General features: G+C 40.4%; 1 protein-coding gene and 1 long non-coding RNA gene across 2 annotated transcripts; both read left to right on the top strand.

The window, feature by feature from the left end:
• The first annotated feature begins 16,596 nt into the window (after positions 1–16,596).
• Positions 16,597–32,882, top strand: LOC120717652. The gene is made up of 3 exons (XR_005692243.1): positions 16,597–30,365; positions 30,720–30,764; positions 31,534–32,882. It is a non-coding gene; the product is annotated as an uncharacterized LOC120717652 (long non-coding RNA).
• Positions 32,883–33,173: 291 nt separating this feature from the next.
• On the top strand, positions 33,174–48,984 carry shox (short stature homeobox). Its single transcript, XM_040005722.1, is given in 7 exon segments — positions 33,174–35,766; positions 37,432–37,640; positions 40,911–40,968; positions 41,155–41,243; positions 43,183–43,260; positions 43,263–43,404; positions 43,771–48,984. Coding segments are annotated over 7 exon segments (951 nt in total). The 5' UTR covers positions 33,174–35,519; the 3' UTR covers positions 43,899–48,984.
• Positions 48,985–72,089: the final 23,105 nt, after the last annotated feature.

The raw sequence follows: 72,089 nt of genomic DNA, 5'->3' as shown, positions 1-72,089 counted from the left end.
ATTTTTATTAAAATGTCTTTTGTCCTGTTTCCCTCCCCTCACATCCAGCCAGTCGTGGCAGATGGCTGCCCTTCATTGAGCCTGGCTTTGCTGGAGGTTTCTCCCTGTTAAAAGGGAGTTTTTTCTTCCCACTGTTGCCAAGTGCTTGCTCACAGGGGAGGCTGTCTAATTGTTAGAGTTTTCTCTGTACTATTGTGGGGTCTTTACCTTACAATACAAGCTGTATATTTGGCACTATATAAATTATAAATATTTTACAGGCTGTTGAGGGGTTGGTCAAAATTGTACTTTTTAATTTGCGATGATCTCAGAATCGGTGGATTATCTGAATATGATGAGGAGATGTGGAACTGCATTGAGCACAAGTGTCACAGTGCAGATGTTCCCATTTAAAGTTTTATTAAAGTGAGTACAAGACACATGCCATCTTGTTCAAAACAAAATTGCTGGCTGAACAAGCAATAAAGCGGCACATTATGAAGAGTGAGTCCAGTGTTCCTGGGACCATCTGTGATCCAGGCCCGTCTGCGTCCTCAGGCTGGGAGGATTTTGGAAAAGTCTGCAGAACCTAAAGTTATTTGATCCGTGTGATTTGTCTAAATAATTTACAGCTTTGTGAATTCAAATGAAAAATCAAAAATATTTACATCATCTCAAGGTACACTTTTCAGTGCCTAATAATTATAATGAAGTTATTGTGCAAAAAGAAGCTAAAACATTTGCTTTTATTCACAGCATGAATTGGTCATGACGTTTCAATATATGGTAAATAAATGTGATCATATATTTTAAATGCATTTAGAGTTTACAGCTCACTACATCTCCATTTGGAAAATGAACTTTAAAGTAGTAGACTAGAGTTTTCAGGCCAATTTAAAGAAACTCTGTTTGCTGTGTAGACAGAGCATTTTATGTTGTATAGAAATACAGCAATGTGTTTATATTTTCTGCCATCAAGACGAAACTGCAATATGTCATTGTGTGGTGTGTGTGAATGTGGGGGAGTCCATATGTCTCATTTTTACAGGGAAAAACAATAATATGATTTATTCAAATATAATTAATTACTAGCATTTTTAGGCATCAATAAATATTTTTTTAAATCACTCTTGTTAAAGATAAACCAGTGCAACAAGACGGTGCTTGAAATGGCTCAACTCCGATTGCTATTTGCTATAAACTTTGAATTGTTCTGTATATGTTAACATGTTACTGACAAAGACTGCCTAAAAATAGCAAAAGAAGACAAAAACACTCAGCCAATCACCAATATAGCTGTATTACTATATTTTATTTGTTTATTTATTGTTGCGGCTGGATCAGACTGACCCTGAACCCCCCAGAGTTATGCTGCTGGAGGCTTCCCATGATGCACTGAGGCTTTCTTCTTCGCTCACCTCTTTCCAGTCTGACTGACTTTCGTTCGAGTCAGTTTATACAGCACTCTGCATTTAATCATCAATTATTATTAATCTCTAGCTCTCTTCCACAGTGTGTCTTTTGTCCTGTCTCCTTCCTGTCACCCCCAATTGAAATGAATTGAATTAAATATGTGTCCATTTGCCCTATTGCAGCCCCTGAACTATGACACACAGTAGCAGGTGTTGCTTTTAGATGGCTCTGTTGAAGTCCCAGTAGGTCTGCAATGCTTGCTGGATCTTCTCCAGTGTGATAAAACACTGTTTTTCTTTTTTGGGAAATTGATAAATTAACTAATCTGGAGTTTAAGAGTTGTGTCGATGTGGTCAAACACTTCTCTGTTCCATTGTGTGCATTAGTTTCTGCTGAATGTACCACAGAACAATAGTCTCACACAGGGAGACAGATTCATGGTGCATGACCCCATGAATTTGGAATAAAATAATGAGCATGCTCCTAATTGCATTCCCGACCTGATACACAACCTTCAGGAAAACTGCTGAAAACTGCACTGTCATAAACTCATCTCTCCAGTAATGGTTCTCCACACGAAACTCAGAGCTGTTTGACACAGAAGTCGAGCTTTGCGATGAGACCGCAGACATTCAAGAGCAAAATGTCATAACGGGACTTCCAGGGAATCATTTGAAAAAAACAACAGCAGTGCTGAAGGCAGCCTGTAAATGCAAGAATGGTTTTTAATTTAATGACTTTTGGATGGCACGCCATAAATTACTAAGTTTTTATGTCTCTTTTTTTCATGTTTCATGTCTTGAATAACAATAGTAGTAACAATAAACCATTATTATGAGAGGTATGAGGTTGCAATCTTAAAAGAAGCCCACTAATGAAAGAAATTCCCTGTGTCTACTGAGTTCACAGTGCAAGTTTGACCCTGTTGTCCTTCTCCGCAGTACCAGCCAAAACTAAAAATGCCATTCGGAGCACCAGATTGCATTTTCCATCTGGTGGACTTTCAATGCGACACAGGAAGACATGCGAACAGCTTTTCGTAATTGTGGTTTTATAAAGAACGCCGGTGTCATTTGTTACACTGCTCTCGCCGCAGACACATTGTTTCACACTGTGGGTTGTTTTCCTTTGTCAGGTCCTAAGTCCTAACTCTAGATCCTTTGATCAGGGCTGCGTTCACCTCCCTCATGTTTCTATAGCCTTTGAGAAAGACAAACACAGGCAAGATACCTATGTAATGAGCATAGCACGCATGCTTGTGTGTATGTGCACTTTATGAATCAGAGTTCATTTCAAACACTTATTTCTTACTGGGAGTGCAGCTGAGAGCGAAAACACTGCTTGTTGCTGTGAGTGTGTGTATGTGCGTGTATTGATGTGTGTTTGCATGTGCACTGACAGCCTTTGAGCCAGTTCTCGCCTTCACTAAAAACGCTTAGGGCACAAAGCAGCCTTCCCCCCTCTGCTCCTGAGCACAGGCCCTGCTCTCGCTCTCTGACAGGAGCTGAAGGTAAGCACCAAAGACATCCTGACACACACGCGTAAAAGCACTTTTGATGCAGGGAAAATGGACCGCTTTGCAGTGTACAAATAACAGCAAAATGTCAACAGAATGAGGCGAGTCCGACGGGAGGCAACAACACAAGCCAGGTTCAAATGATATTAGAGCGAGCAAAACATGAGCGTCAACCACCAAAGGCCCTTTGCTTGTCTGCCTCGATCTTCACATTGTTTTGACTTTGTCTGTTTATCAAACCATCCTTTTCTCTTGCGTTAAATCAAAAACGTGATAACTTACAAGAAGACGACAAAGAAGAGACGCGAGGGAAACAAACAAATGGAAGAAAGCAAACGCTTTAGAATCCACAATAGTAAAAAATGCTAATTAATTTATAAAAATGATTATTTATAAGTTTGACCCTCACAAAGTCCAACTCCCCCATGCTGCTCTTCTGTCACTGCTAAGTAACTTTAGGCTTACTTTCACATAACTTATATTGTCAATTATGCTGTCAGGCAATAATTGGAAGAGATGAGGATGAATTTCCAGGCCATGCTTTGTAAATAATCATACTTGAATTCTTAATAAAATAGTAATATGGCAAAGACAGTGTTTAGGTTGCCAGATTGCTTAAACTGCCTTAGACAGGCTGGATATTACGACTTCTTCTTACAGGAAAAGCAGTGGAGTGGCTTATTATTACAGTTCTTTAACTTATGATGTTTAGATGACTAAAACCCCTAATGATTGATCAACATTTATTACTGCCTTTATGATTTATTAGAAACATAAAAAGAATTGTAAAGGAGTTTATTACAAAACAGAAACACCTGCCAAATGTCATTTTTCATAACCTGACAGCCAGAAACTTTTTTTTTCTGCTTTATGTGCTGTAACTGAGACATAAAGCATTAATACATTAATTAATCAGCTCTTATTTATTGCTTTTTTTTACAGTAGATACTACATTAACAAGAACAAACGCAGAATTTAATGGAAACAGTAACAGTAACATCAGAGCTGGAAGACAGAAAAGGCACACTTGGCCGAAGCGTTTCATCCGTCGTAACAATGTTAGGAAAAAAACAAAAAAGAGCGCCGGGCTGTATTTGTGGATCGGGTTAAAAAAAGAGAGAGAATGTGGAAAAAATAGAATTACAGACTAGAAGAAAAAAGAAGTAAGCAGGTGGAGGACAACTACCACCTGATCTGTCAGCTCGAGATTAGACACTTGCTGCAACAAACATCATCAAGTAGGACTGTGTATCGCAAAGAAATGAGGGTGAAAGTGATGAAATCCTGCAAGGATAAAAGGCCGTCGATTTAAATGTTTTTTTTAAACACATCTGACCAATGTTTTAGTGCTTAAATTATTTCAAATATTGTTTTCTTTTTAAAGTTTTGTAATGGATTTGGTTTGAACACACTAAGGATTTGAGAGCCTTCAGCACACTTCTTCATCTCTCCATATCAGGGTCTCGGTTTGGTAGTAGTAGTTTTAAATTACTGACAATTTCAGGTTAGAAAATATAGATGAATACTGTATTTATGAGTAAAACCATTCATACATGTCTGCACAGTTGTCCCTCTGATTTGAACGTGTGCACGGTTCTCTCACAAGCCCTATAACTCTCCCATACACTGCGACGCCTCCCCCATCTGTCTGCCTGCGCTGTTTCTTCTGTGAGGTGTTTTTGGCGAAGGCCCAGGGGTCAGGGCCCAGCGATGCTCTGGAAGATAAGTGTCTGCTCTAACCCAGGGCTACACCTGTAGGTCACTGCAGGGGGATGCTAATCCCTCAACCACCCGCTAATACTGATGATCTGCATCTGAGACCCTCTCCCCAGGGAGTGTGTGTGAGTGCATCATGTTGGTGTGTGTGTGTGTTTGGTTGTAGGGGCTGACAGATGAGGCAACAGGGGGCCCAGCAACCCGTGTCTATATGTGTATCTGTGTGTGTGTGTGTGTGTGTGTGGTATGGGGGATGGGAGATGGGAGAAAGTATTTCTTTCTGCACGTTTATGTATATATATGTGTGTGTGCGTGTGTGTGTGTGTGTGTGCGTGCGTGTGCGTGTGTGTGCAGGCAAAGGTGGAGCCATCTTTAAGGGATGCTGGGAGGATAACCGGTCCATTTTTCTTGGCCTCCACCTTCAGAAGGGGCTTGGATGCTCAGATCCTAGACTGAATAATTTGTCACCTATTTACATGGAGCCAAGAACTGGGGAAATGGAACGAGCAGGTGGTATCTCACTCTCCCTCCTCCCTGTGCCACAGACAGATGTGTCTAACTGCAAACATCCCCCCATCTTCTCTCCTTCTCCTGGGGCTCTCTTTCAATGTGTTGCACTCTTGATGTCTAAAATAAGAAAGGCAAATCAGTGCTGCTCAGAACTGGCCTAATAATGTTTTTGTTATCTGACAAAGAGTTATTTTCTTAATTGCGCAACAAATTGATGGATAACAGACAAAATTAGACACCACAGTATCACACAGAGCACACAGTTCTATGCACAACCAAGAAAGCTTCAGATTATCTCATTTGATAACCTGGAGCCATCACATTTTTGGAGTTTGATTCAGGTCTGTAAACACGCAGTACCGTGAGTTTGACTCTTTGTTAATGTGTTTCTGCTCTGATCTCACACTGCACTATGACTGTTAAAAGTGACATAGAAAATCAACATTAAAAAAGAGAAAAGAAAATAGGATAGTAATGTGTAATCCTGGTAATAGTTTTACCTTATGTCCTGGCATATTGCACATTGTGACAGGGTGAAAAAAACTGTCTAAAAGGCAGATACAAAACTGAAAACAGAGACTTTAAGATTGTTTTTTTTGCATCTTTGTTATTATTTATCATAGATGCCTCACACCAACCTTTTCATTCAGTTGAACTTCCTCTCATTATACTCAAAGTTTTTAAAGAAGCATATGACCAAAAGCAATTCTGACTTTTCCACTATTCAAGTATGGATTTATATTTTACTCAGACTATTAGTACTTTTGCAGCTACAGCTATTTTTTCCTTTGAAGATAAAGTTTACATGCAAATCATGCCTTTATTATTCAATTTTATTAAGCTCCTTAGTAAAAAAAAATTAGATTGAATATTTTGTGTAGACTTTCTCCTATTAGAGCTATAAATGCTAATGGAAAACTCCTCACGACATAAACAGATACAGATGGTGTTACCATAACGCAGCATTAAAGAAGATAAAAAAATGCACAATACAAGTAATGTGATATTACCTCGAGCTTTATTCTCTCTCAAGGCTTTGCATACGAACTAATTCCTGCAGTTTTTAAGAGGCCAAATAATAAGATGCATGGCTGCAAACAGTCGCAAAAGTCACAGGTAACGAGCTAACGTCACTCAACATAATAGCCAATCATAAGAGCCGCTCTTCATGCCTGTTACAACATATTAGAGGGAAATGTTTAAATTGTAGCACTTTTTTTAACTGCTGGAAGACGGGAAAGAAAGTTAACATGTGGTGGTGACGACACTGACGCTTGATTAGGTGCAGGGTTGAAAAAAACAGTGATTGGGTCTCTCCTCAGGCTACCTTACTCCACACAAACGCACACGCACGCCCACACATACATACGTAAATGCTGCTCGCTAATCACATTTCACCCCAATCACTAAACACACATTCATATTTGAAGGTTTATCCCAGGCGGCCATTTCAAATGATTATGTATGTGATTCCAACCACACAGAGCACAGAAAGTGTTTACTCTTTTCATTGAGGCGCTGGATAAGTTGAGAGCAGAAGCTAAGTGTACTACAGTCTATGGCAGAAGAATAAACATTTTCCTTTATAGCCCGAGGACCCACTTTTCATCTGTCAAGCATCTTTTAATAATTAATCTGTTTAATACACACACAGCATCTGCTGGGTACAACTCCCATCCTCCCATTCAAACTGACTAGCACAGCTGCCACTGTTTGGGTGTACTGTACAGGTCTGGAATATGATAAGATGTGTTTTTTCCCCCCTCCTTTCAATACACAGACAAAATACTGCTATGCATGCTGACATACAGAATACAGACACTTGCAAATACGCAGGAACTTCTATATGCACACACTACTGCAAACTAGTTTATGCAGAAGGGGTGAAGCCCCGACTATGAGCCTACTTTTCCCTATGTGTTTTTCCTTGGTGAGCGGGCCAAATGGGGATTGTGTAAATTAAATACATTTCTTTTTCCGGCAGCAGAGAGAAATGATGCCAGATTAAGCCCATGAATATATACATGGGCCAGGGCTGACCTGTCTCCAGACGCCTGATTTCCCTGGAGGGGTGCTGACATGGTGAGGGGCTTCAGGGGTGTGTAGGTGTGTGTATGTGTGCTTTGGTGCGCGTGTGTGCTGCACGGTGCACCTCAGACAGAGGTGAGGAGATCTCTTGAACAGGTCCAAATTGAGCTTAATCTCATTCCTCATTGTGCTGGAACAGGAATGAAATTGCACAATTGCACTTTAATCGACGATCGAACGCCCCTCCTCTCCCTCCTCCTCCTCCTCCTCCTGTCGTCTTTCTTTCAGTCTTCTCCTTTTCATTTCTGTAGCTCTCTCTCTCTTTTTTTATGTCATTGGTCTTAAATTCTTTACGTGGTCCGGTGGTCGTGATTGCCTGTTAGCCTCTATTTGTTCCTCCTCCTGTTTTCCTTTTGTTCCAATGGAAGCATCTAATAATGTCGGTTCAAGCAATCAGGAGGTTAATGTAGTTAGGATAAGGGCAATCATAAACCAATAAAAGCCGTCCGGATGCTCCATTTCTCTTTCGGTGCACATCTAATCCAGGAAAATTGCGATTTCGGGAATCCTGCTTTGCATCCGTTGCACTGGAGCGCGTCTCCGTCATGGGCAGGAAGGATTCAGTCAGTCCCCTAGGGTTGATTGCACACACACACACACACACACACACACACACACACACACACACACACACACACACACACACACACACACACACACACACACACACACACACACATAGCCATTTGTGCCACACAGGTGCGTCTGATTATCTAAGGTAGGAAACCTTGGGTCAGCTTTATATTAGTCATATGAAGACTATTTGCTTTTCCAAGATTACAGAGTTGCAAAAAAAAAAATTTTCATTACCTGATTTAAAAACAGTTGGGCGATTATATTCAGCAGTCTGCCTTACTAGCTCTCTCCTCAAGACGCTGGCGACAAAATCAAATAAACAAACCACCGTTTCCTGGAGAATTTAGTTTTGTTTTGAGTGAAACAACTTGAGGAAAACATTCACCACGCTAACAATGACTGTGCAGATTAGAGAAACCCATGGAAGTAACCACAAAGAAAGCAGCCACTATGGTTGGATGCATCCCATACCTCAAGTATTCCATTTACACACTCAAGATGATAACTGAAGATGGAAATAAAACACCTGTGTTTAAGTGACGCTGCTACAAGATGTTTAAAAGTTATAAATTGGCGCCTAATTAGCTGTCGAGCTTTGGGTAAATGCACATCTAAAATAATGTAACTGTAACCACAGTTATTTGGAATCTATGTGTAATTGTACAATTATTAAAAACACATTTCCTCCAGTAATTTGGTGTTTTTACAGCGCTACGCTCTGCTGATAATGATTCTTCACGACAAAATGTCTATGCAAACATAATGAAAGGAATGCATGTAGGGAAAAAAAAACAAAACATACACCAAGGCGAGATCTGCCCCTGCTACATATTTAGATAAAAAAATGAATGCAGGTACTTGAGCCATGTAAAATGTGTTGATTTGTTGCTCAATGTGTTGGAACAAAACAATGCAACAAAGGTTCCCAGGATGTTGTATCTGGGGTGGATGTACTCATTATGGCCCATAATGAAGGGCCCTGCTTACCGCTGTGCATCTACTCAGCAACACTGATGGACTACACACACACACACACACACACACATTTAGACACATACATACACAGGCCAGGCCGCTGCCAGGCTGTCAAGTCCAAAAATAATTAGGCATCAAAATGAGTTTCCCTGTTTTTTTTTCCTCCTCTTGTTCGTTTTATTCATGTGCTGGAACTTGGGAGACTGGCTAATGCAGTTAACATGCTCTCATCATGAATTTTCATTACACCATTACATGGGTACATTACAAGAGCAGGGGAGCTGCGACTACAGGGATGCCATCAACATGCATACACTGACAGACGCACACACAGAAACAGACAGAAATCACAGACACACGTGCAGTAAACCCATACATTTATTCAGATGCACAACTGCATACTAAGTGATGCTGTATTGTTCTGGCAAATTTCAGTAATATACTGCATATAGCTTCTTGAAACATACCTACATCTTGCATCTGTGGCACTCTTATAGACTGAAGGAGGAGGTATGGTCAGAAGTTTTGGAAAATTCACAATGCTCTCTTGCTAAGAATGACCGCTGATCAAAAATATGAAACTGTAGAGGAATAACACTGGCAAACAGGTAGCCCTGCTCATTTCAACAGCAAATAAATCTCACAAAACAGAAAAACAGAAAACACTTCACTGGTTTATACATTTCTGCAAAACCATATTTGATAACACTTTAAAAAAAATAACTTAGTTACTAAACATCAAGTGAGAAACAAATCTGGACAAGCTGATGGTGATTTCCCTAATATTCTTCTCACTCAGGACTACGTAATATAGCAGTAATACAGTTGGATGGTGCCGTATAAGTAAAATGCTGGATTATAATTAGTTTTCTTGGTGAACTCTAATCAATGTAATAACAGTAAGTACACATTTATTACAGGAAATGTCAACTTTATAGACTCAAGTGTATTTATTTATTTATTGCCTCAGGTAGTGAAGCATCATAGTAAGTAGTTACTCAGTAGATTGATCTGAAGGTCAAAGTGATAATAATGCTATATATAGCTATTTGAAACTGTGTTTCTTACTGCCATTGCTTGTATTGACAGCATATAGGAAATGAAATGATCTATGGGGATTCTAAATATCACATTATTTCATTATGACTTTACTATGTACATTACATTAGAGTATTATTTGCCTTTGGAAAACAAAATAAACTCGTGATGAAAAACGTTTTTTCACTTTAAGCAAAATTAAACAAATGATCCATATATCCTATGTCAACATGAATAAAAAATAATTATACTCAAAATTACGTCACGTATAATGATATAACAACAGCCCGCATTTTGCACTTGTTTTTACTGCGCTACAAGCTTCTTAAAGTACCTTTAAGACAACAAAACAAAACCAATATATACAAAATGCAATACTATACCCTTAAAAGTAAATACTACCCAGAGAGGGTAGTGCATGTTGTTGTTTTTGTTTTTTTAAATAAATCTATTAATGATTTTATGAGCTTTAGGCGTCCTTTAAACTGTCTTTGATAACCTGAAATGTTTTTTTTTAATTGTGTTTTTAGACACGCTAAGGGACTGCTCATGCTATAATACATTCAATCTTTGTCTGCCCACTCATTCCTCCTACACAGGAAGGAGTACACAGTATACTTCTACACAGAAGTTGTGCAGCCAAATTTGCTGCACAGGTATGCAGGCCTCTAAAGGTTCTCATCTATAGCACATATATCATGTTGCCTAGCAACCATCTACCAAATGACCCATGGCACCTTATTGAAACATTGCATTATTTTAACTTCACAACAGTAAAATCAAATTCTGCAAAATTAAATTATGCACGATAATTTTGTGACGTCATCGTGTTACATAGCAAACGCTTAACATTGAGGTAAAGTCACAGACCAAACAATACTGTAACATGTACTAGTCAAATTTAATAGACAGCCAGGTATCAAATGTGGTTTTAACTTTGGAAGTAAGCAAACACACAGTGCATATCTTTAAATTGTCAGTGTTGATGTAATTTTTAGCTTTTCCTGCCTTTTTAAATAACATCACATAGATTGCATTAAGTGGACATACATTCACTTATTTGCCAAACCATGTGTGCTGAAATTGTACCAACAGCGTTAACCTAGGCTGCTATGCATTTTAATGCACTTCTAGCTCCAAAGGGCTCTGCATGTGTCAATGAGCAACAAGAGCATGAGCATATGTAGGTGTGTGTACGTGGCTCTGCTTCTTAGCACAAAATGGGTTTTCTATTGCTGATCTGCTCATGCTCAATTACCCAAAGTCTCCTGGGGCTTAGAGAAGGTAAACACACATCAGCTGGATCTGATTTATTTTTCTGTCCCACAGCAGCTTAGAATTAAGACGTGCATGCTCTGTTTTTCTCAGCGCACTGGGCCTACACAGAAATATGCTTAATATTGTAACAATCACTTACTCACACGTGTGATTATGATTGTAATAGTTGCTTTGTCAGTTGCAGAATTTCACAGAGATAAAACATCTTAAGTAGCCATCCAAACCAGGCACTGAATTCCCAAGATCAAATATTCATAATCATCAGACAGTAATGCTACCGGTGCTTATGCTGCTAAGTTTAGAAAAGTCCTAGTTCTATGACAGATTAGACAGTGCTTGTGCCTTTGTAACCATGCCAAGGCCCTACATTCCCTGAAGCCTAAATTCTTCTGCCATCCCTGCCAACCTTCCTTCCTTCCTCTCAGTGCCTTCCTTCGCACTTTCCTTTGTTACCCGGCAGGTATCAGGGCAATGTGTGCACTTCACCTCCTCTGGTTCTTATGCATGGGTTATTGGTGTACTTGATTCTTATGAGCAGACTGCAGATTTAGAGCTTGGACCCCTGTTAGATCCTCTCTGAAATCAGACATGGGGATAGTGTAATATCCTTAGTGACACATGTGACAACTGTGTGGCCTTGACTGAAATAAAAGGCCAATGAGGAGAGAACAGAGGAGGATTAGGTTATTAAAATGACAAATTCCCCCATAATCTTTATTTTTTATGACTTTCTAATATTTATCTGCTTTATTTATTCATTCATGTTTTAAAATCTACTTACATGTACTTTTATAACAGCTCACTGCCTTAGCAAACATCAGTGCTAATAAAAGTTTCAATAAAAAAACATTTGGATTTATACGCTCTAAGTTTGCTGAATTCTCATTATGAGTTCCTGGCATATTTCCTCTTTCTGTCATCTCCTCATGTGGGAATTATATTTGTTTTAAACTTTATAGCATATAACCACATCTGGTGCTGAGCTTTACCATATACTTAACTAAAAGGAGTTTCTTGTGCATATCAATGCACATTTTCCAGAGTAAAACAGTAGCAATGCACCAAGTTTTCTGAGTGGCTACTTGAGGCTGACTACAAATCCCCATAGACGTTCATGCTAAAATGCAGAAATAAACATGTTTATATTGCAAAAAATGGTTTGGGCCTGCAAAACTAATTTGCCTGTTTGTGACAACCATACAAGAGTTAATAACACTCACTTAAATTGCACTAATGTTTTAAACTGTGCATTATTTGAGGGTTTACAGGTTAAGTGTTTTTCAAGCCTCCTGTTTTCGTGTTTAACAAATCACTGTGTATAGCAGATGCTGCATGCATGCCAAGCTAGCTGTGGAGCTGAAATAGCTAGCTCCCAGCATATAGCTATTTCATATATGAAATAGCCTCCTGGAAACACCAAAAATGGAATTTTTGCCATTTAAAGTCTCTCTCATCATCAAAGGATGCAATTTTGTCACGTGACAAATGTGAAATTTTGAGAACCGCAGTCCACGATGTTCTTGAGGAAAAATCTCTGCACCATTGTGTGGAATTTATCAGCCCTTTCTACAACTTCTTCAAGTTGTGCCTCCTCCCAGGGGATCTGTCTTTGAACACATCATGGGTGATGTTTGCTAGTTTTGGGGAGGAAAACTAAAGGTGTGCCTGCTGTTCAGTAGCTCCAGTTGTAGTCTTTGATGATAAAACTTGCTGCAATACAAAAATCCTGAGTAAATCAATGCAGTAAAGGTTCAAAGCGTTCGATGGAGGCCCGTCTTTTACAAAACGTTGCTTGTGGTGAAGAGCTGGATTCACAGATGGGCTCTTTCCCATTTCTCTTTGTGAAGTGTGTAAAACGAGTATTTATCAAAACCATCTTATGCAGTATACCACTCCTGCAGACACTCTGTTGATATAGTTTAAAAAAAAAGGCTCATATATTCACAGTCAGTGAGGAGCTGCTGCATATACTGGTCATGTGGCCTTCTGACTAAGCGGTGGGAATCGTCCAATCTTCCATAAGCCACAACCATTTGCTTTGAGTTAAGGCATGTGGGTTCAAGGGTTAGTCCCCTGGCATAATGACTCATGCACATTTAATAGGTGGGTTACAGCAAAGGGGATCGCCCCAAAATGCTTCACAGAAACAGCAATGGCAAAAAAAGTGAAACCTCAGTAGAATAGGAGGAGCTTCAAGTATCCAACCTCCTCTCTTCTCCTCTCTCTTGCCCATCTGTCCTCTTCCTCTTCTTTCCAAGCTGTCCTGTGTGATTGTTTGCCTTCTGAGCGTCGCTGTCTGCCAGACAGGACCGTAACATCAATGTTAGGAAACGTTCTTTCTCTGGTGTAAGGCTGCAATGACAACGTCTGCCATGTTTCACTCTGATCTCTCCATCAGTGTGAATAAGCGTATTGCGGCGCTTCTTCAGATTGTCACTCACTCCTCTGGGGAGACGCTCACACACTGCTCCTTATTATCTTGGCAGGGATGGACGCCTTCAAATGGAAATGTCGCAGATGTAGATGCACAGGCCTTCACGCGCCAGCACTTATACATACTGTATGTCTTGCGTTGGCGCATGTCATATACACACAAACAGCAGCCTGCAGAGATATAGACATCAGTGTGTGGAGATATATAAATGTGTAGGTATGCATGCATTTACTCTCTCTCTCCTCACATATATCCCATCACTTCAGAGCGCAGTACACTGGCTTAGATCTTTTTCCAGGGGAATGACATAACTCTGTCTGTAACCACCGTGTGGCCAACCCTAAACCCTACCCTAAACCTAAGGCCAGCCTTATTACAATGTTTGTCAAAAAAGATAATTATTTAAATTATGGGGACGTAAAGCAATCGTGCAAAATCATTGCGTTACATTTGCTGACATGCCTTGTGGCCAAACATATAATATGTTTTGCTTTTGTTTATACATGTCTCTATGTGTGTATGTCTTAAGGAAGAGATGACAGCTGAGGGCAGAGTCTGATACTTTGTGTCTGTTCAGTTGAATTTCATTGAGCGTGTGCAACTAGTTTGTAGAGGCTGTGTTTGTGCATTCCTGTGCGCGCGAGCTGACCTGTAGTGCAGCCGTGTGGCTCTAGCTGACTACCTCTGTTAGATCCCTCTGTCTTTAGTGTCACATCAAAACATCTCATTATCTCCTCCTCTGTCATTGCTATTCAAACTGTTCTTTTTTCTTTCTTTCTTTCTTTCTTTCTTTTTTTGCTATTAACCACCTCTGTCTTCACCACTATTTATGCGCTCAATCTCAGTGTCACGCTACGGTTCTCACTCTGCTGGCTCTGTCGTCAGCTGCTGAGACAGTGTTGGGTAACAATTTCTCCAGTTCTCATTTTGAAATCTTTATTTAAATAACAGATGTCTCATCAGGCTTTGGATGGGGGATCTAAGCGGCACGCTTGGCCAATGAATCCTTTCATAAGTTGACAAACCTCAGAATTATGTGGCTTTAATACTCTTCATTGCCCCTTCAGCTGCCTCTCAGGCATGGCGAGGTGCATGGTGTTGTGCAGCGTCCTGATCAAGATAGGTCTGCACACTGCTCCAAGGATGGAGGCACAGATTTAATTGTTGAATTAAGGTTAAATCGCAAATGGCAGTTTGGGAGGTGACGTAACTTTAAAAACATCAAAGCACAAAAACCAGAATGTAAAACTCTGTGTTGGAATATTTGGCTGTTCATATCAACGTACTTTTGATGGGTAAGAATTATTTGGTTATTAATAGAAAATAGAAGCATTTCTAATGAGTCAGCTGTGCTGTACAAGTACCCGGATGTGCCGCATTCGTCTGTTGCTGGAGGCAGTCTCTCTAATCATTTGTTTTTGATTTACAGATGGTGATATGTAAAGTCTGGACAGTGCGTTTTTGAAACCGAGTTCGCACACAAGTAATGCAGGGTGCGCTAACTGTAGTCCAGGCCATGGCCTCTTAATTACAGTACAAGTCAAACAGGAAATAAGAATTACTTGAAACAGGAAATTCATATTACTGTGTGTGCCTGGTTGTGTCAGCAGTGATCAGTCTCTCCTCATTAGTGTGCTATTTCACCTCATTGAAACACATACACACACACACCGCACCTGTGGGCTGTGGTCCCCAGGTGTCCGGAGAATGGATCACTTTCTTTATGCCTCATTTAAGCTAACAGCTGTATTTAAGAGGAAGTCCATATAGCAGGGACTTCCTGTTGAAGGATGTGTGGGGGTTGGAGTACAAATTCACATACCTGAATGTCGTACTTTACAACATACATGAAAATATCTATCTGTATCTATCTTTCTGACTGTAAGCATGCATTATTTATGCAGTCAACATCCAGGTTTTATAATTGCCTGCTTTTTTCTTTCCACTTACACCTTTTTTGATGACGGTTGAAGGGTGACACGCTCTCCTCCTCCACTTCTCTCTGCGCGTAGGACGGATGCCTTCTCCTCCCTTCTCCCCACATATGAAAGAGTAGTGTGGTTGAGCACGGGGAAGGTGATAACCCTTTTGTTTAGTCTGAGCTCCATCACAGACTCTGTCAAGCCCAACAGACAAGCAGACAGAGCCGTGACAGGCCCACTAATCTGACAGCTCCTCCACATCACAAAGCCATCACATCAAAGTGGCGGGAGAGAGGTACTGGCGGTGAGAGATTGACGCCACTTCTTTGCTCTGCCATTTTCCCTGGTATCTTCATAGCGCCTCTGACATGCCGCGCACCAGGAACCTTCAGAGGAAGTATCCACTTGGCAAAGGGGGGAACCTGAGTTGAGGGACTCCCCTCTGGCTGAGTGGTGAGTGTGGGTAACCTTTCTGAGAGATGTGTGTGGGATACACTGAGAGTACATGACAGGCTGTTTAAAGGGATTTGTGTTTGTGTGTTTGTGTTGTCGATGGGGTAGGGCGGTTTTAAAGAAGTGTGGGCGCGGGGCGTGTGGCAGCATGGCGTTTCTCTGTATGCAGCTTCCAGGATGAAAGGAAGCATATTATAATTTTTTTTATGACTGGTTTAATAATGGTCATCATATCCAGTATTGCTGTGCAACAATTTATGCTTAACCAATACTCGGAAAACTTTTCTTAAACCAGTTTCAGTGTGCAGTATGTAGAATTTCTCACTCTAGAACTCAGTTTGATCTTAAGTGGGCTGGACTAGTGACACTCCCCTTTCTGTCACTGTAAGGAAGTTTTAATGACACATTTAATCCCTGAGATAGTTTTATGTAAGGTAAAACAGCACAAATTCAACAGGACGTCTCAGATTTTGTACCTGCATTGTGTAGGGTGTTGTGATTTGGCACTATATAAATAAAACTGAATCAAACTGAACTGATCAGACCAACTGTTTGGGCTTAAATTGTACGAAATAAATATATACGATTACAGAATCCTGTCACTCAAATTCCCAGAATTTCCTGTAATAATAGAACTGAACATTTTTGTTAATTCACTGAAAATGTTGTTGTTGTTGTTGTTGTTGTTACTATAGAAAATTAATTTCTATAGTAGATGGTTAAAAAAGGGATTAAAAGTCCAAAATTTAAGCCCTTCTTTTTCAAAGCGCTCCAGTGGACCAGATTGGAGTCTTTGTCAGGCCAATTCTGGCCCTCAGGCCTTGTGTTTGACACCCCTGCTCTAGAATAAGTCACTGTTGGCTGCTCCAGATCCTTTGCAGTGCTGGTTTTGTGCTCACCTGCTCTCTAGTTGTCACTCTCTCATTGGTGGCAGTGATATGTGGCAAGCATGAGTTCACTATCCCCACGTGCTGTTTTGTTGGCCCATGGACTGAACCAGGAAACTGTTCAGAAGCAGTAACGTCAATCAGGTAATGTGCTCATTACAGTTTTTTTTCAGTTGCTTTGACACATTTCTCGCAACACTTTTGAAGTCCTTTGCTCTAAAGATGTAAAAAAAAAGTTATATAGCAAAACACTATAGTTAACCTGAAAAAGGGCGTAACTCACCCAAAACCTTTAATTCATTTTTCAAAATGAAGTTTTTGTGTCAATGAATAAGTCGCCGTCACCAAAATGACAAGTTCCTTTCACAGCGTGTAAACCAGGGCAGCCAAAATGTTTAGATATTTTGCCTGAATGATAGTGGACTCTAAAATTGTGTTTCTCTTCTGGTGACAACAGAATGCTGCTTGGTTACAAAGTGAATACACTCGTGCGCTGATTTTAAGAGCAAAACGTTTTTACCTTGTGCTTTTGCAAAACATCAGAAAAGCACGAATGTTTGCAAATTATGAGAAGGAGATTTTTTTTCGTCATATAGGAACTTAAATAGGAACAATACTAAAAATATACACAGCACTGCACAGCAAAATTATGTTCAATGTCACTATCAAAAAACTAATACTGTAGAAACAAAGCGGAGGTCTACTATGTGCAGCCCTGGGGGCTTGGTAGATTTTGACTGCCAATTAGATTGACTGTTCTGTATGTAATGACTGACACAGTGAAATATTAACAATGTGGGAAAGTAAAACTATTGAATTATTCTATTATGACCAGAAAGTCATAGATTGTAGACAGTTGTACATCATTTGCCTCATCGGCCTAACAAATTTGCAAATGCTAACAAAGAATGAAGAATGCTCTTTCCTATGTAAAGAATGAACAAACAGTTTTAGTGGGCTTTCAACAGTTATTTGTGGATTTTTAGAACTCAAAACTGTTTGTGATTCGTTTTACTCTGATACACAGTAGAAGACTTTATACAAGTATACTTACACTATATGAACAAAAGTATTGGGCCGCTGATGCATTACACCCACAGGAAGCTCCATGAAGCTCGTGGTGCACAGTATGTGTTCTGCTTTTGCACTCCATCACTTGGTGGCCTCGCTGTTTGCGCGGTCTGCCACTTTGTGGCTGAGTCGCTGTAGTTCCTAAATGCTGAGGTCGTTGAGCTATTTAGAGTGACCCATTCTTTCACTTATGCTTGCAAAGACAGCGCTGACTGCATGGCTATGTGTATGATTTTTTTTACACTTGTGTCAGTGGGACCGAACACCTGAATTCAAAGATTAAGAGGTGTTGCCCAATACTACATAGTGCACTCGAGTACAGTTGTGTTGTTTTAGATCAGCTTGTGACTTTTGCACTTGTTATGAATAATTATTACATTTTACGATGCTGCCTTGCTAACTGTTACATTTTGCTGTTGCGTCTCACCTGACATTTTATTTGTTGGTCAGACGTTTTTACAATGAAGACATAACTTTAACATATAGAAATACCAAAAATGCCACAACATCAATGTGTGACTAAAAGTTGAGATGGCAAGTAATGAAGTATAAATACTAAGCTAAATTTTGAGGTATCTATACTTTACTGACATATTTTACTAATGTTCCATACATTTTAATACAGATATCTGTACATTAAACTACTTACATTTTCAAAAAAAGTTATTATTTCCCATTACTGCACACCTTCAGACATCAAACTGATTGGAAGAGGCAAAAATAAATAATTTATGCATCATTTATAGTGCTGTTCTCAGGGGTTAAAGTGGGCCAGAATGATCTGGACTGTATGTTTGGTGCAGACATCTGTACATTGCGGTTGTGTTACTTCTGCATCTTGCACAGTTTTTGTGCTAGTAACGATGCGGCTGCTGAATTTCCCAGGGAGAGAAAAGGTAAATGACTGCTTCAGCTGGATGAAACTGGAATTTTAAAGCTTACGTATAATGTAATCAGATATTGGATCTATACATGATGTGCTGAAGTCAATTTTTTTAATATTGTGAAATTAAAGTATACTAACTTTTCAAGGTTCAAAAATTCAAAGGTTGCATTAATGGGCAGTTTAGATTACACTGGCTGGTTTGCAGCTCTGTGGTAAAGTTTATAGTAATGCACTTTATTGGATTGGTGCAGAGTGGCTGCGGTGTATGTGTGTCTGCGCTAACACATATGCACTTAAAACTGCAAAAGTCTGGGAACAAAAGTACCCACATTAGGGACATAAACATGTTTTAAGAGTTCAGTTTTTGGGGGGGTTGTGTCAAATTAAATGTTCTCATTGCCAGAATATGGAAATGTCTTCATCTAAACAGTCCCAAAAATGATATGCCAGTTCTTCCAACTATTGTTAGACTTGTTATTTGACTCTGTGTCAAAGAGTGGGGTCACACACCACTTATGTGGGTCACATGTGATCTTCCTCATCCAGATGGTTTGCCAGATGCAGCGCTGCCAATGGTCTGACAGAGCACACACCCTACCTGCATACAAAAACAATTGGTTTTAAAATAGAGCAGCATTCATAAAAAACACGAATGAAGCTGTGCTCAAAGCATTCTTATATATTCAGGAGTCAGAACACCTCACGGAGTGTTTGTCAAAGGTTTCCTACTTAATGTTAAGTAATAGAGTTAATGTATATGTGAGTTCTGGGACTGCAATGAGGTAATGGTCTTGCAGCGCTCTGAAGTGCCCCGAGTCCATCTAATAATGTAAAACAACATTAATTTGAGAGAGCTGCTTCATCTGTGCATGTTAATCAATAAACTCATTACCTCCTGTGCTTAGTGAAGGATTCCCTCATGTCTGCTCACTGATGTAGACAGAAAAAAAGAAAGGGAGAGGAAGCGAGATGGAGATGAGGGGAGAGGGAGAGGTGGAGAGAGAGGTTGATTATAATTACAGATTTTAGCAGCCTGTGCCGAAGCATAACCTGCTCATTACAGTGAGTGAGTGAAAGTAAGTCTGTGTGTGTGTGTGTGTGTGTGTGTGTCGGCCTCACACTTTCAACGCAGCCCTATAGCCACAGAGCTTCCCCAGTTTCTCCTTCTGCAGAAAGCCAAGAACAACCGACACAAGTGGCCCATTTAGAATATAAACACACAAAAAACCTGTTATTTCAATTGACCTTCGTCACATCAAGCTGTCAATGATCTCAGCTCTGTACTCTTCGTCGTTTTCTCCTGCTCTTTCTCCGAGGCGGACTGCATGGTAATGAACATTCGGTTCAGAATAGGTGAGAGCAAGAAAGGAGGAAATGATATGCCAGGGCATTTAGCCCAGCAGTGTTTCTGGTGTAGGTGAGACAGCCAGCAGCGTTTATGGAAATGGACAGAGCTGAGGGAGGCTCAATGGCTGCTGCTATGTTTTCCCCCCAAACTCCCAACTGCGGGGATTTAGAGAATATTCTGACAGCTTTGGTATTACTTTGTTAAAGGTGTAAGCAAACTTTCATTTTGCGCCTGATTTGGGCTTTCTTTTCTCATTAAATGCAGGCAATTGCTTGCGTTTGCTTAGTTCTAAAATACGATGCGGGCACAGCTGCAGAGTCTGAATCTTCTGTCACGCTTGTGGATCTGAGCGCCTGAGCTCGCACGTGCGCGCTTGTCTCTGTTGCAGATTCTCAGCGATTGTTGATTATTATATTTGTCAATGCTGTGGTGTGTCTTACAGGAATCCCTGGCCTGCTGCTGGCTTGTGATTATGAGATGAGAGGTGTTTATGATTGACTGAGCCCATCCGCTGTCACTGTACACATCCAGTAGCATTACTCCCGAAGCACTCATTTATCCACGCATGTTATATAAGAGATTGAAACCAGTAATTATGATTAAACAATCTCATCCTCCTGCATTCTATCACAACTGACTCGAGCTCCGGTGTCCGGCTTTATTTCACAATGACATGCGTAACACTGAGTCATTTGGACATGTGCCTTCACTCTAAATGTTCTCCTCGGGACAGGTAGAGCCATTGAAGTGTTGTCGGCAGAGGCAGCCTTCTGCGAGATTAGGTGATTAGAAAATGTAACGTCACAATCAGTTTTTACGGTAAGAAACAACGTTGTGTAAAGCCTGCACGGAGAAAGAGTCATTCATTTTAAACTCTTTGCTTTTTGTTTACCACTGTCAGCAAGTGAATAAAAGCCAAGGTAAATGGAGGTAATTGAATTTATATGTGCATATCAACTCACTTTGAGGTTTAAATGGCGCTCGGTAGTCTCATTCCAAATCCATTAATATTCTGTTTAATACAGCTAAATGCTGCTAACTGTTTTTAACACTAGGAGACAGTCTCTGGGCTGTCTCTGTTTGTGCTGCCAGCACATCCACAACATCAAGTCGATGGATAGGGAGGCCATAAATGACTGTGACAGCCAGTTTACAGTCAGTTTAGAAGCTTCTACTTTTCCATAAAGCCGCATTACGTCTGCAAACAGCAGCATCCCCGTTCACTCAACAGTCCTGTTCAGTTTAGCTCAGCTCTGGAAAACAAATTAGGGTTATACAAACAAAAAAAAAGTTTGATTAAATATGATTAGCTCATAGATTGTGATGCGTTGCTCTAGATGTAGCAACCTAAAACTACATAAATACTTTCAGCAAAACCTGTAATGGCTAATGAATCCATAAATAAGCATTCTGACTGTTCAGAGGGAGTTATTTTGATAAATACTGATTTAAACAATGCTATTACTGATGGAATTGTATTTAAACCTAATTAACATTTTCATGTGAACATTGGTTGGACTGTGTAATGTAACAGGGATGCTTATTGTAACAAACCCACAGAGAACCATCACACACAGTGGTGTTTCTAGCATCTTTCAGGACACTGTTTTGGTTCATAGTTGCTGCTTTTATCAGAGAGCAAAACAGCAGCACAAGTGTAGTGAAACACACTAACTATAAATGCTCTGTATCTTGTGGATTTCTAAACAACTGTTTGGTGAAATTGTTGCAACATCAGTCAAATTTAAAGGCCCAAACATGTTCTGGACTGCCTTTTCTCTCAGTCATTTCCCCCGCACTGGATCTGTGGCTCAGCCTAGGAATCCGCCCCACGGTTTGAGAACCGCTGCTTGTAGGTGATGTTGACCTTGAAGTTCAGCCTCAAAGTCTGACTACTATAATGCTTACTTAAAGTAGACTTTAAAATGCCAGACTTTGACCTGTATGCATGGCATATTTATTACGCCGTGCATTTCTTTACTGAATGTTAAGTATGTAAATGTCCAGATCCTTTTTGTGGAGTCTGGCTGATAGTGACCGGGCAATAATTATCAGTGACTAAGGATGAAAGCTGTTGTGACTAGTTAGGATCTGAATGTTCTCCTTATTACTGAGCAAACTATTTAGTGCCTGCTTAGTATTTAGCGTTTTATAAGTCCATGCCCTTCATTTTACAGTAATTCCCATCATCTTCAGTGTAATGCATCGATGTCTGATATATATGACTAATATATTATAGCAGACCATGCCAACATGTCAAGCCTTCACCTCTGCACTCTATTGGAAGACGCTCACCTAGAAGACTTTATAAGAATAAGGAATAAGAACATTTTGAAAAATAAAATACATAAATAAGCAAATAGATTGCTTATTGTCAAGCTCTCTAAAGCATCAGGCACATACAAAAAAAATATAAAATACACGCATACTAAAAGCAGGAGCATGAGACAGGAAAATATTTAATATAGTGTGGCTATTGTTCTATAGAAATAAAAACAGACTGAACAACACAGTCTGATTAACAGTCTAGTTTCAGTTTTTAGTCCATTCAGTCCAGGCAACATTATAAATAATCTACAAAAGTGCTGTGTCAACATTTTCTATTTGTATAAACATATAATTATCGTCCGTTCATACTGGCATTCACTGCTAATGTTTTACCAGTTCCCATCATCCACTGTCTGAGCATTGCTATGGTGAAGGCTAGGGACACGTTTTTCTGATCAACGATAAAAACGTTGTCATTCACTTCCTGCCTGAATGACGGGACAAGATAAAGAACAAAAAGCTTACAGTAAATGTTCATGTTTATGTTGTATGTGGAAGACTTTCACTCCTTTTGCTTTTGTCGTTTTAATACTATTTTTAACAACTGAATGAAGGTAAAATGGAAAATGGCCCGATAAAACAGATGAAACAAACAATAGCTATTAGAGAGGAGAAAAAATGTCGATATGAGTGCCTATGTATATCGGATACATTGGGTAGCCATTTCACATTGTGACAGGGTATAAAATGGAATTAATTCGAGCATATTGCCTAATGTGCTTCAGTTACTACAGTTCATACATTCCAGTATAATCTGTCCAATTCCCAACTTACTGTAAATCCATTGCGATTTTGCCTGTTTTGCTCAACTTCATCCAGAATTGTCCCATTTCAGTTCTGCTCATACAGTGTAAGCAATGCTTTTATGAACCTCTCCATTCAGCCCAGCTTCCAGCGGTGAGGTCATTATCACCAACACGAGTACAACGTGTCATTAGTTTTTCACAAACACACACACATGTTCACACAAGGCTTCGGTTAAACCTCAACGAGTGAGGCGTTTATTAGCGCGATGTTTCGCTGCGCTGAAATTAGACTACGCAGAAAACTTTTGCCGAAGTAGCGAGGAAAATGCTCCATCCTTGCCGGTGTTTTATATTTACTCCGGGGCCGGTTCAGTGGTTTCTGGGCAGAGGGAGCTGGCACTGTGGGGACATCTGGACACAAGAGGGGAGCGTCCATACAGGCAAACTACAGGGACAGCCGTGCCAGAGAAACAGGCCTCCAGATCTGACGCCAGTGTTATGTTAATTTGATTTGTTAATTCAGTGGCCCTGTTTGAGGGAAATCTGCCACCAACACCTGCCACCGCTTCCAAAGGCAAGGACGCAGATCCGCTGTGACACTGGCTTCATTAAATAAACAAACCAGGTCCCCCATAACAGCATTTGGTGGAAGGCACCATCAATTCTTATACATTTAGATCACAGGAATTAGAGATGACACTGAGAAGCTACATCCCACTGTTTCACAGATGCACGGGGTGAAGCGGCATGTGACTAAATGTATCTCTGTGTGCTGCGTCTATGTCTTTCTCTGGCTTTTCCCCCTTTGTGTGTGCCATGTTGTTTGCGAACGAGAACGTGAAAGGGTTCGCCAAGTGTATTTTCATTCTGTCTCCCAGCCTCTCCGCCAGAAAAGATGGCGACTGATGTATTTTTCAGACGTAGTTCCACAATCAAAGAGGCTCTTGTGGCCTTTCTGATGCGTCATGTAAATTTTATAAAGTGTGCAGCGGAGGAGAGTCAGAGAGCAACTGCAGCTCTGGAAAGCCTAATGTCTGTTTGCCTTTAACTCTGACGAGCTGTCTTTGCTCCTGTCTATCTTACTTCCCCTCCACTTACTCTCTCCTCTGTGGATCAAGGCCGGTCAAGGAGCATCTCACCACAGGGCCCGATGTCAGACAGAATGTGTGGACGTGTGTGGATGTCAAAGCTCAACTGGCTCTCAGAAATAGAGGGAGCGAGGTGAGGGGAGACATCAAGGCACAGAGCTTTCTACAAGCACACAACCTAATGTTGGATTTGCATAATGGAAGAATGTCATACTGCATGTGAAATATGTGTTTTAGCCCGTGTCACCATGTTTGCATGTTTCATCTCAGTAACGGTCTTGGACAGGAAATCCAGGCCCTCACATATTTTCCTCAGCTGCATTTCTGGCAGGTCTTCGGCCTACTGTGTGCTTTTCTAATGATTCAATTGGCTGAATGAGCATATGCTCTCCGCTGCATCATAAACCTCAATTAGATGTCTTGTAATGTGATTTGAGTGTGTGTGCTCGAGTGTGTATGGTTTAAGAGAGAGACAAGAAAAGATGCTGTTTAGTCATTTAAAATGTGCTCATGTATATTTCAAAACAAAAAAGTTGCCATCTGAAATAATCTGGTTAAAATCATTATCCGTGTATGTATATATGCTTGAAGTCTACCCTGCTACTGAGAAATGTTGATCTGGTTTGTCAGACTGCGATCGTTTGGGTTGCCAAGGTGCCGTTGTATTTCATTTTCTACCATTCACGCCAAGTGGGAACTTCAAGGGCTAAAAATAAAGCCAGTGCTAAAGTGCAAATAACTGACGCTCCCCTAATGACCACTCGAGGCTGGCACAGACTGTATATGAAAGGTGGAAAAAGCCACCATGATGTCACAATGTTGTGATTGCTTTGCAAAGTCCACTTGAAAAGCTTCATGCTTAGTGTTCTCGTTGTCAGTCTTCTGATTGAAAGACATTCATTGGCAAATGGTTTGCTCATCTCTAGTCAATAGTCAGTGTGGTTTATCTTCATTTCTGACTCTATTCAGGACTGTAAATTACAAACTGAGCTTCAAATTTTGTTTCCCATGACTTTGAACTAGAGACAGCACCCCGAGGACTGCTCAGGAAAGCTGTCCTCAACTGAGGATTGCTTTTCTGTAGACTTTTATGGAGCTCATAGACAGTTTAATAGATTGCCGTAGATACTGAGATGTCACCCACTGGTTTCTGACGACCCATTTTAAAGGCTCGAGATGAGTTTTTCCACTGTTGCCATCTTGGTCACAAAAGGAATGTATCTGAAGAGGAGAGGTGGGTCTGACTGTAAAAACATATACTCATTGGCTAATTATTTGTGATTGACAGCTCATTAGCCAATGAGCATATGGTTTCATACCGCAGATATTACACCATTGTAAAACATGGTATAAACAAGATTTATAGAACCATAAACTCAACAGGAAAGTGTTTGCAGATGTTAGGTCAAAAAGCCATTCTTCCATAGCTCTCTTCATAGGGCTGGAAGTCTTTTTCACAACCACAGCTATCACCATCTGGTGGCCTTCACATGAAGGTTTATGGCACTTTCACATTGGTTTTCGTGATTCATCCCCTGCTGGTCATGAAAAGTAGGGTTATGACACTGCATTTCTTTCTCTTTTCAGACGCCGAAGTTATGCCCATCTTTTATATACAGTATATGCAGAAGAAGCTAATCAGATCCCATAGACTCCAAAATTTTTATTGTAGAAAAAAATCTTAATGTGGGCTGGAATTTAAAAAAAAACTGTTGTGCTCCTGCTTTCCCCCTACTTAACAATTGGGAGTGTTGCCTTTTTAAACTGTTTTAGGAGTGGAAGTTAGCCATGTTGCTGCATTGACTGATAGGTCCATGAGACGTGGACACAGGCTGCTGTAGTGCAGTGAGAGCTAGGTGCCACCTTGGCAGGTCTGAGTCACTGAGCTGGACCAGTACACTGTGTTTGTGGTGTTGGTACCTTGGTGAAAGTTGCTACACATTTATTTGCTTAACAGACAGTCTGAGAAGTCTGTGCTTCAGTTTATTTATTTTTTTGTTACCGCGCACTAATTAGCAGGTACCTTTGCAATGCTATCATACGTATGTATCACCTAGCTAACAAACCATGCTAGCAATAGCCTGGCACTCAGCATATGCACCACCATTAGCTCAGCTGTGGTTTAAATAAGAAGAAAAATACATATTTTAGCGTAAATGAGGGATCATAACCTCTCAGCATATAAATGAGGGCATTGTGCAAAGCAGAAAGTATTGTTTGAACGTGGTCATGCTTGTGCCCACAGTATCACAAGAGGGCGTAATCATCCATTTGTTTCTCCAGTCTTGAACAGTCTAAACAGGAACTTAAGCATGTTGGGAAACAAGGCTTTTTGCATGTGTGTGGTTAAAAATAGAGGTGAAATTTTTAGATGACCTAAACTTATTCTTCATACCAGTATCAGGTAACTTTCAGTAGAATTTTCTTGGGAAAAATCCCCCCCAATACTCCGTTCTGCCAGCAAATCTATCACAGCTGTGGTTGGCACTGTCAGCTTCAAGGAGGCTTTACCTTCCAGTTTACCCGGTTAAAGTGAAAATCAACAGTTCATAGCTGCACCACCTCATGCTCTCAGCTGCCACGTCTCCCTGCCTGCCTGGGATGTTTACTGCTAAATATTGATAGACATCTGGAGCACCATTCATCCACCATCAATCTTTGGCGTTCCAGTGAAGTAGGCCCAGCCCTCTCCTCAGCGTGTCGCACACGTGCAGACGTGCATACAGACAGACGCACATGTACATGAACGCACCTGGTGTTTGGCATCGGCGCAATGCAGGGCCTTGGCAAGAAAATCGAGCCCCTTGAAGATTGGCTGCTGTCTCAAAGGCACAGTGTTTTGGCAAATAAGTTTTATTGTGATTGGATGAATATGCCTTTGCCTGACAGCTGTATTAATACAGATTCTACAAAATATTCATAAGCACAGGTGGTTATAAGACCGTGTAGCTCCCTGCCTAACTAAACTCGGCCCGTGCTTCGCAAACATTGTTATGAGAGCAAGGCGATTGATTTGGATACGGCTCTTGTTTCTTTGCTAGTCCTTACAAAACAAACCGGTGTTTCAGGCCTGTGCCATTGAAGTGGCATTGTTTGTGTTTGCTTTCTAGAGCGCTGGTAGGGGGAAAGACCTGATGTTGGAGGGAAAGGCAAATTTCAGGATAAACTGTCGAAATGCATCAGCGGGATTGACAGAGTTTGAGCAGCTCTGTTTTCGCCACAAGCCTCTTCACGTTAGAGAGAGATACTTGTACAGGGTCAGATTGGAAACATGTGTTGTGTGAGCACCATGGAGAGAATGATCCTCCATCTTATTAGTGGGGAACTTGCAGTACACTACACTGGGGTTTACTAGACACACAAAAGAAAGAGATACAGGAGGAAAAAAAACAAGGCTCTTTTGTCTTTTCTTAATTATTCATGCCCGGGAGGGATGCTCTCTCTCCTTTGTTTCTGTCAGCTGACACATGTACAGGTACGATGGTGCAGGCTGTGTGCATATTTGTGTTACTCTCTGTGTTTTTTGTAACTGTCGAGATGTGCCAGTTAAATGCATGAACATCTCTTTGTCTGTGTGTTTGTGCGTGTCTTATGTGCACATGGGCGACACGGAGCCGGTCCAGCCACATTGGAAGCAGCAGCTTTTCTCCACAGTCCAAATCAAAGTGAGGAAGGAAGCACAATGATGAGCCCAGCAGTTTGAGCTGATGGGCTCTTTAAATCCACCACAGACGACGGCAGCTCTGTGACGACCCTGCCCCACGCTCTAATCGCTTCAAATGAAGTCATGAAGGAAATGCAGCACAGCCAGCCTGAGCTCTCCTGTTTCGCAAGGTGCAGCAGCACTTGTTTGTGCAGAATGTCTGGCAATTAAAAATAATTGGGAAGCAGGTTTGCCCGCGAATCTTCCAAGAGTGCCAGTTATGATCTAATGAAGCTTCATTAGGCATGCTGAAAGCTGAGAGCGCCGTATGACAACGGCAATTAGCCAGGATCATAGGCAAAAAATAATCATTAAAAAATACCTCGGCCAAGATTAGCTTTTCACTTAATGACCAATTCATTAGCTAATTGATTTCTTATTAGTTACAGGCAGAGACGACTGTTTGGGGTACTGGTGCTGGTAATTAACAGCATTTACGCCATTAGTCAATTGCCTAATTTTCCAGGAAAACAACTTTAGAGGGGAGCATAGCTGGAGGCTTAGGGCCATTTGCTTTTTGCTCCTCTGCTGTGTTATCTCTTTAATATGGAGAGGGGAATTGTCTTTCAGCTCAGGGGTTGTTAACAGGCACTAATACCTACTGATTACCCAGTCATATCATGTGACCAAGTGTTTGGTGTCTGAATCCATCTGAGATTGGATAGATAGATGAGAGGATCTGAGGTAGGGAGCGAGAAATCAGAGAGGTGATGTAATTAAAAGGAAAACGATCAGGAAATGCGCTACAAGTTTGTCACATTTTAGATTTCACTTGACACTTTTTAGCGTATCACATCTGCGCTGCTTGCACCTGCAGATTACAGGTATTCCAAAGGAAATTAGGGGGGAATTAGATTAATTATTGCTCTCAGCTGGTGAGGTCTTCTGAGGGGTCTTCTTCCTTCCATCAGCCCTGAGTTAAAGCAGATGAAGATGGATGGATGAGTAGTGACAGGTGCTCCCTGCCTACAGCAGCTCACCGAGCTTTCAACTGGCAGCTTATAATGACTGTCTGGAGAGGATATAAACCATTTTACTAACATATGGAACAATATTGAAAATAAAATCTAAAATGGAGCTGCATACCAATGTTTTCACAGATTAGCCAATTACTCCTGCTCTGCCGTCTTAGATTTCCCTGAGTCGGAGTGCATCATGTTGTGACCTTATTGACCGTTTGCAAAGTTGCGCTGTGCCCGTGATCCTCACAGTACCATACATATGACATTTTGCCTGCTTCTGCTAAAAGGAAATTGCGCTTTTTTAAAATTGCTGTCTGTCTCATTCCTCCTTGTCCACCTGCACCTGACTGCATTTAGTTTAGACAGCTCACCTTGCAGGGCTAAAAATTCCTTTTTCCTCACCAGCGGCACCACTTGTCTGCGTGTCCAGCAGATGCCCAAAATGTCAACGCTGAGGCTCGCCAGGATAAGTCAAAAATACTACACGCCAGTCTTAGCTGCTGCAAGTGTCTATATGTCATCTAAAGATGTCAAACAATATTTGAGATGTACAAAAAAGCAGATTCCGGTTTGATTGTAGTTGCTGCGAGTTCTGGCCTCTGTCTCTTTGGAGCGGAGATGATGGATTTAAAAGGATGAGGATGATGGACATGTCTGATAGAAGCGAGGCAGTGATTTGGCCCATCAAAGCCTGCCTTCAGCCAACATACAGCCTGCGGCATGCCGGATCAGTCTAACACTGAACACGCTTGTGCCCTTCTTCTAAACGGGCCATTTGGCATTGTGCAGCTAGTTTTAGTGTTCAACTGTAGGTGGTTAACCGGGGATTTATGTCTTTATGTGTACATGCATACCCCTGTCAGAAAGGAAGCTCAGAGTATATGTACGTGAAACTGAACAACCTCTACTTACAGTCCTTATAAGTAGAGGGCACTCGTGTTTGATCACATGCTACCCTTTAGAGAGAAAAACAGGCTACTTCCTCTTCATGTGTCACATCCTAATCTCTGGCATCTGTTCTTCATTCGTGTCTTCTCCCCCGCTCTACCTCTCTGTTTTCCCGGGTAGACCTCTTCTCTGTGTTTTCCTCACCTTGTTTTCTTATCTCTAAATCTCCCCTCAAATCCACCAGCGACCCTTCTGTCTCTCCGCCGTCTCCTCTGTCTGTGTCAGGTCTTTGGCTCTGTTAATTAATTCTAATGAAGTCATCTATCAAGGACTCTTCTTTCCTCAGCACCACAACATAAATCACCCCGTGTAAAAGATGCTATCCCTCTTTCTCCTTCTCTTTTGCTCCCTGCACTACAAGCAGAAAAGAACTCTCTCTCTCTGCAGACCAAGCTTTAATTGTGTGATTGAGAAAGTGTAGCATCACTCCATTAAAGCCAGTCTGCCTCAAATGGCTTCTCTCCGGCTGACACCAGAGGGACCTCTTATAGCCTGCTGTGGTGAGACACGCACATACACACACAAAGCAAGCGACTTAAAACAGACACTTATTGTAAATGGGCCTCATTGGTCTCTGAAGACGTTGTTAACATGTCTGTGGGATGGTCCCCCTGCCAAGAGGGAACTTGATCCATCTCCACATTTACAAAATTAATTTTTATTACAAGCTGTGACTGACTAACACTGCCCAAATTGGGATTTATTTGCTCCCACCACACACAATAGTAATTTCAAATGGACAGCACTGAAAGAACTGACTGCTGCGTTGGTAGTTGTTACATATTTTCTTTCTTCTTCTTCTTTTCTACTGAACGAACAATAAAAATTACAACATTTTCTTCTTATCGTCTCAGGTCACTGCACTGTGTCCCCTCCAAAGACGCTGATGCAAACCCGATGTAAGAAAATGCACACGGAAAGCCCAGACATGTCTAAATAATGTATAAATGATACATCTTGTTAGCCTTGACTCACAGGTTCAGTTGTGTTCTTGTGCACCAAATGATCAATGTCCTCCTATTATCCTCATGCACTCTTTCCAGTTCCATTCCCAATTCTCCCCGCCTCTCCCCGGGTCTTTCATGTTGCCCTCTGGGAGCAAAACAAAACATGGTTTTCTACTGCAAATAAGGAGCTAAAACACCATGTGATCAGTCATGAATTATTTGAACGCTATTGATTTGTATAAATTGTTGCATTTCCCCAGAGCCTTTGACCATAAGGATAACCGCATCTCTATAGGTACTGCATAGAGGAAAAATGGTCTTTTTATACCTATAAAGAAAGAAGTCAGTTTTAAGAAGCTGGCAGTAATTAAAGAGTAGATTCAAGAGTAAACAAGCTTGTAAGCGAGCAAGAAATATGTGTTTGATTTTCAAGCATTGTCAGTGGATTACTGTGTTTTCCCTGCAAATCTGTGCTGTATTTAAGGGTATAATATCAATTTCATGCCTTTTTTTCCCTTCCCCACTAAACTAGAGGCCTCAGTGCCCTTTGGGTAGATAGCTGTTAGAGAATACACAAGGAAAAATAACAATCCGAAAAGGAGAACCAACATATTCCCAAAACATCCCACTTGAGTATGAGCTAATCTTTAGCACATTGTGGTATTTTCATGTTGAATTTTTTTTTCTTTTTCTATTTTTTTTTTTTTTTTTGCCCCGAAAGCCTCATTTAGATGGCAGACAAGGCTTTTGAACACAGAACAGCCTGTAGTCTCTGTGGACTGCTGCAGCACTGCAAAAGGACCTAAATGAAGGCACCAGACAATGTAACAACCGTGAGATCCCGGCACTCGCAGACAGGCCAGAGAAGTCTAATAAACACACACACACAATCACTGTCATTAACACGACTGTGAGTTCAAATCTTCTTTGTCCTCACAGGACACGTTTAAATTTCTCGTATTGGGGAAGAATCCAATTTTCTGTTTCTGTGCAGGATCGCATCTATACAGCAGCTCTGCATTGTTGAATCAGATTGAAGTAAACCACCTTATTGAATTTTTTCCTTTTTTGCTGTTACTCTGTCCCTGTAGAACCAGATGATGATATTTGGAGTTAAGTGCATTTCTACAAAAAAAGGCTTTATGTTCATGGAAATTATATTAGAAGCCAGAGGTGTAGTAGTTGCTTTTTAAGTTAAAATTTTTAAAAGTCACTGTATCGTCTTGGGACAATCACAGCTGTCACATATCGTGGCTTTACTGGAGCGGTGTGCGAAGAAAAGAGGATGGACGCATGTTAACACACAGCTTTTATCGTCTTTCTTTCTGTTTTTCAATCTCACTGTTACGCACAAATATACAAGTAAGCAACAAAATAATATAAGTCCTTTTGTTCAGTTTAGGCAGTTGAAATATTTCATAAATGACTCTTCTCATGAGTGAAAACATTTTTGGCAAACTTACAGGACGTGAGATTTGCATTTAGGCTCTACCCCCCCTTCACACACGAGGGATTAGTTTGGCAGAGGCAGCAGGTTGAAGCAGTGCTGTGGCATTTTGCTGGAGGTGAGACTTGTGTCCAGGCAGACACTGCTCTGACCCTCTCAGTATTCCCTACTCCTCCTCTGTCAAAAGTGAGTATTGACAGCCCAGAGGGATTAGACTCCTCACACATGCTTCACAGAGCTCCAAAGCGGTTCACTTCTAATATTTAAACGATGACCAGATGTGTAAATTTGAACTGTGATCAATGGGGGCAACACAATCCTGTTTTGCTCATTGCTTCGCATTGCTACGGTATTTCCCCACCTTATCACCCTCTCTTCCAGCCCCTTTCTCTTCCTCTCTGTCTCTCTGTCTCTGCTCTGCACCAGCCAGCACAGACTCATTTAAGTCTGCTGATGTCTTGATAATGTTCCAAAGCCTTCACATGCAGGTAGAGAAGGAATTCCTCAGCTCCCTGATCAGGACATTATTAGATTTATAGACAGTGTTAATTTATAATAGCAACACTGACGTGTATACAAATGTCATTAAAATGAAAATAGTAATAAAATGTGATCATATTATTGTTGTGGGATAAATAGCTAATGATCAAATGTAAATGCAAATGTATATACAAAGTGGCATTAATAACATCAAATAAAATAAAACGTTATTCTTATACATGTATGCTTTAGAAAAAAGAAATACAAAAAAGTACAAATTTTAAATTAATTAAATAAAATAAATAATTAAATTACTGTGTAATAATAATAATAATAATAATAATAATAATAATAATAATAATAATAATTTTTTATCTTATACTCTGCCACATAGTAGCTTAGTAGCTGTTATTTGTCTCCGCTAAAATAACGATTCCTGAACCGATAATAATTAAGTTATTGGATAGTTAAAAAATAAAATAAAATACGTGTTTTCCTCCGTGAAGCAGGAAAGGAGGGGGTGTTTGAATCGTGGGGAATGAACGGCAAGTGTAGTTATGATTGAGGCCCCTTTAAGAGGTTTTTTTTTGGCCACTAAACTGTAGCGACACCAGCGTTGGTGCGTAAAGAGCATCCCTCCTGGATTTCTTCTGATATTCCTCCAGGCTGCTGCTGATTGGCCGACACATGGCTCATGTCTGTCAGATTACATGCAGAAACATTTCTGTGCAATAAATATTTAGAGAAAGTGGAGCTGAGAAATGTGCCTTTGCTTCGGTTATTGTTTATTCAGCAGAAACAATGAAGTGGCATAAAAACGTGGTAAAACATTAAGCAGATACACGAGAACACGCTGCTATAAGTTGTCTTATTTTAATTGGGCGCCGTGCTCGTCATTCATATTAAACAGGCGCTGCCTATAGGCCCTCTGGCAATATGTTTTCCTTTATCATTCTGGGAAAATGTTTTGGCGTTTTTTTTTGTCTCACTGAGAGAATGTTGCATAGGTTTAGGTGTGACTACACCATCCAACAATACTTTTTCAAAAATCATCTGTGGTAGCAAAATACTATATTTCTAAAAACTGGTTTATTGTGTCTGACTTTTTTTTAGTTTTTGCATGTACATCCAATCTCAAATCCAACATAAATATACTTTAAAGGACAAAATAAAGAAATAAAAATAAAAAGTGTATTTAAAAAAAACCTCAAAGTTAGATGGAGCGCAGGAGTTGTGCGTAGAAGTTCAATATCGCCTTTAATTCCGTTTTATAAAACCCCATTGGTGTTTTATTTCGTTACAGACACGTGCGTCTTTTGTAAACCCCGCTTTATTGTGGGATGATATCGAGGCACACGACTGGGAGCGCAGATTTGCGTCTTAAAGAGGATTTAGGTCTATTAACAACAAAAGGCGCAGTTCATGGAACATGGGAGAGACCGCGACTTGTGCGTCAGCCGCAGTGATGTGAAGCGGGCTTACTGATAAATGGAGAGACATCAAACCGAGTCATTAGAGGGCTGAGATATGAGACTTTCACAGTGGCGGGCCGCTCAGGGCGGCAGACCCAGGGGATCGCACTCTTCTCTCGGCCTTTTTGTGTTTGTGTGCTGGACTGATGAACGACTTAGATAACGTTAAGCCATTATGGGCTCACTTATTCCCATGAAAAAGAGGGCACATTTTTTCACTGCTGATATCTGTTGATTTCTATTCCCTATTTGTAAACGGAAACCGCGAAGGATTCCAGTTGAATACTCAAAAGAGACCCGAATTTAGAGCACCAAAATATTAATTACACCATTATCCGATAATTATGCATCTGTTGCTTTTATATGCGGCTACTTTCCGCTGTTTTGCTGTATGCATTTATATGACATGCACTTATCTGCAGTAGGCAGTGGAAAATAACTTCAGAACTCCAATCAAATAAATTTTGGCTGCACTTGTTTTTGAGGAAAATAAATGTTTGGAGGAGGGGGTCACTTATTTTTTTCAGACATTACTTAGGCATTATTAATATCTATTGTAATTTTCACTGGCTCAGCGTTAGTACCCGTTCATTGTGAAGCAAGTCCTCATATTTTCAGTTCACTCGCAACTTTATAATGCTGATCGTTGCCTCCGTGCCTTTTGCTCTCAGGAATCTTGTGTGCTAATTCCAGTTCAGACAAGTCCAGAAAGCATATAAACCAGAAGCTATTGGTGACTCATGCGCACATAAAGGTTCAAACACATTTGTCAACAAATGACAAAGGAAATCAAAGCGAAATTCCACAAACCCCGCATTTCTATCTCCTAATCGCGTTAATTAAATTTTCGCCGAATTAATTAGACACAACAGCCATATACAGCCTCCTCACAGGAGTGAGCCACCATAGGCATTTTAATGACCCCGTAATTCAATTAACCGCCTCCATCAGTTCCATCATTGATTTGTGGAAGAAGAAGAAGAAGAAGAAGAAGGAAAAAAAAGCTGCTGAAAGTTGAATTCTGCAAAGTCGAGCCGGCCTGTAATTGCTCGAGACACAGAGATCCGAGGGAAGAAGGGGTGGGGGCGCTGGGCTGAGGTGGCCGTGTATAAATAGTGTGCTCTCAAATACACAGTCACAACAGCAGGAGTGATCTCACCTCCTCTCCACCCCTTCTATCTATCGCTGCTGCCAGCCTCCTAAAAGAGCGTATCCGTGAGCTGTACACTGGTATATAGAGACGGTATATGCTGAGAATTCACGGTGGATTTCCCTGAGCAGGAGCACTACTGAGCGACAGAGCTGACCATGGAAGAACTTACGGCATTCGTGTCGAAATCGTTCGATCAGAAAACCAAGGAGAGCAGCAAAGAGAGTATCACGTACAGGGAAGTTTTGGAGAGCGGCTTGACAAGGGCGAGGGAGCTGGGCAGCCCGGAGACAAACCTGCAGGACATTACGGAGAGCAACCACTGCCCGGTGCATCTGTTCAAGGACCACGTCGAGCTGGAGAAGGAGAAACTGAAGGACTTTAATGTTACGAGGGCGACAGAGGGTAAGGTTTTCACTTTAATTGTGAGAAATGCTCCCGCGTGATGTAGGGGAAAATGTCTCAAGTTCGGCTGTCTGGTGTGTCCGGAGCGATGCATTTTTCTTGTTGTTGTTTTAATTATTATAATTTTACAAAATCTACGCGCATAAAAAAGAGTTGAATTTACGTAACCGCGTTTAGTCAATGTAGTTCCCCAAAGTTAACGCATTAATCTGTTATTGCAATGATAATTTTACAAAGCAGGAGGCGGGCCCTTCGCCAGACCATCGCTTTAACTGTTTAATGATAGTTTGCAAACGAAAGGAAAGAAAAAATACAGCAAGATTTGTTCTGTAGAATATAATCGTATTAAATGTCTAATGTTTAATAATGATTTTAGCCTTATTTGGACTATATGTCATCATTTTATGCCGGTATTAAACTATCCGGCAACAACCTACTTTAAGTCAGCACTGCAGTGTATTTTCTTTTGCCTTTATTAGTAAATTATGTATTCTTGTACATTCTAGCAGGCGTTGTTTAAAAGCTTAAATATAATGTAATTATGATGCAGTGTATAAACCCATAGCCTGCAGGACTGCCGATTGCCACGCTCCCTTAGACTGCACACTCTAGAGTAGCACTAAATCTTTTTATTTTTTCAGTTGCAAAATCGTGTGTAAGCTGAAAACATAAATAGATCTACCTTTTAAAAATCACTTTATTCATTTCCAGTCTGTGAAGTAGCATACAGCAGGAGCACAGGCCTCCTTTCACTCAGCAGTCACAAATGTGCAGTGGGCAGAAAACTATGATTTAGTGGATTTGTTTCTATATTTATCCTGTAAGAAGAGTTTTAAAAAAAATGGAGTCAGCACTATGGCGCAATAATCAGCCCTATAACTTACATTAAATCAGTCTTTTTTAACATAAACTGATCGGATTTTATTTAAGTTAAAATGACTTTCATTTGAGAGAAAAAAAGCAGTTCGGCGTCAGCAAAGTACAAACAGTAAAATGAGACAGAAAAGGCCATTAATTGCAGCAGTTGTCAGCTGTGTTGCTAAAATTAACGCTGATAACACTTAATAGCTGCTTATATAGGCTGTTCTATTTTTATTAGGCTATAGTGTACTGTCAGCCACGCAGCGTAATGGTGTGATTAAATAAAAAAATCTGTTGGCTGATGATTTTTATGGATATCCTAAAATAACCAAGGTCTGTTTTATGGAGGTGAGTAATTAGGCCTAAATCTTCTCCGTTTAGCCGGGACTTATTTCTCTGCTCTTTAAATCGCTTATACCCTTATTAGGCTTCCATATTGACTGATTTACTTCCATTACGGCACTGACATTACACGCTGACTTATGGAGGCTGGAAATGCAGCCATGGGCCTCTCTATTGAAGAACTAAGCTGTGTAATGTGTGTGTGTGTGTGTGTGTGTGTGTGTGTGTGTGTGTGTGTGTGTGTGTGTGTGTGTGTGTGTTGCTGTCAAAGTGCCAGGCCTAAGGCCCCCTGTCAGGGCCCAGTGTTGACTATATGGGGGGGGGAACCCTTAATGCGCACTTGTGATATGTGTGTTTTGAGCTTGGAATATGTGCATGTGTGAATTTTAAACGCATCTTCTCCTTTAAAAAACAATAATAATAATTGTTTCCTTTCCCCACCACCCGTGGGCCGTTTAACAGGGATATATGAGTGTAAGGAGAAAAAGGAGGACGTGAAGTCCGAGGATGAAGATGCACAGGGCAAACTGAAGCAGCGGAGGAGTCGCACTAACTTCACCCTGGAGCAGCTCAACGAGCTGGAGCGGCTCTTCGACGAGACGCATTACCCGGACGCCTTCATGAGAGAGGAGCTGAGCCAGAGGCTGGGACTGTCCGAGGCCAGAGTGCAGGTGAGGATTTCCCACATAGGTTACTCACTTTCTTCACTCTCGTGTCTGTGATGCAGAGCGGAAATCGTGCTGTTGCTGCTGCTGTGTGAGGAGCGGCCAAGAAGCTTTGCTGTCTGTCTGTCTGACGGCTGTAGTGTGAAAATATTTCTGCTGTTGTTAAGCAACACTTGTAAGCTCGCGTGTGTGTGTGGGTGATTTGTTAAGTGGCATCACTGCTTTGTGGGAAATATGTTAGTGATCTAGCCAGCCCTTAATTTGTTCTATAAGGAAACCCCACTGTAATTAACCGAAAATATAAGAAAATATATTTTTAGCTTTTTAGAAGGGAAACCGGACCATGTGGATCCATCGTGAAATAATTTTGCTATAAAACACGCATATTGCTATAAAAACGTGAAAATATATTATAAAACTGTGCAGTCATTTTGGAGCCTAAATAAACCTTTTCTGTTGTGTTTGCTCGCACACTGAGCACGTTTAAAATCCTTTGAAATGACTCGAAATACGAAAGACTGCGTGTGAGCCACGTGAAAAAACGACTTTTTAAAAAAAATTCTGGTTTCTTTTGGAACATAAACAGGTCGCATCGTGTGTCCTGAAACATACAAGTAAATAAATAAATAAAAAAACAGAAGAATAAAAAGCTAGGAGCTCATTAGTTTAGTGACAAGTTGACCACTTGACAAATAAATGATCCAGCTTGTTAGTGAAAAAGCTCCACGTCTGAAATATTGCTGTAATATTCCTATGGGGAGGTTTGTAAAGCCCCGTCTAGCTTTCTCTGTGGTGTCCTAATATTCCTACAGGGAGACGGTTTCACTGCGACATTTATAAATGTTAGAAACATGACTGCACAATTGCCGCAGATTTGACTATTTAAAAAAAATATTTATTTAGGAAAATATCAAATGTAGAGGGTTCACCGGGCCCTCTTAACAAGTATGACAAATAACTATTTTTTAAAAGTGTGTGTTTAATGAAAGATTCACGTACAGTAGCAGTAAATCAGTTGTAAACCGTCCAGGATGGATAGCCTCAGAGCCAGCTGAACTTGCAGCGGTAGGCCTGTGGAGCCTTGTGCCTCCGATCCGAGCATCCTTGCGGGTAGAAAAAAAGAAGAAAGAAATCCAGCCAGTGATTAAAATGAATGAAGAGCCTGAATGGCTGCTTCAGGGGACGCGCTCTTATGTCAACTCGTATCGCTCCTCATTTTCTTTGTAATATCTGCCATTGGCTTGATGTAGTGTCCCCATAAAAACAGATTAGAAATAATTCAATTCTGGGCCAACTCTGCTGCTGTTCAGCTATATCTAATCGGATGAATAAGCCGCATCATAGAGCTTTATAAGCCACCGACTACCTTTTTTTCCTGAGCGGACTTAGTTGACAGCAGTACACTGCGATTATCGCTAATAAAGTGCGTGCATTAAAATTATTTATGGAGGAAATATGACTGATAAAGACCGAGTCTGCGTGTGTGTGTGTTTTGTGTTATCAAATAGACACTCGGAACCTACCGATGTTCTCTTTTGGGGGAAAAAAAGATGAAGGGAAAAAAAAATAAAGCATTTTCAGGCTCTCTTTTGGGGGGGTGCGCACTGGCACATGTTTTCTCCAGATTTAGTGAGAGCGAATTGCAGCAGGGCTGTTACAGGCTGTGAACCTGCGCTCCGAGCAGCTGTCAATGAATCTAATTGAAAGTTATGAGAGCTTGGTGAGGAGCAGGCAGTAATTCGGTTAGGACTAATATCTTTGGGTTTCTGGCGCGCTGCTAAATTAAATGTCATTATTCACTGTCTCTAATAAAAAATCAAAAAGGAAATGAGATTAGGGTATTTGTGAAGCGCATCATTGAGTGGCCCTTAATGAAGAAATAACTGTCTGAACCAGTGTAGTTCACTTTGCTTAACATACTGGCACGTAATTGGAATTGATCTCGGGCCCGTCTAATATTAGCCTTGATTTATCTGAGGGATTACTGTGCGTCTATGCAAAATCACCTGGGATTTTCATAAACACCTTTCCTACCATCATTTACCGCTGTAGAGCTAATAACTCACGGCGTAAACAATCGCAAACAATAACGACAATGTGCAGTGTTTAGCTTCAGGCCTACACCACGATGATGATGATAATAATAATAATAATGATAATAATAATAACAATAATAATAATAATAATTATGTACTCTACGTGGACAGGATTTATAGACATTGATAATGCATTGACAGGAAAATCTCACTGCTGTGGTTTTATTGTAAAAACTATATTTGGATGATATTTTGTGAAGCTGAGAGCGATCATTTGTTTTCCTCGTAATTTTCGCCTCGTTGTTATCTCCTGCTCTCTCGCCTCGGTCCCTAATGGACGCTTTATCGACTTCCCCTGTTATTGCAGTCCCATCGACACGATGTTGCACGTCGCTCCCCCGCAGCTTAAAAACGGCGTCACGGCACCCCGAGTCGTCAGCAACATCATCAGTCGGCGCCCTTTGTGGTCCGCCACCGGTCGCTAATTTTCGCATCTGTAAACGATAATCATCGCGGGGGTCGAAGGGGAGGGGAGATAATGTTATTCAACGAGGCAAATTAAGTTGATGGTGATTAACAATAGGCCCGCAGCCTGCAGCTTCAAAGGCAGTCAGCAAATTGGAAGGTAGTTAATGACATTTATTTATTTATTTGAAGGATCACAGTATCCTTGTAAAATTGCTACACTTTTTCTTACAACCCTACTATAACTTTGTTTAAGTTACAGTGACTTTAAGTGGCTGTAGCTTAGGAGATAGAGCAGGTCATCGGAAGATTGGTGGTTCGATCCCCATCTGCCAAATATCCTTGGGCAAGATATTAACCCCATGTTGCTCTGTGTGCATGTTAGATAGACAGAGCAAAGAAAAAAGTGCTTGTATGAATGAAGCAGTTGTGTAAAGCGCTTTGAGTAGAAAAGTGCTATATAAGAACCAGTCCATTTAGCTCAGTTTTAAAAGTATGTTTTTTAATCTATAAATTAGTTTAGTCTCATTTACAGTCTAATATTTTTTTCCTCTTTGAAAATTATTACAATTCGTTTTTATTTGTGAACACACGTGACTTAGGTTTTATTTGCTTGCCTGTGTTGGATTTCCCCTGTTTTTATTTGCCTGGTTCCAAAAAAATAAATAAATTTGTCCATTTATGACAATCTAATTTCACTATTTAAATATGACAACAAATAGGACAGAAACTGTTTGCATCTATTCTAATCAGTTCTTTTCTCTTTCGATTGCAGGTTTGGTTTCAGAACAGGAGAGCAAAGTGTCGAAAACAAGAAAACCAGATGCACAAAGGTGAATGCAATTTGCTCCCTTTATTTTGGCCTCTTAATATTATTATTAGTGAATTTATTACTGATTACATTTTGACACAGTTTCACCATTTTTATGACTGCATGTGAAAAAAAAAGTTGTGACCTCCTCATCTCACATAACAACAACTGTCTGGCTGTCTGACAGACATCTTTCCCTTCTCTCCAGGTGTTATTCTGGGCAGCGGCAGTCCCCTTGACGCATGCAGAGTAGCACCCTATGTCAATATGGGCGCCCTCCGGATGCCCTTCCAACAGGTAGGCCATGTTTTCATATTTGCGGTAATTGACAAAGCTTGAAAAATCTAAAAATAATCCAGAAACCAAAATAAGCTTAAATGTAAAAAAGGAAAATAAATAATCCAGTGGTGACAAGTAATGCGTCGTCTCTAAAAAAAAACCCGTCAAATAAATGTAAAAGTTGAGACTGGACTGTTTTGCGCTTGGATATGCGGTGGAATTGGTGTCAGAGTGGGCCTTCTATAATTGTGCTTCCACATGCATGTATATAAGCCATGTGCAGCTATTAGACTGAAGTGATGAAAGAGTGCAAACGTGGAGAGGGGAGTGAAAGGGTGGGGGTGTTCAGACCTCAGTGCACCTTTCACCTTCTGGCTGTGGGGAGAAGGTTGGACCGTACAGGGAGAGGAAAGGTGGGCAGACATTTGATCTGCTGCTGTCTGCTTCTACGTCCCGGTTGCTGTGTTGTCTGCTTGACCCTGGCTAAAAGCAACGGCCTAATTAAGCCAACAGTGCGGCGGGCGTGAGCACATAAAAGAGATGATGAAAGCGGGGAATGAAGTGGGCTCTGATGGATATTGGCGTTGAGCTGCACTGGCAGGGGTGGAGGATTGAGGCCTGCATACTGAGAGAGAGGCACGTTGCACGAGGTTGAAACAGGCACTAGGCATGCATGGACTCAGATATTACAACGCTGCATATGCATGGGAAACGAGGAGATGGCTAGCGGCTGGTGGATGGGTAAGGTCGTGACCTCTTGTCAACAAAAAAGTAAAGACTTGTGTCTTTTAAAGCAATGCAAAGTTTGTGTGTGTGCCGGGCCGAAAGCACACAATCACTCTGAACCCGCGTCACCTGTTCCATTTTCAGAGACAGATTAATTTCTGCCATAACCCACAAAATCAAGTTTCATAACTGTGATTTGTTTTTCCAGCGGTCCTTCTGCATTGTGTAACCAATCGCGTTTGCACTATACAATTGGAAATTATCAGTCACGGCTGCAGTTTGTTCCCCGATTCTTTCGGCGAACGCGATACGTGGAAAAATTTGTTGTTTTGCAGAAGGTTTTGTTCGGATGCCACTGCAGCGCTTAGAAACTACAAACTCGCGGGTCCAAATTAATTTTCCCTTTCGTTTAACAACTTTGATTTAAATCTCCCTTTTTGCATTTTTATACTAAAATACAACTAAAAATAATATTTAGTCAAGTTAAAACTTTGACTTTCTATCGTGCTATTTTGGTTGGAGAAGAAAGCTAGAAATACTTGAGTTTTCCCACTTCTTCCTGTGGTGTTTGAAACACATGAGACATGGCAACAGGCTCAGCTCTCTCCCTCTGAAGTAAGCGGATGCTTAATTTTCACCTACTTCTTATAAAATAATTGCCAAGAATGTGAAAACTGATATCCTATGCTCCTTATGGTTTCTTTTTCTTTTTTTTTCTCCCCTTGACTCAGGAATATGTCTGGATAAATATTTATAACTCCAAATATGTGAATATCTTTTCAGTGCAAAATAGTTTATTTATGCAATTGAATACATAATCAGGATAACAAGACTGCGTATTTCCAAGGGTATAACAGAGTCCTCAGTCTGAATTAAACAAATCTGTTCTGGGTCCTAGAAAGACTTTGATTCTAGGCGATTAAATTGGATGTGGTGTCTGAGAGCAATGTATGATTCATTAACATTTAGAATAGCTGACATGAAGAAAGGGCTAAAGCGCAGAGTGCAGCCCTTAACTATTTTCATAGAAAACACACTGTAAGCAACAGCTTTGAGGGGGTAACATTTGAGGGGGAATTTAATAGTGTCAGACTGTGAAACCTAAATCCTCTCTGCACACACACACACACACACACACACACACACACACACACACACACACACACACACACACACACACACACTTGTCCTGAGGGGCTCATTCTGACTTTACATTTTCACTGTTCTGCAGGTCCAAGCACAGCTCCAGTTGGAAGGGGTCACCCACTCCGCCCACTCCCACCCTCACCTGCACCCTCACCTGGCCGCTCACGCGCCCTACCTGATGTTCCCGCCCCCTCCTTTCGGACTACCAATCGCATCTCTGGCCGACTCGGCCTCGGCGGCGGCGGCGGTGGCAGCAGCCGCCAAAAGCAACAGCAAGAACTCGAGCATCGCCGACCTGCGACTCAAGGCAAGAAAACACACCGAGGCTCTGGGACTCTGACCCCACCGGGCTGCCCCTCCGCTCGCCTGATGCCCATAATCGCCTCTCACACAAGACTGAGCCTGTGAAAGGGCCGTGACACTCACAGCTAAAACTAAAATAAACAAAAACACTGAGTGAGAATGAAAGAGAGGAACACATAACAGAGAGGGGGAGAGAGAGAGTGGGTGTGAGAGAGAAAGGGGGAGAACAGTGGAGGAAGAAAATAAAAAAAGAAAAGAAAAGGAGGAGGGGAGCGAGAAAATTGTCACAAAACCAGCTGCCAAAACAAACCACTTGTAGAGAACGGTAATTAAATACCAATGAAATCACCTTTTACTTTTCGCCCAACAGGCAGGACTTCTGCGGGGCCAGTGGCTCAGTCCACTCCAGGCACAGATCACATCCCAAGGACCGTACAAACACATGTGGATGTCTGTCTGAGGGCCAGGCCCGGGGCCCGTCAGACCAGAAGATGTTAGAACAAAGCAAACTGGCAGGCAGCAGCAGGGCCAAAAGCAGAGCCTCGCTGACGCTGGCTGACGCCATGTTGACAATGCAAAGGGTTAAACTTGTGTGTGTGTGTGGGGGGGGAAACAGACCCAAACATCACCCCACCGAGGTATTGGAATGGCTCTCACCTTCACCCGCCTCCCCAATCCCCCCTCCCTCCCCTCGTGCCCCGCTCCTCACTAGAGAAACGAAAGAAGAAAACATTTAAAGAACAAAAAAAGGCCATATTTGTCTCCAACCACTGTGTTCCCTGCTGCTGCCAAGTGCATGAGCTCTAATGGAGGACCGTTACTGGGACTGGTTTCCATCCGCACCTGACATTAACACTCGACAGCTGTTTTAAACACTGCCATCCAACATGCTCCCCCCGACACCTTCAAAGTCAAAGGCCTCCATTAGAGCCTGATACCCTTCTTCTGATGGACTTATGCTCTAACAAAAGCAACAAATCCGTTTGTTTTTTTTCTCCCTCTTTTTGTTGTTGTTAGTCGCAGACTGGAGAGACGTTGCTCTGTGTTGTCGGGCATGTGCTGGCGAGACTTTTGGTTTGCATTTCTCCCTCAAAGTGTGCTCTATCTCTCTCGCTCTGTCTTTATTATTTTCTTTCCTTTCTGTTTGTTGTGTTGTATTTTTGGGTAAAGAAGTGAAGATCGCCTTTGCACTTCAGGTCTCGCACGTGGGTGTTTACAAATGGCACTACAAGCAGATACTACTTTATTAATTAAAGCGGGGAGCTGGGTTTGATATCGTCACGCGATCAGCAAAAAGAACAATTATCTTAGATAAAGGGTATAAATGGGATTTTCTTTTTTCCTCTTTTCTTCTTTTGTAATTCTGAAAAAATATGAAGAAAGCATCAGTCAAACTGAAATGCAATGGTGTGCAGTTTAAGTGCAATACTGTAAATAGCAAAAAAAGAAAAAAAGAAGTAAAAACAGCTAGCAGTTAGTCCTCAATGATAAAGAGACCCAATGACTTTATTTTACTTTTATTTTTTTCATGCACTGTTGGAGTGTTCAGTTTATTTGCCAAACCCACCAGTTTTTCTACAGCAGTGTATATTTTGTTTAGTTCGAGAAAACCCCCTTAAAGACCAGGTGCCATATCCCTACATAACCTCCTATGTATTCAGACAATTTTCTATACATCAGGCACAGCTTTTATGAGGAAAGACATGAGCACATTTTTGGATTCAGCAGAAATTAAGGTACATGAAAATAAGCTCTCTTAAGTACTCCACCAACGGTCGAAGAAATCCTTTTTGCTCTTTGCATTTTTAGGAAAAAGTGTTTTATCAGCAAATCAGCACCCTAACCCAAACCGAGCAGTTGTTTATGATACGATTAGTTTAATTTTGCATGTTGTATGTGATTTTTTTTGTCTTTTTCATCCTTAATTTCCAAATAAATTCAACGTGTATGTTACAAATTGTTCCAGAAAAAACATTGGGATGAAATATCGTTTATTTTGACCACCTTTTAAACACTGCTGTCAGACCCGTGCTAAATATATGGATCCGCTTCAGGTCCGCGTGACCTCGATCAGTCTCCAAACAACATTTTCTGTCTTACCAGACCTCCATTTAGAAATGTTTATTAATGTCTCCATTTTAAATTAAGCATATGGGTGTTTTATTTATTATTTTGTCTGAAAGTTTATGAAAGATTAAATAGTTGAACTACAAGTGTACATTTTTACATGGCTTTGCATTTATTTTTGTATGTTTTTATTAAGTGTTTCATTTTGAATTGGGGGGTGGCGTGGGGGGTGTGGCTGTAGTAAGTTGTTTGCCTAAAAAAAAAAAAAAAAAAAAAAATGTAGCGTGTCCGAGTTTACAAACATTTCAGGGACGGTTGAATTTAACAATCCATGGAATTTGTTGTACCCATTAAAATGATTACCATTTCATATGCAAGCATGCCTAAACATGAATCATCGTACAGTTTGTTTTTTTACCCTTTTGAGTCACAAAATATGAATGTACATCTTGTACAAGTAAACTATCAATAAAGTTATAAATATTTGTACACGACTTTAAAAAGATACTGTTCAAACTTGTTAAACTGCACGAAAAGCCTGGGGTTTTGCACATGAACTAATCCTCCTGGGGAGTGTAAGTGTAATTTTCCTTATACCCTCGACAAACGAACAGCACTGCAGTCCTCGGAAATTACTTGGATACACAGTGGTAACCACGTTTCCAAGATAATAACAGCAGCCCACGACTAATCCCCTCTCCCAGTGTTCGGGGTATTTGCGTCATGCTCTCTTCGTGCCTCACATCATGTTGCGGCTGATCCTCAACAGCAGTCTCAATCTGCGGATCAATATTAATATCGGTCTACAGTTGACATTCACGCAGACTCCGTGTTAGCCGGTCCAGCTCTTCACATCCAATCTGTGCCACACACCAGCAGAGAAAATTGAGCTGCTATAAAATCCAGATGCAGCCCTTTTTTTTTTTCTGGAGCCTCTTGCGCGGCACATCTCTCTCGCAGTGTTTGTCGAAATGACACGGATAAGATTGGTATGGAAAGTGGGGGGCAGTACAGTCGTCAAATAGAAGCAAGATGGCTGTAACTGGAGTGGGAAGCCTGCAAGCGTGGAGGGAAAATAGCAGGCGAGCAAAGAGATGCGAGGGTTACTGTACATCTGACAAGTGATGTCCTCTGACCCGTGTGCTCAGAGAAGAGCTTTGGTTTGTGCTTTGAGCACATCACTTGAGAGGATCGAGAATTTCTGCACGTTCGTCAGCATTTCAAGTCAGTCCCTCCACTTGTCTTACCCACCCATACTACATTTTGCACTTTAAAATGGTCAGCGGCTTGTTTTTTCTCAGTGTATTAGCTTCCTCTGGGAGCCTAATTCCAGATGTGTGTATACAAAGTAATTATACCATGTGCTATAGTGGCTTATTGTTTGAACCCCATACAGGAATTATCCCAAATGGCGTCCTGTTGAATGCGGTACCCCCTAGAAGGTCGCCGGGCGTTTAATTTGTACCTCTTTGCTCATACATCAAGATTGAGTGATATGGTCGCAGACTGATGGCTCCATATTTACCCAGTGACCCCTCTGGCTGAGGCTAGGTCTGGAAATAACAGCATCCTTTTATGTGTACTAATAATTAGCAAGGCACACACAGCCATCCATCAACCACCAATGAGCCATGGCTGCTTTGTCAACATGTTCAAGCACATAAAGCTATTTATGTTGGCCACAAGTAACAAATACACAATAATATCTTAATAGAGGAGAGTGTGTGTGTGTGTGTGTGTGTGGGAGGGGGGTATTTAGTGGGCTCCTGTGCTTGATATTAAATGTACATCTGGTTTTATTGCTAATGAACGTTTCCTTGGTTCTTACAGGCTGCAGAATGAGGGCTCGCTCCTTATTGTCCCGACGTTTTAATCCTCTGTTGAAATGTACTTGGATTCCCTATAGTGATCTCAAATTCTGCTATAAACGAGTGCTTCTTCAAGTAACTGTTGTGATTTCCAAAAAGTACAGATCATCAAATTTTTTTTTCTCCCCCATACGCTCCTTTCGTCGTCCTCTTCTCGTCACGTCTGGTTCGGGAAGAATGAGCTTCGCAGCTTGTCCCAGAAGTCTGAGGCTCAGTGCTACGCCGCGCTAGCCCATCAGAGGTCAAGTGCTCAGGGGTCACGTGAAAATAGTTTTTTTTTTTTAATCACATTTCATTCTCATAATCCTCTTTGAAATGTCACACACAACTATGATCAGTCGTAGCCTCAACATAAAGCTGCGCGGGGCACCGGTAATGGTGTGAAATGACAGAGCTTATGGGCCTGAGAAGACAGTATATATTTAGCTCAAAGACATGAAGTTAGAGCTTTTGTCATGCTATATCACAATAACTTGAGGGGCTGCTTGCAACAACTCTGAAAATAAAAGGCTTGTATGGTTTAGTTTGGAGTTTTTTTTTCTTGTGTGTGTGAACCAACTTTGTGGTTCTTAAATCCCGAGTAAATCCTGTTCCTGCAGTTTCAGCTGTAGCTTGAAGTGAAGCCACCCAGAGAAACCTCAGCTGAAAACAATCGAGCTGAAGTGCTGAAGTCACTACGGTCGGCCAGGGATCAAAGGGCGCCTTTCATCCCAGTTTGTTTGGGCTAGACTTTGCTTTGCTTTGTTGGCTAATGCTCATAAATGTATCTGGAGTCATCAGCGGTGCGAAACTATATTAAAACCAACATTTTAAGTCTGGGTCAACACTTGGTCTTTCTTTTTTTTCTTTTTAAGTGAAAGTGGAAACTGTCAAGAATATAAATTCTGGGTGGAAAAAAAAGAGGCATTAAGTTCAAATTCCGTTCAGCTGTTTATGTTATGTTCATTAGCCGTTTACTTTCACTTCAAGCATTTGGCTTTTGTCGTTGCAATCCAAGCAAGTTATCTAATAAAAACACATTATTTTCTGTCCTATTGCAGCGTCAATTAGAGGTGATTACTAAACTTATCCGCGCCATCTACAAACACTTTTTCCTAAAACTTTGCATGAAAACAAAAAATAAGATAGAATTAGAATAATTAGAATTTGGGATTATTTGAAGATTAATCCCAAATTGTTCACATTCTTTAGCTGCCTTTTATTAATACCCGTCATACTCTATTACTGTCAGTGTAGCAACCATATTCGCTTACAAATACACGCAGACACCAGGATCTCTATAGAGTGGCTGCGTTTAGATGGTTTGGTTTGGGATTTAATCATCTGGTTGGTTGTAGCTAGATAAGAGTGACTTTCATGATGTTTAGCTCCATCCAGTGGGCTTCAAGTATTTTTGACCACATGTTCTCTCCTGGTTTCACTCTCTTGCTGCCAGGAGGATCCACTTACAAGTTTGAAACAATATTAAATTAAAGACAAAGTCCAGGGGCATCCAAAACAAAGTTTATTCTCAGTTTAATCACAATCAAACATGCACACATGGATAATATAATAGTTTGTTTAAGGATTGTTTAAGGATTTTTTTTTTCAGCCACAGTATTTTGTTACTGACCTTTGGGTCAGCAACATTAAGTATGAAAAAGACATAAGAAAATGGCCTTTTAACAACAGCCACATTAGAATCAATTCAATTTGACTGCTTCATTTTTAGAGTCTTGTTATTTTGCATGTCAGGTTGTGATGGTAAGCTGGGATGCATTAGTAACACTTTTTTCACGGTGACAAGTCAAAATATCTGAGCAATGTATCTGTTTTCTAACAAGCCTCATAATTTATTTGATAATTGATTCTTCTTGTGGCGATGTTAAATGAAAGACACGGATGTGGATGTTTAGGTAATGGGATCTGCTGCTTTATATTTGGACCAAACCACAAACTTTGGGACCAACAGGAAATGCCAAAAACTGTAGTTTCACTAATGGCCACTAGAGGCTTGAGCAACGCTGAGTCATCGATTGCAAGCTTAAAATCTCAAAATTTGCAACACAAATAAACGGGTTTACAGCCTGGTCTCTTTAACTAATTCTACTGTTCATGGCAGATGTTGAGGGGGTTAACTTTAAATCATGTTAATGCAAAAAATTATGCCTAATTAACAGCATGGCTGTTCTGAGTGACAGCAATAGATGTCTAGCGATCATAGCTAGCTGCCTGCTAGGTGTTATCACAATTAATCTTAGCCACTGAATTGGACTTCAATACTGTGTTTTTGAGTTTGTTGCAGCAATAAAATGTTGTAAATAGGATTCATGCTATGCTCAGAGTGATTTTATAGTACTAATTAGGAGATACCTATCTGTGTGTGATGCTCTCATACGACTTATGGATCTCGCTAAGTGAGCTAACTAGCATTAGCTAGCCACATGCCCTACGGTTCTGGCTTCAAAAGAGTAGTCCACAAACAATGGGTGACATCATGGTGGCTACATCCATCTCTTATGTACAGTCTATGATTATAACACTTCTGTTTCATTAGCAGGGAAATTATGAGGAAGAAGTAAAAGTGTTTTGTGATGATACTTCTCCCAGCCTTTGTGTTTAACATGCTAATCGAAATCTTTTTTGTACATTAACTTTTTATGTCTTTCTCTAAAGAGAAAATTGTACTTTGGGCTTCTCCCAGTTTAGTTATGTTTCCCGAAAGAAAGATTATGCCTATTTATGTTAATAATACAAAGCTAAGCTAATTTCATGTGCCTGGTTGCAGTTTAACATAACTGTACTGTGTGAGCATATTTTGAATGTGATGACATAAGACATTGTGGTCTTGGTTCTTGTTGTTGTTCACATTCTTCGCACTCTTTGAACTGCCCACAGCCACTGAGAACATATCAATTCTATTATCAAATGGCTTTTTTTCCCCTTCAAAATAAAATAGATTTTTTAAAGAAATAAAATCCCCAATGAATGATGCACCATTGTTTTCCTTTTCTTTTTTAAAAAAATGGTAGAAATAAGCATTCATCTGCAGTTTAAAAACCATAATTCAGTCTGAAATATCCTCCACTGAAGTGCTGAGAAACAAACACTTCAATAGCTGTTTTTCAAAAATATGTTTCTTAAAATGTCAAATCCCTTTGCTGGAGTCTCTTTCAAAGCTGTTTTTAATTACACAGCTTCAAACTACTATTTAGACAACAAATTCACTCTGAGAAAATAATCATTGCATATTAATGTGATCAATAATCTCAACCAAACGGCAGTTTTATTTCCAGCCGGGCTGCCTGTTTATCTGAGCTCCACTTCCTACCGCGCAGAGAATTTAGTCAATACCGTTCACTTTTTGTTGACAAACAGTTTAGGTTATGTTCATATTTGCAAAAAAGAATGAAATAAAATATTTTTTAACTGGAAAGCAAATAAGCTGAAAAATCAAAACAGATGTGGTAAACATAGCAAAACAGACCAACAGATCATCAGATTAAATTCCAAACGTGTTAGCTTTAGTGAGTTCTGATCTCCTGGAGGTCTCACATTCACATTTCTCTTCTCAGTGCAAGATGCAGGGTTAAGAAACAAGTTTGTCACAGTTTAAATCTTATACTAAACGTTAAAGTAAATATGTCCTGTGTAGGCTTTCTCATGAAAAGACGATTTCATTAATGTTGCCTTGAAACCTTGAAATCTATATTAATTATATTAATTAGCCTGGCAAAGACTCCAATTCAGCTCCAATTCAGAAAATGTGAAGAAAGTTTTTTTGTTTTGTTTTGTTTGTTTTTTAAAGAAAGTTTAAACTTTACACTCTATAAAGTATTTTATTATTACAGGACAGTCTGGACAATGAACTACCTGGACATTTCCTGTAATTTTACACATTTGTCCCTGGTCTGCCCCACTTAAGATCAAAGTGGGCCGTATGTGTAATAAAATGATCTTGACACTCCTGATCTATATGATAATGCAGACGTGCATGCTTTGCACTAATCTTAACTATCGCCGAGAAAAGGACACCTGAAACAGCTCTCTGTTTCAAGATCATTCAGAAACGTTTGGTTTTGACGTGGCCCAGAAAACATCAGCCTGACAGACAACTGGCTCCAGTCCTTTTTCTAATGACAGACAAAGAAATGAGTCCTGGTGATAAGATTACAAGTACAGAGATTTAAATACAATTTGATGGTTACCCAACTTAATTGTATTATGTTAACTGGTGACACATGATTAAATTAAGTGTATTTTAATTAAGTTAACAAATCAGATCAGCAGATTTAAGTTACACACAGAGCACATGAATAAAAATAGCAAGTTAAGGGAACAGGTTATAATTTCAAGTTGATATTAGCTCGACTACAGCTCCGATGCCATTTTTATAGTGAGGATAAAGTTTTCCTTTTTTTTCTTTGTCCTGTGCTTTTTTTTTTTTACAGTCACTAATTAATTTGTCCTGTTTGTGTCAATAGCTGGAATACCCACTATATGTACATTAATACTTGAAACATTTGCTGTGTTTGCTCACCCTTGTTAAACAAATCTTGTGCTTGCCTGGTGAGAGACAGACAAAACAGCTGTGCCCTTTGACCTTTTAGTAGTGGTCACGTACTAAGTAACAGAATCTGAATACAAGCAGTGAGCTGGACGCCTCAGAGACACATTAGACACAGGTGTCAACAGCAATACACAATTTTATAACCAGTATGAACTGAGTTGTTGGTTGTGATCTGTTTGTCAGGACACTGTCACATGTTCACATACAACAGTTCAAAACTTTATTTGCATTTGCAAAAAACTAATTTTAGGTTGATGCTACTTATTAAAGTATCATTTGGTGTGTTCTTTTAGACTTGTCTGATAATTTCAAATATATAAATGAAAGTTATATAAATTGATGTAAGTTTTGACTTAGGCATCTCTTCCATAATCAAAGTGTCAATGATATACAAAAACCTTCTGATCATTACAAGGTTGAAACAAAGACAAACAGACAACTACACACTCTCACTTCCACACCGACGGTCAATTTTGAATCACTGCCTAACCTAAGAAGCATGGTTTCCAACTGTGGGAGGGACGCCCATGCATTCAAAAAAACAAGAATCTGCACTGCAGCAGGTATGATGCATTAATGCATTATACTCTCTTAACTGATGTCAGTCAGATTAGATAAAAGCCAAACCTGTGCAGTTAGCTGTCCTCTGCAGGGTGGTGGGAAAGAGATTTTAGGAGCAGCCCTACAGATTTGTGGCCATCATGTAAACAGTGAATGTTAATGAAAAAGCAAACAGCCTACCTCTGCAAGTTACCCTGGAAAGCAAGTTTGAACAGTTGCGATCGCCCCTTTCCCCCTTCAAACAAGGAGCACTGCAGGGGAAAATAATTATCTGTTATTTCCAGTCTTTGGGTTACATGCATTTAGATGCCAATGAAAACAACTTCCAGTTTTGGAGTTTTGGTAATTAAATGGAAAGAAATGCAAACAGACAGTGCAAAAAGCTTATTTATTTCATTGTGATCAAAACTATCTGATGGGAAACTAGCAGGCAAATTTGTGCCAAATTTTGGCTTCTCAAACTAAAAATAAATAAATAAATAAAATGCTCATGGTGATTTTGTTTGTCAGCACTAACGTAGAAGTGCAAACAGAAGTGCTCTAAAATAGAAAATGAAATTTACCTCTTATTTCCATGATTAAAGAAACATTTGTCACTAATGTTTTAAAACTGGTGTAAATCCACAAAGTGTGGATGAACAGATTAGGCCCCCATCACTGGTCATAATCCACATTTTCCAAGGTAAAAAGATAAAGTAACCTAACACCTGGTCTCTGTGCGCAGTAAGAAAAACTCACTTTGATGACATTTAGATTTCATGTGTGCATATATCTATGTGTTTATGTATGTCCTAGACATATGCATGTACTTGAATCTGTTTGTCAATCGAATTTAATTTGCAGTGATGACTTTTTTTTAAAATTATTTTTTAAAGAGAAATAAAGTTTTTATATAAGGTGATATTCATTCAATTACACTTTTTTGTTTTGCAATTAATTATGTTACTAATTATTTGTAATTTGTATTAACTGACTGCATTTACAAGTAGACAATGTAAATTTACAAAAGCCAGTCCCACTTCTTACACTTTTCTAACATATTAATTTTTTTTAAACTATATGATGTGTTCACTGGAAATATAATAATCTAATGTTAAGTCTTATACAAACATTTTTCTAATACACACAGATATTGTAGTCTATCAGACTAAATCTTTAACATGCATTAATTAAACTGTTCACCACATCTTTCCCCAAATAAGAAAAGATTCTCCTCCACTTTTGAAGTTTTCATACTAAAATTTGATTCGCTGACTCGATAGCTTGTGCTTATTCCCCACATTTGTGCTTAAAAACTTCCCTGCTCAGTAGGAATTCATCATGACCAGCAACAAAATGAGGGCGAATCATGCAGCTGGTACAATAAGCCAACACAATGTGTAACAAATTAATCAGACTTGGCCCAGGGCATGCTTTGGAAAAATGATCTCATTTGACCAGACGGGTCGTGGCTCCTCTCTAATGATATCAGCGTACAGCACCGTGACTCCTCATCTTTGTTGTGGTCATTAAGAAAATAAAAACAGCAGCCTGACTGTCAGATTCTAAACAAGTGTGAACACGGCTGAATTCAGAGTGTAAGATCGCTTCAGTGACGCTTAGCAACCAATTCATATATTTAATGATTATGAATTATGCATATTTTCCCTCAATGGAAAACAGATGGACAGCAAAATGCACTTCAGTGAAATAAGACAGCCCCCAGTTTCCTACAGATCAACATGCACTGCAACGTTTGTTTGCAAAAACCGACGAGGTTATGATATATGATTTGTTTATATACAGTGCACGATGGAATAATAATAATTAAAAATCAATAAACACATTTTTGAATCCATCAGTTCAAGGTATAACACACTATGTGTATATCACACACTGATCCCATGGCATTTTGACCTCTTAGATAAATCAGAGCCTTAACCTTGGGCTTTGGTCGTATCCTCAGCACACTACTGAATGCACTGCATGTGGCAAAATGAGATAAATCTGAATTTAAATCACACAAAATACATTCAAGACAACTAAACAATTCCCATGACAATGATCTGGGGTTATCTACAAACATGTAAAGTAACAGTATGTCATACACACAAAACTGACCTCTCACCTTGCAAGGATTTGTACTGGTGAAGAGCAGTGCCCTTAGGGGGGCCTCGAGACTTCCAGCACATGCTCTCTGCACAATGTGGAACTTATAGCTTCCCCTTAAGGTGTAGAATTGGAAAATATTTCATACAATAAAGGCAAATGGGTCTATAAATTGCCTGAGGGGAAGCTAGCTTTCCTGATTGCTTCTCATCTCACAGTTTCCCAAATGTTTTATACTCTTCTGACTGGTAATCAATAGCTACACATGCAGCCTCTCAGCCAGCACTGGTCTTTTATAGTATGCCTAAGGAGTAGTTGTCAGTCATTGGCAACCTTATAAATAGATTGAGGCTGCATGTGGACAGATGGATGCTTTCCCTGTCAGCTGTGTAATGCCACAGTCCAAATATTTTTATTTGATTTTTTTTTTTACAAGAGAGGATTTAACCTAAAGACTGTTTTTAAAAATGATACCATCTAATTAATTTAAGTGACTGTAGTAAAAATAATATTAAGTTCAAATTCAGTTCAATGTGTGCTTTTTATCAATTTTCCACATGTTGATTGGTTAAATGATCTTTGAACAACATATTGTCCACGTGATAACCTTTGGGGCTCAAAGACCAAGAGCAAGTCAGTCCTGATAGCCTCCCATGTTATAATGTCTGACTTTACAGGAGAAATGACCATGTTTACAGCCTGCTACATCAAACAGTTTTGGTGTCCCTACCTCTTCTAACCCTTCTTGTCAACTCTACATGAATGATTTTTTAATTTCTCACCAGTTTAAATTATATTGATGCATTATTATTAGGGATTAGTTGAGTCAATAAGCTGGATGCCTCGATTATGTTGGCTGTTGTGTTTTTTCTTGCTGCCACTAGTTGAAATTAATTGCAAAGAGATTCATCATCCTGCACATGAAACTCTCTTTACAGTTGCTTCAGTTGCTACATGTATCTGATTGCATGGAAGTTGCTGACTTGTCTGCAAACACTAGGTAACGACTTTTTGCAACGACTGTTGCAAAACTCTGAAGAGGGCGAAGGAAACTGGAAAGTCACCAACACATTTTAAAAATTGCACCTTTTGAAACATGCTGACTTCAGATCATTGCAACTCAGCAGTTTGAAGGTGAATGGTCATTGTTTCCAGGTTTCACTATAGCTCAGAGGATTAATGGCAAGTGTTTGCAGATGAGTTGGCAGCTTCCATGGGCGACAGTGGATATCTGCTAAAAATCAGATCATTCTTAAAGAGGTTTTTTTTGTTGAGCACTGTCTTTGTGACCAATTTACCGCATTAACATCTGGCAACCTCCAGCAATAACTTGCCAACCAGTCTCTAGGCCCATGTATCAATACAATACAGACAATATCAAACTATCTGTTTAACCTTTACACATGCACTTTTAGCAAAAGGGGCAATTTTTTTTATTACAAAGATTTTGGTTTGGTTTGTTTGTCTCAGACTGCTGAAGCCTCGTATAACTTGATGCATGCTCAATGGTACCTTTTGGTTGTTTTTGCACCAAGCTTTTGGGACTACACATGTGCCCTCAGTAGAAACAGAAGGATGGGTGCACAAGCATTATTGTCTCTGTTCATAGCTAATCTACAAATAATTTATGAATTATTTATCAAATTTACAGAAATCTGCAAACTTTTACAATAAGTGCTGCCACATTTGCTAACAAAATAATTATTAGGCCATGCTTGTCAGCTTTGCAAAAGCTCTATTGTGTGTTGGATTGTACAGAGATTTGTAAGGACATCCTTGATTTCAGTCACTGCGGTGATGATTATCCACCCGTGAAAGAGACATCAGTAAATCCAGCAAGGCTGCTGTTTGCTTTGAAGTAAACAGAGTACCTAATTACCCTTATTTACAGGACGCTTCGGAATAAAGCATTATATTATCTTGCTGTGACAGATTTACTTGCCTAATAAATGTGATCATTAGGATTTTCACTCCTCCAGCTATGCCGTGTGGATATTACTGCTTTGCTGACAATCAGATACACGCAAAAATACATCTTTGAAGTAAAGGGCAGAGAACCCCATCGTGAGTTATTATGGATGTGTTGGTGGAATTTATAGAGTGTTATTGACGCCTGCAAACCCACAGGGATGCCACAGACACACATACAGATTAACGCACTAACAAAAAAAGCAACAAATAAATAAATAAATAAAGCCCCAAAACAAATGTACTGTATAATCACCCTCAGAACGCATTTTTTTCCCTGGCTGAGCCTGATGGCTGCTTTTGTGTGCACAGCAAATAAATGTGGCAGGTAGATAATGTGGCACACAGTGATGAAACACAACTGGTCCTGTTAAGTTACTGTACTGCCTGTCCCTACAGGCATGCTTTTGCTATATTGATGAGCAAATGAACAGAGTTTGATTTGACTAGAGAGGATTCCATGAATTCAATTTTGATTTAAATAGCACAGCCCACGCCAGATGACTTTCAGTGGGAAGCAGGAAATTGGCTTGGGCTAAATTGAGTTGTGCTTGTTATGATGAATGCTCAGCAGCATATCAATTTGGAATGAATTTATCATCACACAGAGTGCTTATTACAGAAACTCTGAGGTAATGCATAACCCCTCTGCAGGAACAAACACCTTTATAATCTGTTTATTCAGTCAAACATGCGTTTGTCCGCAATCCTCCGATGAATCGTTTGGCTGAACCTGTGCAGTTTGGATGCTAAACTTGATGAACTTTTCCTCTTTCTGCTGTTATTCTGAGACCCAATTAGACGCACATATCCCACACAACGCTGCGGTTGGAGGCCAAAGTGCGTCTGTTTGTCCAAGGGGAAGAGACGTGGGAGAAACACATAGTGGTTTTACCCGCCAACACGCTGCACTGGGCACGGCGCATATCAATACAAGCAGTAACTAATAACACTGGCTGCAGGTATGTCTCTGAACATCAGAGGGAGACGAGTGCAAAGGTTGTTTCATCTTTTATAGATCCTGTTTGAAACCAGCAATTGCCTCAAAGAAAGACTGAGTGAAGAACCAAAGCCAGTGTGTGAGTTTGTGGGTTTTTGCGTGTATAATCATGCATGTGTACAGTTTATGAGTGTATAATCGGCCCCAGCAGTGTAACTGTCTGTTTGCAACAATCTTGCCTTGTCTTTGAAATTGTTTATGTGGGCCCAGATCCCTACGGTCGGATAAGCACGGGGCTGTAGGGTTCCCTGTGGAGGTCAACCTCTCTGAAGCCACCCCCTCCCTCATTTGCGATTGCCCTATGTGATATCACCCAGCAGGCCTGTGAACACAGGCCTAATGTTCTGGATGGATTGTGTCATGAAAGAGGACAATTATCAGGCAGTGAGCGAGGTCTCCCAGGGTTATGGCTTTAGTCAGATTATTTATTTTATGTAGTTTTTGAAGCAGGAGCTTTAAAGTTTAACAGCCCTAGGGTTCCTTGTTTTTTTTGTTTTTTTTAAATTTTTTTGGGAGCCCTGGCTGTGTGTATTTGTGCGAGGGTGTATTGCTGGGAATAAGGTTTTTGATGATCTAATTGGCTATTACTGGGGGTTTTCGGGCAATAACATTGTGCTCTTTTGTTTTGTTTTAAGGTGTAGTATATGTGATATTGAATCGACTTCATGCGAGGCCTTTCTACACCCTTCAGCATGTTGGCCATAGCAGCTGCTCTGTAGCAGAGAAACACAGATAGAATTACACAGAGAAGTATATTCTGCCCTGAATGCAAGTTTAGCTTAATGAGAAAACTATTTCTTCATTACAGAGGATTTTAACAAATTACATACACTTGTAAAATCAGAATGAAATGCACTGATCTTCATTTTTATTCTTAGTTTATGTGTGGATTAAGCAAACACACCAAGCGTTAACACAAGTGTTAATCAGAGGGCTTTAGAGATGCTTTGACTCCTACCTGTAGATGTTTAATGCATGTATGGATAGAAATGAAAATAGTTTTGACACTGCCAGCTAATTCTTGGGGAAAAGGCATTATTTCAAGGTTTTAGGACGTGTTTTTAGACTGGTGTGGTAAATGATCTGGGTATCAGGATACTTGATGATCCAATTTAAAACAGATCAGCATTTAGGAGGGATTCTAGTAACGTATGGAAATAGGGTAAGAGTCAAATTTCCTTTGTTCAAGTGGTTATCGCTGAGGTTGACAGTCAGAGCACAAATAAAATGATTTGTGCCACATTGGATTCGATTAAGACTACGCTCTGTGCCTACACTGAAGTCAACAAGAAAAGGATGAAGGAACAAACAGTCCTGAATGCTATTAATTGTATATAGTACTGTGCAAAAGTCTTGATTCTTGCCACCCCTCCTTTCTTTAAATTTAGCTTTCAAAAAGCCACACTTTCTTGTAATATTTCTCCAGGCTGCTTTTTCACTTATTTTAAAGTCTAATCCCAGTACCTGACACTTTTAACACTGACCTATGAATAACAGGGTTTGACAAGTATAGAACACTATTTTTGTACAACAGATGGACCGTATCTAGAAGTCATGTCCTTAAGAAATTGAAAATAAATCCAGTAAAGACCTGACACAGGACCTGAGAGATGCATCTGACTCTTTAGGTGATCCGTCTACTGTTCGTCAGAAATGGTCTCAGTGGAAAAGTGACTGTCAAGAAGTCACAAAGAAGTGAAACAGGGTGAAAAAAGAATATAGTACGGCAAAGTAGAAGTGTGGCATCATCCAAAGAAGAGCTTTGAATGTCCTTGGAGCCTGAAGAACTGTTCCTGAGGAAAGTTCAGGCTGTGCTGAAGAACAAATGCGTTCTTATCAATTTTCTGGTGCATTAGATGCATGCTCAGTTGCATCAGGATTTGGGGAGTTTAATGGTATTTACTGGCTTCCCCAAAGTGGGCCTAAGCAGTTTTTGTGGTACAGCAGTGTGCACTGACCTGTTGCTGGAGCATGCTGCCTGCCTGGGCTTAAGGTTTCCCAGCAGAACACTGCATTGTAACAACTTGACCAATGTCAGCTTTACTTCACCTGTCAATGCTTTGAAATGCAGATTTCAATGCTGTGGCTAGTTGGTGCACAGAGGAGGCGTGTGCAGGATTCTTGGGTTTGTCCATAATTAAAACTTAGCCTGTAAGACTGTTTAGTGTGCAGGACTCTTATTAACTGACCGATAACTGCAGAGTTCATGTCGGACTTAAAGAGCACGGCACGACAAGAGCACCATTACACTCTGAAACCTACTTTTTTGACATTTTGTCAAGATGATTTTTCACTGAATACCCACAGTGGAAAATACAAATACATGTATCTAGTCATGCAAGGAAAACAATGGACTATATGAGGCATGTTAGCAGTTTTAAATGTCAGGTAGCTTACTTTAAGTTGGCAATCTTTTAAATATATTTGAGGTTTGTTATTATCTTTGCCATCAAAGCTCTGCAGACATATGAATTCAGCAACAATATCAATATTCATTGTTTTCATGTAGAATATTTTCTTCTGTCCAGCTAATTTTAATCTGACTTTAGTGACTCCTTCTAAGAACGTGCTAAATCCTGCAGCCAACGCAGTGCAAGCCATGCTGTTGTTTGAAAGCCCCTAAAGAGAGGAGATCATATTCATTTGCTGAAGATTTAATGCCTAGGAATCCATGCTTTTATCCGTATAATATCCTATTCTGTTGTGTCAGAGGATGTAAAAGGCTTTTTGTAACAAAATATTACCTCTGCAGGATATCTGTGCCTTGTGTGTTTCTCAGGCAGAACGAGCTAGCTTAGAGTGTGTGTTTTTATATGCCTTGTGGCGCGCTTCAGGCCATGAGCTAAACTGCTGGGTGCCCAAGAGTAGGAAAAATTTGGGTGTATACGCATGCTCAATTCAGTGTTTGTGAATGAGCTCGAGTCTTTGAAGTTAAGTTTAAACACTGAGCCATATGACCTCATTGGAGATTCACAGGTTCATAGTTTCTGCAGATCCTCCACTTGTGCTACATTACAGCAGCTACTTGTGCATGACCAATAATACTACTTCCTGTGCAATCAGCTCCACCGCTTTGCCAGCGAGTAACCCCACGTCTCCCGCAATTACATCCTCCCTCTGTAATCTGTACTTCCACCCAAATGAGACCAGCCTGAGTAATTTGCGTGAAGATTTGCCAAATTAAGAAATATAATGGGTGAGAATCCGGTCCGTTTTCCTGGTTATTGAATAGAGCAGCGCCAAAAGCGATGCTCCTGTTGTACCCTATTGTTTCTTGTGGCTAATCACATTCATGTCCCAACGCTCTGAGCACAAGCTTCTCCCAAATGGAAAACAAAGGTGGTCATGACAATCTGTAATATTAATCTGATTGGGTTAACATTGTCTCTGGGGCTGCTCGAGTTTGACTTCCTAGCTACCTGTGGCTGTGTTTTAATCCAATTCCACTAATTGCATATTCAAAATCAGGAGTCTGCCACCTTCCCCCACTTTTACACATAACCCATAATAGAACAGCCTGTATTTCACATGAACACTCACAAATTTGTAAATAATTACTATCACATGGAGGGAAATAATAGGCGGCCCCAATTCAAATTCACTTGCTCGAGGCAGTGTGGTAATCACGGAGGAGAGCGGGACAGGGAGAGTATGGGATATGGGGTAAGGAGAGAGAGGAAGGTAATCACATCGTATAACAACCACAGAGTCTGACAGTTTGAAAAGAAAAAGAGTTCAGACTGAATAATGAGCAACTTTGTACATAGTACTTATGACTATATGTGCTACATCATTTGTCAGTAACAACTGTGTGTTCTTGCTTTAAACCTCCTGTTACACATAGTTAAAACCAACTTGGAATAATCTAATGGATCCATTGTTCGTTTATGGATGGCTCCTTACAAATACGCAGGTATTTCAGTAGCTACGGGGCTATATTTGTTACTTAAAAGCAAACAACACATGCATTCTGGGAAGTCGGTGATGGATTGGATGTGTTATCTGCCTATTAGCACAACAGCCCATTATCAATGTGCCCAGGTTACTGCGCTAGCTGTAAAGCAATAAAGACAGCCTGATTCCAGCCACCGCTGAGTAGGAGTTCAGTGGCTGCCTGCGTCCTATCACTTTCAAATGAGCACCACAAATCACTTCAGCGGGATGCCTGCACCAGTAATGTGGCCATCAGCATATGAAAATACTGTATGTATGGGAGACCATCCAATTTGCTGCCAGCAGATAGAAGGAAGAAACCCGCAGTGTGCTGAATGATTGTTAGATGGCTGGCTGCTGTGCATGCATGCAGTTTGTGTGTATGCATGACCCTGTATGTGGAAAGTCTTGTTCCCGGGGCTGTTAATACCAGCAGAACAACACGTTACTGCATGTAAGCCACGTAGACAACTTTTGCTAAATACATCAGAAAACAGGCATCATTTGTCGCATTAATAGGCAAATCATTTTTTTCCCAGGAAGAATCACAGCGTAACAAGACAACCAGCGGAAAAGTTGGGCTCCTTCGGTGTCTCTGTTCATGTACAATTTGTTTTTCTGGTGTGTGTCTGTGTGTATGCATGTGTCTTTCCGCCAGCTTGTGATGATGGTGATGATGTGTTTGTGTGCACTTCAGTGCGTGTGGCTCATATTGTGTGCAAAAAACAAAACAAAAAACGCAGTCCAATTGTCACAAGGGTGTTTTGTGTGCACTTTGTTCTCTGTGCTGATCCTGTCCCCGACAGAAAATAATTACAGCCTGTTGTTGCGAGCAGTGGAAGGACAACATAGAAACCAGCCTCATTTTGCTGCTTCAGAGGACGTCACATCACCCAGGAAGAAGAGGACAACAGCAAGAGAGTGAGATAGATGAGAATGCTAATTACTCCACCTTTTATTGGACATCTGTCAAACCGACCACTTCACAGCAAACTAAAATGTTGTGTGCATAACGCGCTCCTAGCGGTGGCAAATTACATCTTGCAGCTTCTTCCTCCAAACAGCTGGAATATTAAGGCTAGTAAAAAAAAAAGGAAAAGAGAAAAAAATCAGACAACACAGTGTTGGAGACAATGCTGCTCTTTTATAAGGATTTATTACAAACACGCTCGCATACACACCAACAGACAGCGCCGACCCCCCTCTCGAGCCCTCAACCCAAGGATTTACATATTGCACACTCAGACATGCATACACACTCATTAGGAGAGGGGGCTCGTGCGTGCTATATGCTAGATGACGGTAGATGATACCCACCCTCTTGACAAGAGATCTAAGAGAGATCCCGGTGTAAGAGAAAGCAGCGTTGAAGGCTCCTAATATCTTTGATAGCATCGTTATGGTAATGATCGGGCGTGATGCAAAATTCATGAAGTGTACCAAGCATTTGAGGATTGCCAATACTTGTTCTGCTGGCGGATAGGAGGAGGATACAGAAAACATGTTAGAGAAGTCGTGCATGCAGATGTTGTTATGTTTTGCCCTAATTGTTTTTCGACAGTTAAGTGCAGCTAAATGACTTTCATGTGTTGGCATGTGTGCGCAACAAGGGAATTGCTTTTTACCTTTTCTTTCAGCTGTCTGGCAGCGTGCTTGTTGGAACAAAACATTACCTTCCTAATTACTGCTACCATTAGACCTGTTAATTTGCCCAGTCAAACAATCCAGACAGACATTGTATAAAAATACCAACAATAGAAATATTGTGATTTCCCAGTGAACATCTGAGCGCAGCCAAACACACAAAAAATGCAAAAACAATCAGAAAGGGGTCTGCAGCGGAAACCTGGACCGTTCTGTCACTTCAAAAAATCTCCGCATCAACTCGTCCATCACTGACAGTTATGGGTTTGGACTCTCTGTGATAGTCATTGCATACGCTTGGCGTGTTTGTGAATGCGCGTGTGTGCGCGTGCCTCTCTGAGGAGTGTCTTTCAAACAAATTTCCATTGAGCACTCATCAGTAGGAGGTCCAGGTCCATTGGAGATGGCGTATTCACTCTGAAATCACATAGCTAACCAGGACTGTCAGCCAATCAGGATGTTTTTGATTTTTCTTGAAATCCACGCTCAGTTCAGATTAACCTGGACTCCGACACAGACATCAGAATGGGGAGTGATTAGATGGCTGTGGATGTTCACATCTGGGGAACAATTAGCCCGGATGCACAGCCGAGCTGGAGTGAACAGAAGTGACAGTGCTGCCAGATTTGACAAGTGACTTGAGCTGTTCCAAATTTAGAGCCATTGAAGTTACAGCAGGGGTGAAATCGGGTCAAAGACATGTGAAACGAAAAAGGGTCACTTTGCCTTGGGAACCACTGTCAGCTCATAGGAGCACATAAAAGAACTGTAATAAATGTAAATGCCAAATTTGTTGTGGTTTGCAAGTGGGAAAAAAATACTCCTGCTGACTGCTAAGTTTGGTCGTTTTGACAATGCAGGATATGATTTCCCCAAAGGTAGCACTTTACATACAGTGTCCAGTTCTCTAAGCATCTGTCAGATTTTTGATCAACTAGAAGAAACGTGCACATCATCCCACATTTATGAATGCAGCTGACTTAAGCCTGTTCAGTCTGTCTTGGGGAGAACTCCATATGATACATTTCCAGGTTCAGCTTATTGAGGATGACGTGGGAACAATGGAAGGACTTTCAAATCCTGAAGGGTAGAAAAGTCCTAGCAGAGATGGCCTCAAAAGATCTACAAAACATTTTTAATTCACTCAACTGGAGTCATTCAGTGGAAACAAAGCTGCAGAGGCTTCTAATAGCTAAGGTGTCACACACAAAATATTTTTTCCATGCTTTTTTTTTTTTTTTTTGAAGAACAGCTGGTTGATATGAAAGTTGGAAAAACAAAAAGAAGTGGTATCCTTTCAGAAAATGGACATTGGTGAATTACCAGTGATGAAGTGACAAGGATGCCAATCAGCTGGATGTTTGATGCAGTCGCAGATTGAATGAGATGATGTGAGCAGAGAGAGAAAACACTCTTTGAAGTACATTATTTGATGACATGCTGTCTTCATTAGTGAATGTATGAAAGAGAGTCAGCATTGTTCTTCAAGATCGTCCAAAAACTTTAACAATAGAAATTAGAATCTGCGACCCCCCCCCCCTTCAAACTCTCCTGCTGTCTGCTAATTACTTCTCAGCAGTTTTTGCCTGAGGGAGGGGTCAAACATGAAGGGCAAACTGATAAAGTCTTGAACACGTGACATGTAAAAATTTGAAACTTGAACAACACTGTCTTCTTTTTTATGTATGTGGTTGATATACAGTGTGCACTCCATGCTGAATTATAGAATCTTGCACATCGGCCACACGCATGACTGCAGATAATCATCACCTGTGGCCCACTCTTAAGAGGGAAGAGCTAGAATAGATATAGAAAAGCGTGCTTGTGTGAATGACATGTTGTATAAAGTGCTGTGAGTGCTCAAGTGGAGGAGAAAAGCATTGTATGAGAACCGGTCTGTTTAGCATTTACACTTGTAGTTCAAACTCAAAGGTCATTGGCACTTTAGTGTTTTTTGTTCAAGTGGTAACATTCATGGATCATTTAGCAGCTAAAGAACTGGTATGGCTCAATACAAAAAAGTCTCTCTCTCTCTCTCAAAAAAAAAAATGCTCACAAAGAAGATAACAATAAGCTATTTGAACAACTTTAGCAATAATAATCTTTACCTCCCGAATTCACTGCAGAGCAAACGCGAGCCTCAGTTTAAACAGCATGTCTGAAAACCAGTCAATATAATAAATATAAATACATCAGACAGACAGATATATATATATATATATATATATATACATATATATCTGAAACCCTAACCAAAAACAGCAACATCAGGAAGAAGGAATACGAGAAGCTTGAGAAGTACCAAGGGCTCCGAGAAGATTTGAAGGTCGAAGGTAACAGGGGTCCCAGTGGTAATTGGAGCACTAGATGCAAGCTAGTGAGGGAGCGGCTCCAGCAGAACCCAGGAACAACATCGGAGATCTCTGTCCAGAAGAGCGCAGTCCTAGGAACACCCAAAATACTGCATAGGACCCTCAAGCTCCCAGGCCTCTGGTAGAGGACTCGAGCTTGAAGGATAGACCGCCCACAGGGGCGACAGGGGAAAAAAAGAAAATTATAAATATATATACATATAAAATGCATAAAGTTTTTTTTTTTTTCAGGAGAACAGAATTTACATTAGCTGAAGATCACATAAGCCTGATGAACTTTTTGTACAGAATGCTCATTAGGACATAACACTGCCCTTGGGGTAAAAATATAATAATTACTTGCTCACAAGCCTATGGCAAAATTCAGGAGATGAAATTTGCTCAAACAGAATTGCCTGAAGTGACCAGAATTTCAAGTAACAGTTCAACATTTTAGGAAATGTGCTTATTTCCGGAGAAGCTACCACTCCCAGCCTGTAAATATACCTAGCATAGCTTTGTATAAAGCCAAGAAAAGCTAAGCATTGCATCTGTTTAAATGTCAGCGATAGAGTTACTGAGTCATTCTACTATTGGAGGAAAATTCCGTTTATTATTATTATTATTATTATTATTATTATTATTATTATTATTATTATTTTATCAGAATGATAAAAATGGCCCCTTATTTTATAATTTTTTATATATAAATTTTTATGTATGTTATGTATTTAGGAAAAACAATTAAGATACCATAAAAAAATTGAGTTGTTGTGTGCTATCTTTGGGGCAACCATGTTATTAATACTCTAGAACCTGAAAAAATACATTTAAAAACTATTGTTTAATAAATTAACAATGATTAAGTTAAAGGTTCGTACTGAATACTCGTTCTGTTCTGGATAAGGCTTAAATTGTCAACTTTTTTTTTTTTTTGAAATCTCATGATTTATTTTTAAATTATTGCTTAAATACACTGTTAACATACAAATTCAAACTAATAAAAAGACCACAGATTAAACACTTAGATTACTTTAAACATGGTGTTAGCAGACATCACGATCTTCCGGGCTAAATAGGTTTTGGGAGCAGAGCTACATTGTGGGGACTAAACTAAACAGTACATAATTGAATGAAAATGAATGAATGAAAACAAAACAGAATTTCTAACTAAGATTTCTAACTCATTTTAACTTTTAGTCAAGAAGTTGGAGCAAGAGAAAAATTTGGGGGCACTCTCGAGAGTTATTTTGCATTTTAACATTTCAGAACCACTTTTTGAACAACAAGGTTTACATTTTGTCTCAGAGCAAGTGCAATCTACACAACAAATGTATGTTTTTGTATTTTGTCCACGGATTATTTTCAAATTCGCAGGTGGGACAGAAAAAGTCAAGCATTTGTACAATATCCTTACGGCCTACAGACAGATCCATGCTAACTGTTTTCCTCACGCTAAGCTAAGCTAGCTGTTGGCTGTTGCAAGTTATGTGCATATAGACCTGATGCAAAAAATATGCTTTTGACTGCGTTTGTGTGCAGTGGGAGTAAACCGTGTACAGAGGCTACAGCAAATAAGCATGCTTTGCATTGTAGCTTATTCCCCAGTTTAAATTCATTGCTTTTTTATTGTTGCTACTTCTCGTCTCTACATGCTTTGCTGTCACCTTAACTGCGCACCACCCCCACCTCGTCTCCTCTGCATCACTTTGACCTGGTGGGGTCCAGCTGTGTCTGCTTCCACACCTGTGCACTATTTTACCCTCATCGTTCCCACTGTGGAAACACGTTGACTGACAGCTGCACTTCAAAGATCTGCTCCCTCTCTCGCACTCATGGTTATCATATGTTGTTGGGAGATGGAGAGAAGGAGCGAGAAGGAGAGAGAGGGGGAACTAGTCTCAGGCAGCCGGATTGTGTTGTGGGGCCAATTTAGATGATTGGCCTTGAAATGCAAGCTGAAACGGGCTTCCCTGTGTTCCTTTAAAGTGACCCGTGCCCGGCAGTGTAATGTAAAATTATCCTTGCCTTGTTTGTGTTGTGTCAGATGTGGTGACTGGCAGAAACTGTTAGTAATTGTCTAAGTGCTCCGGTGTGTCAAAGCTGTCCGTCACTCATCCCAGCCCCCTCCTCCTTAGTTCTGCTTCTTCGGCTTCTCATAATATTTTCACTGAGGACAAACTACTTTCAGTGATGGACTTGTCACATCGGCGCTTTGGCTAGGAAAAATATTTTACCTTGGGAAGAACACACAGCCGACTGACATGTGTTCCCGCTTTTTGGGTGAGAAAAAAATGAGAGAGGCATACGTGTTCTTTCTTTTGTTCTTTGATACTTCTACAAATTCAAGACTATGAGCACTTCTTGTCATAACTCATTGAAGTCGAAGCTAACCTGAAATGTGACATTATGAAAATACATTCCTGACTGTATCAACTGTAAAAGAATGGACACGCGTACATACTCTCTTATGTATGCACTTTAAATGGAAACTACTGAGCGAACATCTGAGCAGCGAGAGATCATGAAAAGACAAGAAGACGAAGTTTCGCTGGGTTTGGTTTCACCGCTTGGAAATTATTTAAAGGCGTTCAAACACGTCGTCATGCGCCGCAAAGAGTACACATACATGCAACGCACAAAGGCCCTGCAGTGTAGACACAGAACATTCAGGTGTATCTAATTAAGCGCATGAAGTGTAAATGGCTGTGGTTATAAAGGTTCCTGTTAATCAGCTGTTTATTTAGGGAGACAGATTGAGTTTATTTTACAGTTTTTGGAACACAGTGGCGAAGTTTTCCTGGAGTCACATCAGATGATTAAATCGCCTTGACTTCTATTTTTCTTGTTTTAAAAAACCATTCAGTTCTTTTTAAAAAGTCGCAGTGATCAGGCCAATTACACTCACCAGCCAATCACATGGCAGCAACTCAGTTGTTGTAGGGATGTAGACATGGTCAAGACGGCCTGCTTAAATTCAAACTGAGCTGTAAGGTGACTGACTGGGATTTTCCCACAAAACAACATCTAGGGTTTACAGAGAATGATCTGAAAAACAGAAACTATCCAGTGAGCGCTGGCAGAAATGTCCTGTTGATGCCAGAGGTCATGCTTCAAGTTGATAGGAAGGCAACCGTAACTCAAATTGTCACTCATGGTGGTTGGTGGTGCTTTTTTCCTGGCACACTTTGGGCTCTTCGTTTCCCCTCTAAGTCATAAAGCTCAAATAATCTCAGACTGATTTCTTGAACATGACAATGAACCTCACTGTACTCAAATGGCCTCTACAGTCACCATGGGGGATGTGCTGGGATGAACTAATTCAATTTCAATTCAGTTTAATTTATACAATGCCAAATCGCAACAAGGTGCTTTATTTTGTAAGGTAAAGACCTACAATAATACAGAGAAAACCACAACAATCAGATGAGCAAGCACATGGCAACATGGGGAAAGAAAAACTCCTTTTTAACAGGAAGAAAGCTCGGGCAGAACCAGGCTCAATTTAGGGACAGCCATCTGCTGTTGGGAGTGAGGGGAATGGAGACATGATAGATCAGCGGACCCAGATGTTACTGGTTGAGTCGTTTGTTACCAGGCCGCGAGATTGAGGCTCGGGTGTGAAATTTATGGTTTTGAGGGTTTTTATTGGGTCTTTTCCCGTGTGTCATGAGTAAATCTTTTTTATGGTACCGGTACTGGTTTTATTTTGTTGTATTTATCTGCGACACCTTAAAGGCTGGTCCGTGACAATATTTTCGGACATGGCGGTCCGTGGCACAGAAAGGTTGGGGACCGTTGTGATAGATGACAGTACTTCCTGATTCCTGGTTCCTAGTGGACTGAATCAACTTAACTTAACTTAACTTAACTTAACTTAACTTAACTTAACTCAATAATCGGAACAAAGTGAAGCTTGGGGGTAATTTTGTTATGTTTTTTGTGATTTGTGGTTTTATGTGATGATCTTATCAGTCCAGTTCTCACTATCCTTGAACTGCTATCACAGCAATTTGTATAACCTCAGTGTCATGTTCAGTGGTACAAGTTCATTACATTCAGGCTTGCAAAAAACTACACAAAATGCATGTTAATTTGAAGTTACTAAGGCTGTTGGGGTTTGTTGATGGAAATGAGCTCATGGAGTCACAACAATAGGTTGAATAAGAAATGTACATTTCATTTTGGATTGATTTTTCATCAGACTTTACATATATGAGAGTTCAACCTGTAAAAGTTACTAAAGTCTTTTCTCTCAAACGGTCAGATGAGGGTGACTCCTCTGGCTGCAAAAAAGAGGTCTGACTGTATTAAAGAGGATCCATGTGGTTATGTGATGTATCTGTAAAACCTTCCTCGTGAGTGTATGTTCTCAAAGTTCTCACGTTTCAAGTTTTATTGGTATCATGTGGATGAAAATACAAAATAAGACAATAAGTCAGGGTATTATTTAGTACATGGATGACTTTTGGATGAAAGGTCGCTACTATATCAGCGTGCAGTATCCTCGATCAGTCAGTTCCATCACTTGCTCATCACAAATGCAAGACAGCAACAGCCAAAATATTCAGTATGAAGTTGTAAATAGCATGAGTGGATCCATCTTTCCATCTTTGCCCAAAATGCATTTTTAAATCTAAAACTTTTCTTTCCTCTTTAAATGGTTTGTGAAATGTTTGTTTACATAAAATCGCAGCTTGTTTTCCAATTTATTGCGTCCTAATTATGCCAAAGCCCAACACACACACACATAAATATATATCCTAAATAATTTCTCTTTTCTGTGTTTTCTGTCTTTTCCTATCCTCACATGTTGGAGAGTCACTGGGCTCAGGATGCAAAGTCACAGCATAGTCACCCCCCCTCGCCCTCCCCATCCCTTCCTGTTCAAACACACCTTCCCTGCCTTCCTCTAGGGAGGAGAAAAATCATTCGTTATTTTAATGGGTGTCAAATATGTTTTCCAAATCTACTAAAAGGTTATCGTTGTTACACATGGACAAGTGCTTATATCTGAATCAATGTTAACTTTGTTACTTGGGAAATTTACTGCTTTCCCGGCCGACCACGGTGCACAAACTTAATCGGCATGTTTTCACAAAGTGCAGCTTGAGGGTGATTTATACGGCCGAGGTGACTGACTGCTCTTTGATAGAGCGGGAGAAAAACATACATCCGAGAAGTGCGATGAAGGCATAAATAACGCTCCCTGTATTTTCATTTGAATGTCTGACACATGAAGATTATGTATTGTTAGTGTTAGAACGGCAGGGGGGGTTGGGAATCGGGGGCAGTTGGTGGCAAATGTGGTAATATAAATGAATGACATATGACTCTGAAGACAACCTCTGGTGGTTTACACAGCCAGAAACTGATTTAGCCCAACCTCAGACCACATCCTACCCTCTGGATCTCTCCTCACCTGACACCGTGGAGGTCTTGCCCTTACAAGCATCACTGCGAGATGGATTTATGAGTAAAAAAAGCAAAACAAAACAAATGTATTTAAAAAAGACTAAGAAAGAAAAAGACACAGAAAGGCAAAGAAAGAACGAGAGCACTGCTGTTCCTCCAGTGCCCGAGCGTCACTATTTGTCTTGGGTGAGTTAGCTTTATCTAATAAAGTGTCTCTGTATTAAGATGGATACTTCAAACGCTCTTTTGTCTCTATAATCACAGAGCAGGGAGGCAGAACTCACACATTCCTCGCTCAATTTATTATTAATAAGTACATCACTGGGAGAAAGATATCCTGGGGACCAAAACACCCGCAGAGCGTAACATTCATCAAACGTAAACGAATATCACAATACACAGGATACAGAGGCTCCAATAACAGATAATTGATGAGAAAGGTCTTTGGGTGCACTGGATCACTGTTGATGGTTATCATTATACAACATCATTTTATAGTTTACAACAAAGGATGAACTGGTTGTTGAAGGGAAACATTTTCGCTGCCTTGTGTGTGCAATTAAGAGGAATGTTTGCGGGACAGGGGTCAGTCCGCGCTCTCGTGATTAAGCTGTGGTTAGCGGCATAACTGCATCCTCTCAATACTTATGTTTTCTCGCAAGACCTTAATCTATTGCAACCGCAGCAATTACCCTTCTGACAGGATAACAAAACACAAACACAAACAACACGATCACATCTAAGGCATTTTTTTTTAATAACCCCTTCATCTTCTGCGGGATGAGACTTTGAATTCTGTTTTCTTTTTAAGATGCTAAATAAAATCTCAGCTGAAATATGCAAAGTAAAACTCAACAAACTCAAAAGATAATTCAGGGAGATGTTTTTGCTTACATTTGTAAGTGATAATGAGGCTCGAGTCTGTGTCTGACAACAGCGAGGCACTGTTTCAGATGACAGATGGGACCCACTGAGTGACTTACAGAATAAGCCACTCCCCACCCCGCTGCACAACCTGTGCTCCGGTGTCGGGTTTCCAGCAGTCAGTAGCAGCTCTGACACATGTAGCTATAGGTCCCCCCCATGTCTGAGGGCAGGAATTCAATCAATAAAGCTCACCCCTCAACGAGATATACCGTGTTACAGCACAGGAACGGAGTGAGGAGTGGGAGCCATCTGCTCCCCCTGTCACATGTCAATCTGTGCAGCTAATGTCCAACATATTGGGTCATCACTCATATAGCT

Source organism: Simochromis diagramma, unplaced genomic scaffold (genome assembly GCF_900408965.1).
Source record: "Simochromis diagramma unplaced genomic scaffold, fSimDia1.1 OVJJ01000501.1, whole genome shotgun sequence".
NCBI classification, from domain to species: Eukaryota; Metazoa; Chordata; class Actinopteri; order Cichliformes; family Cichlidae; genus Simochromis; species Simochromis diagramma.
Note: the sequence above shows the minus strand (reverse complement) of the source record. Positions and strands in the feature narration are given on the sequence as shown.